We start from the raw sequence: 52,809 nt of genomic DNA, 5'->3' as shown, positions 1-52,809 counted from the left end.
TTGCAATTAGGAATCATTCAACTACCCATCTTAACAGAGAAGAGGGCATGTAGCCTGTAGGAATACAAGTTACTGAACATGTTGAAAAATCGTGATCTATTCCTCAACATATGTGAAACCCCAAGGAAAATTTGAAAAAAGAAAAATTTAAAAGAATCATCCTTTTCAGCACAAGCATTCAAAGATCTATTAATTGGTTCTGATGGGAGTTCTCTTTTCCTAGTCTTCCTGTGATTGTTCCATTAAAGATCCTTTTTAGCACAAGCCGTTGAGAGATCTTCTAGCAGTATCTTCTGCTATTTGCCACTTCCTTACCTCCTCTCCCCTCCAACCAAACAAGATGCAGAAATACACTAACAGGCAGTAACAATAAATAAATTTGATTCTGAAAGCACAGACTAGATACACGCATCTTTATGATCCAAGTAACGTCTTGCAACAAAGCAAATATGTAAGATCAACTGACCAATGCAAGTGCATGTAAGAATACGTTCCCCAAATGAAATTACTAAACTTCGCAAGAGTCATTTTCTTCCATGCCAGTGTCTTATAAGCAACAGATGATCGTAAAAATGCAATTGCACGGTAAAGCCACCTTAGGCAACGTTTGGTACATTGGAAAATGTTTTCTAGAAAGGAAATGGGAAATGCACCTAGAAAGGAAAAGGGATAGATGTATTTCTCATTTCCTTTCTAGAAAACACTTTTCTACATAACATCGCATTAAGGGATGCAATCTATTTTCCCACAAGCACACTGCGGTCATTTCATTTCATCAAAAACAAGTTTATAAGCCATTACATTCCATCCATTTTACTGCAACTTGCAAACAATGGTAAAGGAGGTTCTCCCTTCCCTCATTAATACACCCATCAATGGAATGGCACATACTTGCTATTCTATTCCTTCATAAACCCAAGAGAATTATGCATCCAGAAACTGGAACGTCCTTTGATTCTATATAACAAGTATCTCAATCATTTAACTAAGATGTCTTTCTCAGATATATGTTCCGACGCAGACATAATGGAAATGACCTGCACAACCAATCATTCTTAGAATAATATTACAGATATGGACAGGATTGTGGAGGCCAATTCTTCATGTAAAAGATAGGTCTGCAATCTGAAACATCATATCTAGAGAAAAATCTATATTTTTTGTACCTTTGAAACAGAGACAAATTTGTTAAATTAAAATGTGTCAAGCAACTATGCTACGTTTATTATTTTTAATGGGAGTAAAATACAGATGGGTTTTTGGTACAATATGAAATGATATCTAACAGTAAGTTTGCATTCCTATCAAACACTAACACAATCAACAGTAATCCAAAGAAACTAAATGACATTAACAGATGGCCCACATTGGCAACTCACTACATGCAACCTTTTGACAAATTCACCTCATAGTGAATAATTCTATGAAAGATAAAAGACCACCACTCCATTTTAGGTCCAGTACCAAAAGAATAATATCCATTACAACTGACACTTCAGGAATGAACTCAAATAGAAAAGGAGAGAAAGATTTGAAAACACTATTCTGAGAAGTAAATCAGTTGGCTCATTGAATGTGCTTAGGGATTTCACCTTTTCTTAAAAGGGAAAGAGAGTATTCTGCAGCATCAATGAGGTCAACAATGTTGTGCACTGACCGTTCCTCAGAACCCAGCAAAAAAATGGCACGTACCTCTGCCTTCTTAGCCATTCTTGCAGCTAAATTAAGTGGTAACTTTGGAGAGTTAAGGCTTCTCAGTATTTGGCGATACAATGAGAGAACCTTTCCTCTATTTCGGGCCAAATCCTCTGCTGTAGCCCATATCAAGCCCTTTGCCATCTTGCAGGACTGCAACCATAAATGAAAAGGAAACCAAAAGGGCGATGGGTCAGCAGCAGCAGCAGCAGCAGTGGTGGTAGTAGTTAGTAGTAGTAGTAGTAGTAGTAGTACTAGTACTAGCACTAACAATAACAATAATTCCAAATGCAGGGCCAGGAAGCGCAGAAACACAGACACTTCAACAAAAGAAAAATGCTTCACCATTTTTTCCTTCAAGAAGTGCTTCTCCGGGTGGGGGAATAACAAGGAAAGAAACTTTGTTGTGTTAGAAAAATTGCATCTACTCATTTCAATTGGAATGTTTCCTATGAAAAATGCAATCGTGAGGGCAGTTCAATAGGAAAAAAATAAAAGAGAGTGATGCTACCAAATATCAAAAGACGCCTACGGGCTGTAAAATTAGATAGCGGCAAATCAAGGTTGATCTCACAGAAAACTTAGTTAATCAGTAATTAGGCAATAAAAATTCTTTTTTCGTTTAAGTTGAGAAATCAAGATTGAATTTGAATTAAGTAAAATAAACTTGAAATTAAACAAGTGAGAGTTACCAATTAAGAATTGCAAAAGACAAAAAGAACAACCTAGAGCCACTAATCCATTGTTGATCCTTAGATTTTATCCCCACTAGATTAATTATACTTAATTAGTTAATCTAGAGTATTAGTAGTTAAAAGTGCTTGTTGGTCCACTTATAACTCTACCTCAAGTAATTATGTAATCTCTCACACAATTATATAAGGCGTAATTTAATCCAATTTCACTCAAATTTGATTATGCGGAGCCTCTAGGAAGATGTCTATCCTAGGTACAAATTAGATCAAATCCAATTCCATATTACTTAATCCCACGGTCTATCTAAGATTCCCTTCGTCAAGGTCAATCCTAAACTCCCAAAACAACTCAATGGTGGCCAAGCACTGAGCAGGTTAAAATTAAATACAAGATTGAGTAAACTAGAGTAAAGATTAAGCATAACCAAACAATGGGAATAATCTCTAAATTACAAACAACTTCGTAGTATCTAGGTTGCAAAATGAAATTAGCTACACATGACTAGTCAATTCAAATTCAGCAACAGTAATTCCGAAACAGGATGACATAATGGAATGGAAGAAGAATGTTAACAGTGGAATGAAAAATCTGAATACTGGAATGATGAAAGCGGAATGATTGTAAACCGGATAAGAACCCAGTCTCCAGCAACTGTAGCTCCGTTCCAGCTCGACAATGCTTCCTTCCTACTAGAACCAGTCGGTCCAGAGAAGAAGAAGAAACGTCAATGAACCAGAGTCGGTCTCCAGCTAAGCTCCAGCAGAAGAACGGCGCACTCCCCTCTCCACAATCCGATCGGCGGCCTCAAGAGGAAGACGACGGCGTCTTCCCTCAGGTCCAGCGAATCATAAAATTACCCAGAACAGTGCGGCCCAGTCCCTCCCGCAGCCAGCTTCTCAGCCGATGATGAACAGTCCCTAGGTCTCCAAAGTGGTCTCCCCAGAACGCTGCCGTCCTTTGCTGTGGACTTCCCGAAAACTTCATTCTCCCAAACAGTGCGTTGTTCAGCAGCTTCAAACTCTCCTCCACGGTGTCGTTTCTGGCAATAATGAAAGAGGGGAGAAGTAAAGATAAAATAAATAAAAACTAAAAAGAAAATAAAATAAAATTAAACTGAAATAATATAAGATAAATTTTTAATTACCGATAACTACTTTTATTTATTTAAAACCAATTCATTTACAATGAAATCCCCAAATCATGCTCAAAATTAAATCTTCCAATTAACTCTTAGAAATCTACTAAAATGTATTGATAACGCTCCAAAAATCACTTAAATACAATAATATCTTTATGGATGTTTATATATCTCTCATTATCTCCTATAATCTCTAATATATCTTATTATCTCTATATCCCACAATTATCTCCTATTATTATATAATCTGAAATAAAAGCCATGTATCATGTATTTAGGAACTCTTGAATAGAATGAGAAATACTCTCTCTTCTTCTATATTATTTTTCTCTATTTCTTCTTTATTTATAACACTTAAAATATTCTTTAAATATATTAAAAAATAAAGAGTTATCTGAGAGCGTAGCCAATGCAGCATTATTGAATTCTAATTCATCATGTTAGGATGAATTATTTAAAGAGAAGGGAGCATCAGCTGCGCCATTGTCGTTAACCAAGTCATTCTGATTTAGAAAGAAAAAATCTGTTAACTTTGGTAACTTCTAGCTATACCGGAAAGCATCACATCAAAGTAAAAAATAACCAACAAAATTTAGCATTTAAAATTCACCAACGTTGCATAAGTTACCAACCTTTTACTACCATTATTTGGAATTATTAGGGAAGTAGACAAATTCCAATGCTGAAGCATAACACGAACTAAATTATTAAACATCCAAACTGAATTCCCACTAAGAGAGTACCTCAATATTGCTTCTACTAAAAAAATATGCTTATGCATAGTATGAAAAAAAAATGCTAGTATTAAGAAGGCTTTGATGAAACATGACTGGATTCACATTAATCGGATCCTTGAAAAAATTGTTATATTAAAAATAGGGGGGGGGGGGGGGGACCAGAGACCCAAGACACTTGGCGAAGTAGTAAGGGTGAGATGAAGCATAAATAGCAACCTAAATTCAAATCTGTTGTAAATTAGTTACGTGGGACTGCACAATAATTTTTTTTTTTAAGAAAAGGGAGATATGAGAATATCACAATCTCAATATCTAGCTGCTAAATGAGAAGAATATGTGAATTTAACGAGGCATTAATTCGACCCTTGCCTTTAACAAGCATCAGTTTATAATAGTTTATTATTATAGCCTAAAAATATATATTTAAGGGATTAAACCTAAATGGGGTTTCTCCCTTCATATGGCAGGGTCGACAAATTTACAAGTAATGATTCGAATTTTCAGCTAATAACAAATACAAAACTGATATATATGACAAAGCATTCTATGATCTGCATGTCGTGACCTAAGCCCCCTTGAATGAAAGTGAATGTTCAGGAAAGTTCAGCTTCTGGCGTGATTGTTCTTCGCCTCTGAGTCAAGTTTGTGGTTGAATATTCACTATCACCATCAGAAGATCCAACACTTGAGACCGATGAAGCCGGGTTGATTGAGCCTGTTGCTGGATCGGGTCTCGGCGTTTGATTTCTGAATGCCTGGGAAGTAGCACTAGGGTTTTGTGTTTCTGTTCCTCCAGATGCTGCATGTCCCTGAGCTTCTTCAGCAAGACGCTTCAGAAGGTTCATGACTGTGGGAAGAAACTTGGATGATATAGACAGTAGTCCAGGCAGCTGCAACAAAATAAACAAGTTACGCAGATTTCAGCATCTTCCACCAGGCCCAAACAAATCCATTTTGAGCTCCTAGTTAAACAGTATGGACCCTAATCATCTGAGAAGAACAGGATGTAACCCGTATAAAACAGTTCAAGTAAAGCAAAAAGCCCGATGGTAATTTGTAAGTCATTCACTTTCTAGTTGGCAGGAGAAAAAAGTGCATCCAACTGGTGATGAAGGTATTTAAAACAGAGGTCACTTGTACTCACAGCACCATGTCGAAACTCTCCTGCAATGTCCATCTGCACCCATAAGGCCTTTCCAAGTAGATAAGCCACAAAATTACCATCAGGTAGAAAGGATTTCTGTTTCAGATAGAAAAGTCAGTGAATATAACCATAAGTTTACAAGTAGTTAACCACAAAAAACATTTTGGAAAGTGATATTTACTTTAGAAGCAGCATAAATTCATTAAAACCAAGCACAATCATAGCCAGTATAGCCCATGGTGGTGGTAGCCAATTGTTACTCTCTGCTTGTAAGCCTCCTGAACTCACACAAGAAATTTAAACAAAAATGAATAACAGTTTCGTTACTGTGCCTGGATTACTACCTAGGTAAATAGAGAAAAGAATGATGACCAGTATTTTGTAATAAACTGCAAGGGGAAAAACAAGAGGACAAAGAATACCAAGAATTAGTATCTACGAGCAAACAAGATGGATATAAGTCTAGGAAGCCAGAAAAACTATTGAAACACACGCACAAACTGAGTTTATCTATGGAAATGGACCCATTGAAGTACAAAAAATCCCGGCAAAAACAGCAACTAGGTGCAGAAGAATGGAAACCCAGAAATAGAGATAAAATGATCAACATGTCTGACTAGTATTCATCCCTATTCCCCTTACAACTTTGAGATCACTTCTGATAAGAAGGCCTTTGAGAAATCTCCACAAGCCCAAACAAGTCATAGAAGTGACCGAGGTATGTGAGCTAAATCCATACACTAACCCTATAACGTTTAGCTTTGTGGTTCAGTGCATTCAGAATAATAATTAAAAAAAAAAAATCTTAGCGCTTTGCATGGGCCTCTCAAGCCATATTGGCAGCAATTAGTAGAAATCAGAAAAATGGAACCCCATTCCCAGATTTGAAATGCATAATCATCAATTTTGCATCTGAAAATTCAGGCCCAATTTCATAGATGCTTCTTGTGCCTCGCCAAACATATGTGCAGGGATATGCATGCATAAAATTCACTACACAGAATGAAGCCGCCAACCCCAAAAAATTTGCATTGTATGTAGTCGTTACCGTCAAAGATCATAAATTCAAAACAAAGGTAAACTGAAATTTCATAAATTCTTGGAAAACCATTTTTTCTGGAATTACAGATGGAATTCCATTGTTTTAAAAAAAAAAAAAAATTGTGCACAGAAAAGCACAATCTAATGAACTACCTGTGCCGAAATAGCTTGGGTGACTGTATACTCAGTTTCTGCCTGGAACTGTCTCCACAAAGACTTGCACTGCACTGGAGTAATGAGTGTATCGCTTGGGGAAACCTATATTTGTAATAAATTCACATTTAATAATTTTGAGTTCATAATATCAAGGAAAACCACCTATATGCATTATATACTACCTCCTCCCATGAGCTAGCTGCTAGTGGGTCTGCAGAAGCTTCTCGACTTTTATTTCGTGAGGGATGTAACAGCAACAGTTCCATCCAGGAGAGATGATTGAAGCACATTTTCTATCTGATCTGGCTTTTCATCCAACCGTATGGCAGCTATATCTGATAGAAGTTTGAGGGACTGATACATGACCCAAGAAGATATTTGTTCAGTTTGAAACCAATAACTTCAAAAAGTTCCCAAGTGCACCCAAACCAGTGAAATTAGCATTCAATAACGCTACATTACCGCAGAACGGGCATCTTTTGTGATAGCTCTAATATCTTCCTTCCCAGTCCAAACCCTTGGGAGGGAGTCATTGTCATGACTAAAAACTGTAGAGAACCTGAAGATAGTAGCAAAAAAACAGTAAGCCTAAAACTAAAACTGTTAGGATTACTTTTAGAAAATTAGGAAAATACATGAAAAGGGAAAACATGCTTTTGTGGGTCAGAACTTTGATTTCCCATTTTGGAGATAGAAGTAGACAAATAGAGTTTGCTATAGGGTGACTATCGTCAAAAGCTACGAGAGGGTTGTTGTAAGAGCCGGAAAGTCACTTTTGGGGTTCTATAAATCATCCCTTGTGGGTTCAGCAGGAGTGTCGAGAATTTGGAATTCAACTTGGCCCTTGGGGAAGGAGAGAACAAACCTCTCGAAAGTTGGCAAGCATAGTTGGTTGTAGTGTGTCCTAACTGTGTGTGGGGCTTTGTGTCTTTGTTTATTGTTTCTGTTTCTGTGGTGTAGTCTGAATTAGTAACCGTTGGCCTCCCTTCAATGTGTAACAGAGTAGTATTTGTTCTATGAATGTAATGAGTTTTTAGCTTTTGAGTGTATCTAGTAAAAATTTAGAGTTTCTGGGTTGGGTCCTATCAAAAACCAACAAACGAAAAAAGAAGGGAAAAAATTATCCAAACCGTCCTACTTAAATCCTATGAGAAACATGATTTATGACAGAAGAAAATTACAGAAAGGAAAAGCCTCACTCTTAAACAAAGTTGATGGAAACAGAGCAGAGTGGATAATAACACATATTAACATTACAATGCCCTCAATTCTTTCCGCATGTCTAACAAAGAAAGCCTCTGAAAAATACATGAGCAGTACATAATAAAATCTAAATGCCAGAGCAACTATGTCCCATAATTAGAAGACAACTTCTGCTTGAAAAAAACCAACTCTCCACTCCAATCAAAGAAATTGGAGGGCTATAACACAACATGGAGATATGGAATCATGACTCAATTTAATCCTTACTAATGTCAAAACAATAATCATTCAATAATACAGCTTAATCACCAAAGATTTAATAAAGCAGATTCCAAATGAACTAGCCAGAGGCGCTTTATAGTTACCTATCTTTCATGCGGATCAAAATCTTTCCAGCTTCTCTCTTGCTTCTTCTCTTTCTTCTCTACCACTTTTCTTGCATAGTCCCTCAAGTTCTGTTCCATTCTGTCAACTGATTCTTGATCCAATTCAAAACCACTAATAGCAGCTAAAAATTCTGATATAGCAGCTTCAGTCTCACGTTTCAGAAGTTTTCTAATTGAAAGCCAGGTGTCCTTTCCACCTGCTTCCAAGAGGGACTCCACGGGCTCAGCCAAGGCTTTAGCTAGTTGTTCCTGGAAGAGATACATATCTTTTAGCAGTTGATGTGTTGATATTACAAGCACCACTTAAACATCACCAGGCACAAACATTTAATTTCCATTTCAGTAACAGCAGTAGTCATTACCTCAGAGTTAGTCATGATCCCTGATATTTCTTCACTTTGCACAGACACAGCATGCGCATCCACGTCACGACGAAGCTTTTCTCGCACTTTTGAAGCATCCCAGTTAGCCTGCTGTACAGCAGCATCTGAAAAGCGTAACACGTTAATTTCCCAAAAAAAAAAAAAAAAAGCATACAAATATCTTAGTGATTGATGTTCTATATATATGAAGATAGATATTGAAAATCGGAGTATCGAACCAATTTGTCTGTCTAGAAAAAACCATGAACAATTTAATATGCATCAAACCTTTTCTTATCACCATGTAATATATAGATCTCACATATAGAACAAATATTTTTCCATCAATATAATATATGAAACTGAATCCTCAGAAGAACTTATTCTCTTGGTTTTCCTCTTTCTTTGACCATAAAAACCTGCATTTAAATTCATTGGATCTGACGGCTGAAAGAAATACGATGCATGCTTGATAGATTGTGACTATTTGGTCTCCATACAGGGTAACTGGGGGCTTGCGAACATGTATGCTCATACAAATCAGGTTTAATCTCACAACAGTAGTCATTCCATGCAAAATTAACTAGCAAAGGTAAGAATTACAGGCAGAAATATAAGTAGAGAAGCAATCATGCACAGACGCTGTTATGTAATGTAATAAAAGAGGGTTGGGTAGGGGTTAGTCAATGAAATTATTGAGTCCTTGAGTATATAAATAAAGGGCCTGGGTAGTTTGTAATAAAGTGTGTGATGAGTTGAATGGAGTCCGTGCTTCTCTAACACCCCCCCAACCAAAAAAAAAAACCCTCCCTCTCGTTCCCTATCTTTCGTCCCTTCTCTCTATCTCTCTCTCTCTTTCCCAATGACAAATACACATCAGACACCCAAACGGTCAGCTCATCAGAAACGCGTCCATAGAAAAATACGGGGAAATGTATCTACTAAGAAGAAAAATCCTGTCCAGGATTACCAGCAGACCCTTGGTCAAACTCAAGCATGCTAGATTGAATCCCAGTACGAACAGATGCAGCAAAGCCTTCTCCACTTTTTAGTGACTGCTCCAATTTAGTCTTGAAATTTTCAACAGCTTTAGCACGTAGATGCCCCAGCATTGTTGTATAAGCAGGGAACACATGCTGAGAAGTTTTACACAAAAAAGGGAACATGTTAACCACAAAGATATATAAAATAAAATAATGAAAGGACTTATTTTCACAATTGATGCACAGAGACGCGTGTGCAGTCAAGGAATTCCCTTCAAAGCCATTTCAGGATGATTGGGAGTTTAACAATACATCAAAACACAATTACCAATTGATACAAGTCTTAGAAAGCCCCTCATCAGTTTATTAAGTGATGAGGTCTATAGAATATTTAATTAAGATAAAATTAGCCTTTGGAAGGTAACTAAGCTTAATGAGGTCTGGCCCGAAAACAAGTCTCCACAAGGCCAAGGCTTTTACTTGAAGAAGAAACAGATTAAAGAATCAGAGATAGAGCCTTAAATACGCATGCACAGAAGGAGGGAGATTGAAAGCCAGGCTCAAACATTTTAATTATACATAAACTTTTGAACCCTAAAGATTTGAACCAATGATCATACAAAACTCCTCCAAACAAAAGTAGACCCAATAAACAAAACATATGAGCTGCAACTGAGGCTCACTGTGTCGAAACGTGAAAGGATGAAGGTACCCACAAAACTTAAAAGTTCAATAAGCTGAACTATTGGAATGTTGATCAAAATAACAGCCACGTGCCCTACACCTTCATTGAATCAAAATAACATTTGCCAGTTTACTTGACTTAGGATAACCAAAGACGTCTCAGTTGATGCCTAAAGCCCTTCACTATTGCATAAGAATTCAGCCGCAAAATAAAAAAAAAAGTAAATAGAGTAAGAAAGCCATATTATGATTTTGTAAGAACATGCAGTCTTACATCCAACGCCTTTGACTCCAATTGCTTACGTTTTGCATTTCTCACACCTTCATCAAAGTAGATTGCCTCCATATCGTATCTGGTGAGAATATAGCATTACTACATGCAATTATATAAACGAAGAAAAATTCTAAACCTTAGAACAAAGTATAACTATGACACTGCCCACAAATAGTGTTACAATGAAAGTCACATGCAAATCAACTTCGAAGGACAAAAAGAACAAAGAACCATCAGTCAATCTCCTGGGTTAGATACTTCTCGAGAGATGTAGATTCAAATCTGAGTTTTGCCAACCAGCTGCAAAGGCCCTGGTCAATCCTCACCATATAGTGGAGCTACGTAAACTTCCTCTTTGGTCCAAATTACTTCTCAGTTCTATTTATTTATTTTTAACTCAAATTGCATAACATATCATATAAATGCCGGACCAAAAGCATATTATGGATGAAAATACTACAATTTACAAGCAACTGGAGCTTACCGAGAAAGGTAGGCATCTATAATTGAGCTCAGCTTCTTTCCAAAACCTTGCACTGGACCTAGTTGAACAGCTTCTTCCAATGCCAACCAACCCTAGGTAAAATCCCATTTGTCAATAACTTAATTTCAAATCTAATTTATTCACCTAAGAATAGTGAGGTATAGAAAAAGCACCTCATCAGAGAGCAAGTGGCTAAGCATCTCATTTGCAATCTCTTCGCAACGAACAGTGGCAACCATTACCTGTTAAATTAATTAGCAAACTTCAACGAATACCAAACTTTTTTATCCATCCAAACAATAAGATTTTAAGGAACCTTGTGAGCAGGAAGATCAAGATCCTTGTTCTCTCGGATGATTTTCCATATCTGCTGTGCACTAAAAGAAAATCCAGAAGCAGGCACAACATTGCACCGATCACCAGCAAGACCTCCAGGAGATATAGAATGGTAGAACCGCTGCCTTAATTGAGCAACCTGTGCGAAGAGTAAGGATAAATCTACACAGTAGCCAAGATGAAGAAAAGAACAATAGAAAAATTCAAATACAGAGCATCTAAAATTTTGTTATTATAGACATGGCAGGGTCTGACAATGACACAGAAGATGCATTATAAAGATAAGCCAGGCCTAAATGTATAATTAAAATTGATGCAATAGTTCCATAAAACGGTACCTCCTCTTTGAATTTCTCCTCCTTGTCTTCATAGCTTGATAAAGCAGTAACCTCCACCTTTATTATATGTTAAAAAAATAATAATTATATCCAATAATAAGCTAAAGCTTCATTTGAGAAATAAAACGAGCCACAACAGAGACACATGGAATAGGGACATGGATCCCATCTTACATTAAAAAATTCACTGAGAGGAGTATCTTTATGTGCTTCAGGCTTCCGTACTGCATCCCATATCTGAGGATTTTGTATTGCTTATATTTGCTTCTGAGGAAGATGAAACGAAAAAGAAAAAGAAAAACCCACAAATGAGAAGGAAATAACATGTAACCTTTTGGATTCTTCTCTTAAAATAGGCTCCAGATTTTCCAATGGGGTCTGCATAATAACCAGTGAGTCAGTAAAATGGTAGGCATAAAATAACATAACGACTACACTTTCAAGAAAGGATTGTGTTGCAGACCCTTGTTTTGTCACGTATAACAAACAGCAATGTTGTCTTGCGGGGACTGAATAAACGCATCATGACCTACATATAATAAAAGGACCAAAATGTGAAACTCAATTAATGAATATCAACCACAGAGAGTGATATGGCTGTAAACAACCTGAAAGACAGTTTTCAGAAGAGGTTTGTTGGCTGCTTGTTCTCGACCAATATCATGACACCACCTGTGGATAAAATGAAGTCCTCATGAAACATCCAAAATGAATTTAAGCATGCATGACTTGGGTAAGATCCAATAATCATTGAACTAGAACTCTTTTAGCATGTGGTTAAATCTGACAATTGATTTGAACAAACGGAAAAAGGAGATTCTAAAGGATATGAAAAGACTACTGCGCATGTCCTTGTGTATCTGTAATCATTAAACTTCCAAACAACCTTTACTTCCACATTGTTCGTCCAGAAAAGCACTACTTTAATATTCCAACTTATACTCCCTAACATTTAATGTCACTAATCTTAAAGTTTCAAGTAGATGGGTTATATAAACAACATTGTTTATATAGGAACAGACATGACATAAAACAAGAAGTTAGGAAGGACATTGGCGATTATACCACTCTGTCACAATAAAAACAGGATGTATCAAGAGTTCATAGCGCATATAAACAAACAATCTCTTACAACACAATAGTGCAGAAGCTATTTAATATCTCAAGAACTATGCACAAACAAGTCGGGTGTGAATAGTTTTGCAAGAAAACTTCACAAGTATCTAACAACAGCCATGCCCAGCTTTCAATATCACCTTTGGATTCAGCCCCGTTCAATTAAATATAAAGCATCACATCCAGGCTGAGAAACTTACATGTTTATCAGAACAACATCTGCTATTGCCAAAGCAAAAAGAGCACTCTGTTTCTCAAAGGCAGTATCATCCTGAGAGTTATATTTAAAACAAACAAGAATGTAAGTTATACCCCACACACACAACAGAGCCAACCGAGCAGAAAAAATGTGTACCACAACTGCCAATGCATTCATGCAAAAACATGAACGTGTTTGCAATAAAGCAACTAGGGCCTGGCCTTGAAGGGAACTAATAGCATAGATTCAGAAGTTCAACAGATATTATAAAGAATTTAAGACTAATCATGTGACAGATTGCCCCTGCCTACAAGCCCTTGTGTGAGCGGCATAAAATATTGGTTTAGAAATAAATCAGTAGGAGCAGGGGCAAAAAAAAAAAAGAAGAAGAAGAGGAAAAGGAAGAAATTTATTACCTCACCCCTCTCCCTTCCATCAGTACCCTCTAAATCCATGGCAATTGTGCATGGATCAATACCGACACACTTGGCTATCCAAATGCCCTTTGTTGTTTGAGACCTGCAAACGCCCAATATATTGTTATTACTGTCTTACGCTTTTAAACTTCAATACAATATGAAAACTAATAAGATGCATGAATGATGAGTTCTTTCATTTTCTGTTTTCTCTTTATACTCTCCTAATTTCCCCCCTTCCCTCCAAAAAGCATTGCTTAAGAGTCTTAAAAAAAAAACCAACCTTCCCCTGTATGCATCCATCTCCCTGAAATTTGTGCGAAAAAGATGATTCAGTAAGGTACTTTTCCTGAACAGAAGAGCAATAGAAGTAAGAGATTAGATCTAACATTTAATATGAAAAGTGAACTTAATAAACTGCGTGCTGTAGACTGTTACTATGTCCCTTTCTTTGCCCTCCAATACCAGTTTCAATATCCATCTTACATTCCATTGATTGTAATTAATTATGCATAGTATTAAAAAATTTCGTGACCAATATTACTTTAACCTGCCAGTGACATCAATAAAATTCAACACCATCCCAAATTCTTGAAACAGTTTTGGTTTATGTGATGATGGTTTGTCAGTTAAATCGCCAACTTCAACCAGCATTACCTGACTCCAAGGACGAAACAGTTCCTTCCACAAACTCCACCCCAATTTAAAGGAAAAAAAATAACGGGGGCCCGAAGGAGCATCAAAAACAAAAATATTAAACCAAAAAGCTCTTTAGAGCTTATGTCTGTTCTACAGCAGGCCCATTTCCATAAGGTAAGACAGACTGTAAAAACCAGCCAACGGCCAGAGTAAGGGATTCTTCCTAGATTTGAGAGGATGGCTTATTCGGATCCACATAGTACAATTCGGGCAAACAATAGATTAGGTTCTCAAGAGATTGAATATTGCAGTACAGTAACTAAGCTAGAACAATGACAGCTATCGTTCACAAGTTTCCAGATATGCATAGAAGAAGGACAAGGAAAACACATAAGCAGGAGAGGAAGTTTAAAGCCGTTAATTCAAGCTCGCCAAGATTCAAGAATCCAACTCAAAACTCCTTAGAGGATTAACTCTATTGAGCTAAATCTAAATGACCAGTATTCAATTTCGAAGTTCAGAAACCCGTATCCACGCACTTAGCCACTTACCACTACTCTGGGGACCCATAACAGCGACTACCGCATAGGAAAGGCCACAGTCGGCGACCTTCGCTTTCTTCATGAAAGCGTCCAACCCAGCAACATTGAACACGCCGTCGCCGTCAATGAGTTGGGTAGCGCAACAATCTTCCTCCCCCATGGTTCACTGCTCACAGCAAGTGAAAACCGACTTCGCCGAATTAAAAACAGCGAGAAACCAAGTGAATTAGGAAGAATCAGAGCAAAATGAAAAGCTTGATCAAACTCAGTTCAGCGACAGGCGTCACCTTCTATTATGATGTGAGATGAAGATTTCTTCGCCTTGGGAGATTCTATACACAGTGTAGGTGAAGGAACTGGGCGCACGAGGAGAGCAGAGAGAGAGAGAGAGAGAGAGAGAGACGAGTCGTGATGTGTCTTCCCCCTGAGTAGGTTGGAACTCGGGACTCGAACCGATGACTAGTTCGGAACTTGAGAACTTTGTTTAAACCATTATTTTAATTGAAATTTTGATTGATGTTTTTCAGGCAATTAATAGAAATTTTAATTAAATTGTGTGTTTCTCTTATTTTAATATTAAAATAGGATATTAGAAACAGGGGGAAAAACTTAAGTTGATTTGCTTAAATTTATTACTATCTTCGGTTCTTAATATAAGACCTTATTTGACTTTTATTTTGATCCTAAATATAAGATCTCAATCTATTTTGTCTCTCATATTTATGTAACTTTTCCTAAGGTAGTCTTTCTAATAATGATAGTTCTAGCCAATATACTTGATTAGCAAGGATATTTTAGAAAAGACAACATCCATTTAATTATAAATAGCTAATTTAATTTCTTCTTTAATCTACTCAAATTAGTCAACTAGCTCTTATATTTAGAACCGGAGGTAGTATATCTAATTTTCAATCAAAAGGGTGTAATGGGGTTTCCAAACACTCCTAGTGACATGAGACTTTGCTATTGTTTTAATTTTCAGGCAAATGATATAATTTGCATTATTAATGCTAATATAATAAAATTCTAAAATTTTATCTATGCGAACTCTTGCTACTAAAAAAATCAAGCACTAAAATTTAATAAAAAAAATTTATAACTTAATAAATATAAATAAATGGACTTGAATTTTTTTTAAAACAATCGTAAAGATGTGAGGAGATATGATCATTTTAGTTATTTTATAAAAAAAAAATCAAAATTTGCTTTTTTAAGAGCCAAAACTATTGCACTCTTAAATAATAGTTGCTACGTGTGATTGGAGAATGAATATAAAATTTTTATTTTTAGGTCACTTGCACTAAATTCATTTTAACAGAACAATTTTCAGGGCCCTTTTTGGTGATTTCTCTTTTAACAAAACAATTTTGTTGAGCAGATTTTTTCTGGCCTGTTAAGATAAATGTAATAAGTATTTTGAATCATTTCATCCCGACACAATAACCGCAGTTTAAAGTAAAACCTGATGACCTGAAAATTTTGGTGGCAAGCAATTGTGCACATCATCAAGCATCATGAGTAATTAAAATAAAATTGCAATAGTGATGACCACTACGCATCATGGTCACTCGTTAGTTTACCCTTACCCTTGGTTTTTCTTTTATAAATTACGCACAGCTGATACAAAAGTAGTTTTCACGGTTAAGAATAAAAAAGAGCAAAATCTTGTCAATGATGCCTAGTCCCAAAAGTCACGAAACAAACCTCAAATGCTTCATTGTTTATATTGCATGAAGATGTTTTGGCGTTAAATTAGCCTTTGAACTTGCATAAATCATTTCATTCTAGAAAGCACAAGCCCCCGGGGAACATCAGATTCGCGTTCTTTTTCTTTTCTGTTTTTTTGGGCCTGACAGGTTCGCATTATTGTACAAGTATCTTAAATACAGGCTTTAAAATTTGGCAGGAAGCCGCATTAAAAAAAAAAAAACCAGAAAAATGCCAAAGCATCTCTAGCGAATAATCAACTACAGTGTTTCTGAAACCCATGCTTGTAAAACAAGCTCTTGACATGTCCAATTCATTTGAACAAATGGGTTAATCCCGCGCATCACAAGCTCTTCCAAGAACTTCTGGGTATCATCAGAAAGAAATAACACGTTCAATAAGACTGCGTATAAGCCTTGTCCAGCATTCAGCTCCAGGCTGGTCGGAGGGCTAAGCAATAGCACAAATATGTCAAGTTTCTAAAGGTTTCAAGGTTTTCAAGCTATATAGAAACAATGATCTCACACTGCAAAGTAAACTCCCTACTATGTTAGGGCAATTTCTCACATTCTTCCCACTATTTCTAACCACAAACTGAAAAACCTGACATTTTCTTACGATTACCCCATCAACAATCTAATGCCATTGAGATGACCTAGCAAATAGTGGGGTAAGGCTCCCGTATATTGATAGATAATAGATATATAGAAGTTATCACATCACAACTGAATCAATCAGGTTTAAATTCTAAAATCTAAACCACTAAGAAAGGTCATTATGCAATTGCAAAGAGTGCGCAAAAATGACATAAAGATATCATTAGGAACTCGACGTAAAATAAGCAATTGAGGACAAAAAGACAAATCAAATAAAGGTCATTTACTCATGATCATCTATAAATAAGGATAACAAGCATTGACATCGAAAAACCCAGTACCATTAGATAACAAAATGATAGAAATAATACAAATATAAAGACATGATCAAAACCATGAACACCCAAAACTGCCTCGTCAAGAGATGAAGCCAACCCACAAAGGCACTGGAATTAGATGATGTGCCTGATCACTAATCTCCCTTCTTCCTGAAAGAACATCCTTCTGTTAACCGAGCTCGGCCACCCGTTGGCTGGCACAATACGGTCTGGCAATTTCCACAGACAACAACTGTTTGCGAGTGGCTAAATACGGTGGTTCTGCAGGCATAAAATGTTCTAGCTTTAAGACCAAATGTTCAAATCAAGCCTTTCTATTTTTTTCACACTCGCAAAAAGCAGAATAACAAACAATTCAACAGCAGGAAAATTCCACTTGAAAGATATTGATGTTTGAGTAACTTACATATTGAAGCAACCTTGACATTTGACGTCCTACATAGATTCATAATCAAAATCAGAAATAGAAAATAAGAGCAGCAATGATAACTACAGGCACCATTGAACTTAACGAGAGCACGTAAACTGCACACAAGATATATTTGGACTAAAAGTAATTCGATAAACAACATCGTGCCTGACTAAAGTGACTCCTTTTCCAAATAATAGGTCCTTAATTGACGAAGGAAATAATTACCATGAAGAATGAATTCGGAGACTGAACGAGACGTTTAAGCTTGTGCTTCCTCTTTTCGATCTCGGCCGGAGGATTCAGTAAATCGATATCGTTCTGGAGAACCTGAAAACGCCAATGACCACGTTATAACCGCCAAACAGGCATTCGAACGAGCACAGAAGATAAGAAGTCCATCCAATTGTAGAAAAGGAGCAAGAAGTAGATAAAGCACAAGCAACGAGGCCTACCATTGTTGATCTCTCGGCAAAGATCGCAAGCCCCAGAAACTCGAAGAGAATGCAAGGGTGCGACTGCGATAGTGGCGGTAGCTAATATGGAAGCAGCCGGCTTTCCCAGTTGCGGAATATATAAAGGAGAATGAAAATGGACGATGGCCGTTGGATAGTCTTAATAACTTAGATCTCAGCCTTACATCTGTTCGTCGTGAGTAGACCCAGCGTCTAGGGCAAACTGGCTAGAAGTTGGATGGACTTTTTTGCCCCTTACGGAGAAATCATCAAATAAGTTTCAATATCTCATCTCAGTGATTTTTTTTGCGGAGGCAAATAATCTCATCTCATAGTTTATCATCTGCATATTTACTATTTACTATTTACTATTCGTGACTATTACTTGTCCTCATTTAAATTATTTTATTTTATTTTTAAATACATATCATGTTTTAAATTTCAAAATATAATTATTATTTGTTTTCAATAGTATGGGTACAGTGTTAATTAAATTGAAATGCAAAACAATACTGTATAGCATTAAATCTATATGTATAATACACTCGTGGAATTAGTACATAAGATCAGCCGCAGATACTCGATCGGGCTTCCTAATGGGCCATCACAGTTGCAAGCTAGGCCACGCTCCAGCTGAAATAAAAGTAGCCCGTAATGGAAGTCTAAGGACGAAGACAAGAAGCAAGATTCTCTACACTACAAGCAGCTTTCTGGGCGGACCCAAGAGGAGGCGGTGCCGGCGGCATTATTGCAGAAAGCCTGGGCTTCTTGTTCGTTGTAGGTCAGGTTGACATTCTCCAGCCTGAGCGAGTTGCAAGGTTGCTTCGAGCTGCAATCAAATTTCACAGCAACTTCTGAAGCCGATGTACCCCAAATCATTTTGTACTTCACATCCCTAATCTCGATCCCCGAAGCCTGCGCACACAGCCAAATTTACATCTTCATAAATTGCAGGTTTAATCCTGCTCATGATCTCGAACATATTCCTCTAATTTTTTTTTTTTTTAAAGTGTCGAGAAACTAACCTGACGAGGGCAATTGAAGTTATCAGGGCAGTAATGTTGGTCGATTATGATGGGGTTTTGCACATCCTGCATGACTATGTTTTGGAAGACGATTCTCTGTACAAATCCATTGCTGGGCCTGCCCCATGACTTTATTCTCACCCCATTGGTAGTACCCGTCAGGTTAACCGCTTTAACCGTCACCCTCTGCACCCCAGGTTCGTTCAGCTCCCTCGCTAAACTTCCAATGCTGCAGAAATCATTAAGAGTCGCCTCATAATAACTAATTAGTTTCGTTAATCAATCAATAATCTCACTTCAAATATACCTAATTCCATGACCCGGTCCACAAGCTACGTGTTCAATCCTCAGGTCTGAGGTGCCTGGTCCGATGGAAACACAATCGTCGCCGGTGCGAATTTCGGAGTGGACGATGTTGACGTCCGATGACAACTGAACGTGAATGCCGTCGGTGTTGGGGCTGTTTCCCGGCGCCAACACCTTCACGTCTTTCACTCTAACTTTGCGGCACCCGTTGAAGACTATGTGGAACATTTGGCTGTTGAGGGAGGTCAAGCTCTTGATGTGAATGTTCTTGGAGTTGCTGAATCCTAATGTCTGCACACCCACGCCAAAACAAATAAACAACATCATTATATTTTCATCCTTCGTTATTTTATATATAACGTAACCTACCTTCATTTAATTGTTCTTTATGCAAGTAACTAACATGCACAGAATGTGGCTGTGTTATAATTTGTGAGCTTGAACCGTCAGCAACATGCCGTTAACAAGTCATTTAATATCTAATAAGAACAGTAAAACATAAATTTAATTATTAGAATACGAGTACTTATTTTAAAAAACAAGATTGTCGTTGCCGTTTTAGGTTTATTTTGTCATGAGGCAAAGAGGGGGAAAAAAAAAAGTGAGATTCTGTGAAGTTGAAAATATTGCAGACGGATACCAATGTGGAGAGGAGGAGGACAAATTATGATTGTCATTATTTGTCAGATGGCAGAGTTTCATGTCCCCTGTTTGGATGCCGAGAAAATCCATCAATGAGAGATTAATGTAGTAAATAATCCCTCGTTTGCTATTTGCTTCTTCAGCATCCCAAACGATTCCCTTCTCAGGGATCCCCGACCTGAAAAGACGGAATCGCTCCACTACGAACTCTCATTGGCCAGGGCATAAGTGTCAGGGTAGAAGACTAACCGTGGCTCCCGGAGGACAAATTCCGCCGGAGTTCTTGCAATCCCACAGGCGGGCACCTCGGCCGTCGAGCACTCCACCGTTGATGGAAACACCATCAACATGCTCAAACAGCAGCCAATACTCTTCTTCGATGCTCCGCAAGTCGTCGGAAGGAGCGAGGAGCGTGCCATCGATGGTTATAGAGATGTCGTTGTTGTGGCATTGCCCTCGGAAGCGAGCGTGTCCCACCCGGAACACTCCCCGCGGGACAAAGATAGTGGCAGGATAACGAGAACGGCATGCCTGAGACCATGCAGCGAGGAAGGCGTTGGTGGAGTCGAATTCGCCGGAGGGATGGGCTCCAAAACTGACGACATTGAAGGTGGTGAGAGGTTTGGTGCAATAGGCGAAGGTGAAGAAGAAGAAGGAGAGAAGCACTGGTAATGGATGACGAAGAAGATAAGACGCAGTTTGTGGCATTTTGAGGCGTGAAGAAGAAAAAGAAGGAGAAGAGAAGGCCAAGGTGGCGGCAGTGGTGGTGGAGGAGAGTAGTGGAATGGAAGTTAAAGAGCAGAGTTAGAGAGGGAAACTACAGTATTTATAGCTGGAAGGGAGGGGTGAAGTGGAGAGAGTGGAGAGGTTATAGCTATTGGTGTAAGAATGATGCCCCACCACGTTTGATTAATTAATTATTGATTTTAATTAATTAAATGAAATGAAAGCAGAAGGCGAAGGAAAAGCCACACGCAACTTTGGAGTTATACTTCACGGAAGTGCCCTTTGCATGTTTGTCCTTTTGATAACACTCTCATAGTTAATATAAGACCTAATTATTGAGTTAGTTTTAGTCTTAAATATAATATCTATTTCTCATATTTATCAGTCTTCTCTAAATTACCCTTATGGATACTTCATCAATCATAATCAAGTAAAAGAAGAAGAAGGGATATTAAAAAAGGATGATTATGATATTTTAGAAAAAACGTATCATATTTCTTTTAATTAACTAACTTACCTAACTTTCTTAATTTAATCAAATTAATTAAATGAGTCTTATATTAATGATCGGAGGAGTACTATAATTACTACATCTCTCGTGCTTACATCTTTCTAGCATCTATCTAGCCAGACAATAATATCTCTTACTTATCTTGCACTACAGTATCGTGTGAGATCATCGCTCAGTAGTGGTAATTAGTATTTGTAGATATATGTGCTTTCAATTAATTGTTGCTAATGATTGAGCATTAATTAAGCAAATACTGATTTAATTACTTATGTGCATCTTGGGCGTTCCTCTTCAGTTACAGGCATGCGTATGCATTCTCTTTTACGAGTTTCAGACAATTGATGAACTCCCAGGCAATAAAGCCATGTATAACGAGTTCTATAGGTAAATAATAATACTCCCTCTGGTACCATATATAAGTTTTAAATAACCGAATCACTTTTAGTTAAAAATAATAAATAGATGAAAAATATTTTTAAAAAAATTTATCTTCATTTATTAAGAGAATAAATGAAAGAAGCAATAAATAAGAAAATAATAAAAGAGAATATATGGAGATAATATTAATAAGAAAGAAAAAATACTAAATATAGTCAACTAAAAAAAAAAAATAATAAATACTTAAAGACAAACTAAAAAATGACACTTATATTTTGAATCAGAACTCTCTCAAAAAGTGAAACTTATATATAGCTTTGGCTAGGCAGTGATAAATAATAGCATCACGAGTTTAGACAGCTCTGTTTCAGAGCTTTCAGTGACAACCTTGTCTTTTCGTAATTATATTAGACTTTTACTATAATTAAGATATTACTTCCGGTCAATAATATAAAAGTTATATTGACTTTTATTTGATCATAAATATAAACTTTAATTTATTTTACCTCTAGTATTTATTTATTTTTTTTAAAGTTGTCTTGTTGCACGTATTAAAGGTTCTATCAAATGGTAGTTTTAGTTATATATATGATTAACAAGAATATTTTTAAAAAAAAACACCTATTTATTATAAATAACTAATTTAAAGGGTTTTCTTAATCACTTAAATCAGTGAAGTAGCTTTTATAGTAAAGATAAGAGCCTGTGAGTCTTATTGAAATTACTTGTGTGATGTGAAGCCCACACTCTTTGGTATATATGCAGTATTAAAGGATTTATTGTAGGAGACAAAATATATTGTTTCCTGAAAATAATCAAGGCATTTCTCTGTGATTGCGTGATTTGCATCGATATCTACTGCTCTTGAACGTTCATGCGTGCGTGTGGGTATGTTGTCCTTAATTTAACATTAAGAGTGCAGAATTAAAAGAACGGAACGCGCGCCGCACGACTCAAAACCGTTACATATGTTGGATTCTTTATTACGGTGATGTATTTAAAATTAGAATTATGCCCCAATAAGATCTCATCTGTCTTACTGTCTTCTATAAGGATTGATGCTTCATTTTTATGCTTGTTAATGTAGTTTTCAACTTTTGATCCCTGCCTCATGTCAAGATGTCTTGTCATCACAAATATAGAACGATACCTATGCCTAGAAAAATGTCAAAAATTTTATGGTCCAATAAATTCAAAAGCCCATGTCCATGGGGAAAAAATATTACTGAGTTAGAGGAGGAGAAAAAATATACATGGTTACCCCTCCACTCTTACATATAAGAGTTTGTAAAAGTGCTGTGTATATAAGTGGGTGTGTAAAAGTGAAGTCCTATATCGTTCGAGAGAGAGAGAAAGCTCAAGGTATAAATGCTATAATATATTATTGGGCTAGTGAATAGGTCTAAAGGAGAAGGAGGATTTCACGCGCATGACAACGGTCCAATGGAGGGAAACATAGTTGAAAACTGGTGATTCCCCCCTACGAGCGAATTAGAACAGAACTAGACACTTTTTACAAAACACTTTTGCAAAAATAAATTATAAAATGGTGTTAAGAGAGCTTATCAGAAAATCCTTATTTTGATTTTCAAATCATGATTAATCCTCCATTAATCCTTAAAACTGTTTGTCATGGATTAATGTCTAGTAACGTCTAGAATTTATTTCTTAAACGTACCTAATGTTCATAACCGAAGGTATAATTACGTACAGATTATTGCAATAACGTATGAAACCGACAGATCAATTAATGTGTTTATGGTGGTGCCCAACGATTAGGTGCCCTGAGGCCTATATAAAGCGGTCCAGGACAATGTGTTCTGCACCTCGCTCTTGAGCTTTCGAGCATCTGTTCCTCCTCCGCGTTTCTCTTCTTCCCTCTCTGTGTTTTGTGTTGCTGGATTATATTTTTTTTTTTCTGCTGTTTTGTTACCTTGTTTTCTACAGGAAGAGTTCGTTTAATCCTAAAGAGTGCGCGCATTCACTTTACCTACGATGACGGAATAACTCTTAAGGATAGTGTCTACCGGCATGACTCGGACCAAACTGATATATACTTCCAGTTTACTCAACAAAAGGACATGCTCTGGTCCTATCTCCTAAATTTATAATTTTTGTTTATAAACTACTACATATTAAGGGAGCTTTTTACGCGAAAGGAGTAATTTTTAATACAAATTATTGATGGGGTATTTTAAAAAAAATTAACACATCTCCTCCGGTCCTTAATATAAGACCCATTTAACCATTTAACTAATTTGATTAGATTAAGGAAGTTAGGTAAATTAGTTAATTATAAGAAAAGTGACACATTTTTCCTAAAACACCATAATCATCTTTCTTAATACCCCTTCTCCCTCTTCTACTTGATTATGGTTGAGGGAGTATCCATATGGGTAATTTAGAGAAAATTAAAAATATGAAAAATGGGTCTTATATTTGGGACCAAAATCAACTCAAGAATTGGGTCCTATATTAAGGACCGGAGGAGTATACCCATTTAACTAATTTGATTAGATTAAGGAAGTTAGGTAAATTAGTTAATTATAAGAAAAGTGACACATTTTCCTAAAACACCATAATCATCTTTCTTAATACCCCTTCTCCCTCTTCTACTTGATTATGGTTGAGGGAGTATCCATATGGGTAATTTAGAGAAATTAAAAAATATGAAAAATGGGTCTTATATTTGGACCAAAATCAACTCAAGAATTGGGTCCTATATTAAGGACCGGAGGAGTATTGTTTATTTATCAATAACTAACTTAACTATTTTTCTTAATCTCATACAAATTAATGACCTAACTTTTATATTTTAGGAAGATTAAGTAGGAGACAACAAAGCCATTATAACTCAAATGCAACAGGAAGATTTAATTTTGGTATAAGAGTGAAATTTAAAACTGTGATAGAACTGTCATGGACAAGTCCCGGACCATTTTAGACGTGGAATCAAATCTCATCAACCCCACTTTCTTTCCCATTAAAAAGAAATTACCCCACCGGCTGGGGCGGGTGGCTGGGTATCAAATCGTGGCAATTTGGAGAGTAAATACAATGTAATGGGCAAGTAGCTTGGGTAGCATTTTCGTCACGGTCTGGTCCAGCCACGTGAACACTGACCATGTGCTTGAAAATTCATGCGCTGCCCGTTTTGCAAGGCAACTCTTTGACCCTCAGAACATTGCTCATATTCATTCTACTGAGCACTGCTCACGTAATGCAGACCTAACATCAATGTTGACTTATTTTATTCGGAGGCTTTGAATAGCAACCACTCGGCATTTTCAAAGTGCTTCCCGGGAGGCTTCATCTTTGACAGCCTCTGTCCGCTTTATCACAGCATTTGAAATTAACATGATGCTCACAGGTCACAATTACTTTTTTTTTTTGCTAGGCATTGTATACTTTATATCGAAAGTAATTTTGTTTGAGGTATTGTTGAGTACTAATTGGATATTTTTCATAACGAAATAAATATTAACTCGTACATTGTGAATAACTAATCCTTTTTTTAAACCCAATCCTATTGATCATAATTACTCTATTTACTATTTAGCTACTAGAGTTCCATGACCATCCTTGAAACAGAGGATTTGAAAAAGAAGCCCAAACCCCCAAAATTACCTGCCCTTTTCTTATACATTTACACTCTCTTTGGATAAAAAATGTGAGCAACCTAACAATTTGGTCCAGTGCATGACTTAGAATTTAGAAATGAGTTGCCTATTATCCTGCTTGTGCCTGCATTATTAGCAGAGGAAAACCACCTGCATTTACAAATTAATTCACACACCAAACATTGTGGTTGCTAAAAATTTTATATTTATATGATGACATTGAATGAAATATCAATGAATATTGATGATGTTGACGAGGGATCTAAAGAATGACCGTAATATCGATGATATAATTTATTATATATTTAGGAAAAATATATAATTTTTGGTCTCCGAATTCTTTCCGATTACAATTCAATTCTCAAATTTTGACTTAAAACAATTCAATTTCTAAAATTTTAAACTTAAAACCAGAAAATCAATTTCGTAAAAAACAAATCGTATTTTGCAAAAGCCGGGTTTCACATAGTTGATTTTCCATGCCAAAATCAATTTTATGCTTTGACATTCAATCTTTTCTCATGTAATCAATATTATCAGTTTACTCAATAGTGTTAAAACTAGTTAACATAAGTCTATATTATTATACAATTATAGAGACTAAAGCTTTGGACAACATTAAAAATTAAAAAAAAACAATGAAAAATTATTTAAAAAATCAGAATTCACTAAAATAGGAGGACATGAAATGGGTCTGACTAAATTAAAGTTTAGGACTAAATCAATAATTAACAATAACGTAGCAATTAAAAACATCTTTTATATTTATTGATTTTTTTTTGCTAAATACATGCATTCTTTTATTGTAAACAATTTTATTTAAGGCATCAAACTCTTATTGATATATTTTATTGATATTAAAAGCAACATTTTGACTACAAAAATTAAAAATCCAAAATCAGGAACACGTTGGATGCCTATGAGTATGACTCTGCAACTACTACAAGTCTATCCGGTCGGTTGAGGCCCACCGCACCAGCCTACGCCTCAGACGCGGGTAGTGGGCCACGTTCTCTAAATTTAACCCCCCACGTCAGGTTCTTACTATAAATAGCCCCATACCGGCATCCCCATAATTGTTCTACGTAATTATAATTTCGTATTCTAATTACCAAATTTACAAAATTATAAATACCCCAAATAATTCTTTTATAATACGAATGGGTAGTAATAATAATAAGTAAATAATAATCCGTGACATTATCCCCCGTGGATTTTGCTTCTGTAGCTGCACTCACGTTTTATTCACCGTCTTTGGGTTCTTTCGTTTCAGACCATCGATAAAATTAAAAATTGTGGTTAGATTAGATAATAATTTAGTAATATCATTAATAATGGAGGCCCATACGAAAATGATGGCTTATGCAATGTGAAAGCGATGTGGGGCCATTTGCCGCTAATTTTGTCAAAAGATGCCCAAAACTTTGATTTCTGTCTCTCGCGTCTCTCCAATGCTGCTGACGCCACTCGCAACGCAAGCAAAACCCGGCTGGGGTCGCTGATGCCATCTCCCTCGTCACCAAAACGACTTCATCTCTTCACGACACAACCCTCTTTACGCCTCTCTTTCTCTCTCCGCCTGTGGTTTCTGTTCCTCTGAAAACGAAATACGAAGCTTCCGACATGATGTTTCATTGCTCTGCCCTTTCACACAGCCTGGTGATCTTATCGTGACTCTTATGCTCTGATCCCCAGCTGCCCTCTTTTCTTTCCTCTAGGAAACTTCCCCAGAATCTGCGCTTGGTCGTCTCTGATTCCAATCTTGTACTTTGATCCATCTCGGTTTTTCCTTTCTTAGAAATTTCTGGGTCGTTACAGCTTATGGTGGGTTTTGGGTTTTGAATGGATCTGATTGAACCACTCAGGAGTCTGGCTGGTGTGTCTTCAGACCGTGCTTGACATGAGAAGGCGCAGGAATGAGAATTGAGAGGTTCAAGGTGGAAGTTTTTGTATGTTTGGTCGGTGGGGTGGATGTTCCTTACCCTTTTCGGCATTAGAAGTTGGGATTTGTTGGTTGATAAGTGTTCCAATAAGTCGGCGCTCTGTATTTTTCTCCAATAGGATCTTGCAGCTGAATTATTCTTCAGATTAGCGTTTTTCCTCGATAAACTGTTTTGTATCACCTTCCAATTTTTGGTTGCTTTTGTTTCTTGGCTCGTGGTGGTAAAGTCAACAGGACCTCAACCGTCAGTACATCACATCCTACTTGCTAGCGATCCCGTTTGTTGGTGATTAAAAACCTTGTGGGAATCTAACAGGAAACTATAAGAGCACCGTGAAGTTAGATGTTATGTGAGCCATGATTTCCCCGCAGATATTCTAGATTTACTTTAGTTTTCGAGTCGATTGATGGCACATTCAGCAGAACCTTCATCATCTTTAAGCTTTACCTCGTCTTCCCACTTATCAAATGGCTCTGTCAGCCACAACATGTGCTCTTCCCACGGTGCTGAACCTTTACCAAACCTTGAAGCGCTCAGTTTGAGTAAGCTTAGCTCAAGTTTGGAGCAGCTTTTGGCTGATTCTGATGTTGATTATAGTGATGCTGACATCGTTGTTGAAGGAGAAACGGTTGGTGTTCATCGATGTATTCTAGCCTCTAGAAGCAAGTTTTTCCGCACATTATTCAAGAGAGATAAAGGATCTTCACAGAAAGAAGGAAAATTTAAGTATTGCATGAATGATTTGCTGCCACATGGCAAGGTGGGACTTGAAGCCTTTCACATATTCTTGTTCTATATATATACAGGAAAACTCAAGCCCTCTCCAATGGAAGTGTCAACTTGCGTTGATAATTTTTGTGCCCATGATGCCTGTAGACCAGCAATAAATTTTGCTGTGGAGTTGATGTACGCCTCTTCCATCTTTGAAATACCAGAATTGGCATCACTTTTTCAGGTATATATTCTATGTAATGTGATGACACACGGAGAATACCGCTATGCTCCTAGCACCTAACTATTTGGAAACCTTTAGTTTAAATTGTGAATAGTTTGATGAGGGAGAAGTTTCTTTTTGTGATGCTCTGATATGTGTTTTTCTATTGGGACACACATAAATCTTCTGAGTAGACATATATCTGTAACAGCATAATATGTTAGTAAACTAAAGCCTTGCTCGCTGCCAAAAAATGTGGAGTAGATTATCTTTATGCTATTACATAGGTTGCTGGGAGTCAAGTGCAGGAAGCCTCTTCCATCTTTGAAATACCAGAATTGGCATCACTTTTTCAGGTATATATTCTATGTAATGTGATGACACACGGAGAATACCGCTATGCTCCTAGCACCTAACTATTTGGAAACCTTTAGTTTAAATTGTGAATTTTGATGAGGGAGAAGTTTCTTTGTGATGCTCTGATATGTGTTTTTCTATTGGGACACACATAAATCTTCTGAGTAGACATATATCTGTAACAGCATAATATGTTAGTAAACTAAAGCCTTGCTCGCTGCCAAAAAAATGTGGAGTAGATTATCTTTAGCGTGTAAAAGTCAAAATTCATTTTCACATGAGTTTGGCAAAATAATGAATTCCGGAAGATTATCTATGCTATTACATAGGTTGCTGGGAGTCAAGTGCAGGAATAACAACCTAGAATTGTCAATTAGGTGACCCTTTCACTTAATTGATGGACTTGGCTATGATAAGTAACATGTCCTCAAATTTTTTTTGTATGCCTCATGGCAATTATTGGATGTTGCAGAACTCATAGTCCTTGCACCTTACAGCGTGTATCCCACCTGAAAACCAGACATATGCAATGGGTCAACCTCAGAATATGATACTCTTAAATTCTGTAAACTTATTAGAACTTATGTGAATAGCATCCATCAAGCTAAGCAAGTAGCTGTGCTCAAATGTGGATGTTTTCCTTTTCCATATTAGGGTTAGATCTGATCTTGATATTTTGATGTAGTAATGTTGAATATTGTATTACATATATCCAGTATCCAGAGCTTTGCTTCTTTCAAGCTGATGTCTTTGACTTGTACTTTGCACACATAAGATGCTTTGCTTTTCTGAGATCCTACATTTGATCAGTGCCTTTTAAAACGTGGAATACTATGGACTTTGGTTGAGGGCCAATACTTGCAGGATATTAATAGCAAACTAGTTCTTTCAATTCCATCTTTGATGAGGATGGATGATCTGAAATTAATCTGTTTCCTTAAATTCTTGCAGCGACGCCTCACTAATTTCATAGGGAAGGCTTTTGTGGAGGATGTCATCCCAATACTTACTGTTGCTTTTCATTGTCAATTGAGTCAACTTGTCGCCCAATGTGTTGATAAGATAGCACGATCAAACCTTGATCAAATCTCCATTGAGAAAGAGCTTCCCTTAGAACTTGCAGATAAAGTTAAACTGCTCCGCCGCAATTACCTTCATGATGTTGAAAACAACACCTCTGTAGTTGATGACCCAATACGTCAGAAGAGAATTACTAGAATACATAAGGCTCTAGACTCAGATGATGTTGAGCTTGTTAAACTGCTTTTAACTGAATCAGAGATAACATTGGATGAAGCCAATGCTCTTCACTATGCTGCAGCCTACTGTGACCCTAAGGTTGTTTCTGAGGTTCTAGCTTTGGGGGAGGCTGATGTCAATCTTCGGAATTCTCGAGGCTACACTGTGCTTCACATTGCTGCCATGCGTAAGGAGCCTTCAATTATAGTATCCCTTCTAACAAAGGGGGCTTGTGCATCAGAGGCGACCTTTGATGGTCAAAGTGCTGTTAGCATCTGTAGGAGGTTAACAAGACCAAAGGACTATCATACAAAAACAGAACAGGGGAAAGAAACGAACAAAGATCGCATATGCATTGATGTTCTTGAAAGAGAAGTCCTGAGAAATCCAATGGCTGGGGATGCTATAATTTCTTCCCACACAATGGCTGATGATCTGCACATGAAGCTACTATATCTTGAGAACAGAGGTGCAATTTCATTGGCATTCCTAGTCGTTTATTCTTTGTCTGTCTTCTGTACATTTTCCTCTAAGGTCCAGGGTTTAACCTCCCAGCAACGATTGTTTTCTCTAGCGTCACTGGGTGTGATTGCACTGGATTATCATGAAAGTGAGAGCAGTAAATCCTATCAATTAAAATCTAGAAGTCTGACTAACTGATATACCAACTTTATTACTTCACCTAACCTGACAGTAAGCTTTTCTGTCGCACTATGTCTAACTTCAATGATTCCTCAAAATTGGCTGGACTAATGCTTATTCTAAGGATATGATTTTTCTTAGTGAATAATAGTCAATATTTTCTATTCTGGGTGCTTGGGCTTTATTTTAAAATTCCGTGTAGAGCAAGTGGTTTTGTCTCATTCTTTTTGTTAATATTATATGGATATAATTCTATTCAATGCTTAATTGAGGGATTCTATCTGGTCTGACTAAACCATCAGACCAAACTTTAAACTACTAAAATCATCGTGACTGATTTTGATTTAGAGGACCCGGATGAAGGATATCATTTGATACCTTAACAACGGTAGGGCTCCATGCAAGTGCAGCTTCCTACAGGTTTATTTTTCGTATTGATATTGATTAATGGGAGTGTGGAGATTTTTCTCCCCTAACAGAATCCCTGAGATAAGATTAACGCGCTGGAAAACTTTTGGCATTTTGTACTTTTTTCTTTTTTTGGCTTGATGGTGTTTCAGAATTTTAAATAAGAAACGCCTGATCATTAATTGGGGAATGAAATATTTGCTGCATTCTGCCCTGAGGATATCGATTGCCTTCAAAGAGCTATTAGATGAATTAAAATTCTTAATCATTGAGTTGAGAGATCCAAATTGAGGAAGAAAGCGACTATTTGGACGAAGCATCGAACTGAGAGCCAGTATAAGGACTTTCCCTTTTTGAGGCCTCTGCCACTTGAGGCCTTCTATTATGTTCTTTTATTTGCATTGTTTCTGAGACTTCAATAATGGCTTATTCTTCTATAATGTTTTCTAAGAATTTTACTTGTTCATGCATTGTATCCTTAGACTCTCAAATAATAATTATTGCTACAAATTGCAGTGGCATTTGCGAAACTATTCTTCCCTTCAGAAGCCAGATTGGCTATGGACATTGCGCATGCTCAGACAGCATCCGAGTTTGCAGGTCTTTCTACATCAAAAGGGTCAAATGGGAATTTGAGGGAGGTCGATCTAAATGAGACTCCCCTGGCGCAGAATAAAAGACTTCGTGCTAGGATGGATACCCTTATGAAAACAGGTAATTAAAAGTCTGAGCATTCTTAACTTTTCTACCTCCTTTTATCTGAGCTCAGCAGGAATCTGTCTTCATTTGTTATCTTTGTTTCCACATACTATTATGTGTTAAGTTCATAATATCGGCATGCTATCATTTATTGGCATCTTGATTTTGTTTTTGCAATTTCTATCTGTTTTGAAGTAAACGTATTAATGATACTGAAGAAACAGGGCAAATGCTTTGGAAGGCTCAAGGAGATATGTTAATGCCATATTATATTTATAGTAGGAAAAGGAATATACAGCAAATGAAATAAGCATTGTTATGTTAAAGAATATACTAGCCTTCTGTCTACACCTACTTCTCACGTTTTTAAACAAGAGAAACAAGTTTCTTTCAGATTGTCTTTGGTTTTATTACTTCAAAATTTTTTCTGTTGTTCTATCGTTAACTCACGCTTAAGCACTCACACATGGCTCGTGTTCTCTGGACACATGCAATCCTCTTCACAATTAACCATACTCTTGTTACATACTGGCAAAATCTATTTAAAACAGAAATCAGGCAGCTAGACTGTGTAATACTGAATGTGGCAGATGAAGGTTGATTAAGTTCTGTGATTTAGTGAATGTCTCCAGGTTTTCCAATTTCAAAGCAGTGTGTAATTTTCAAATCACTTAAAACAAGATATGCATACCCATGCTGCTGAAACTGGTTTATTACATGTTGCTTCCCAGGAATTCTATTATGGTTAGACATTTTATCTCGCCTTTGGCTTGGTTTGCAGTCACATATTTTATGCAACGCTTCTATTCAACTACGAATTAATCATCATGCGGTATTTTACATTCATATTTGAATGAAAATTGCCACTTAATTATAATGATGAATAACTTAGTTGTGAAATGTCTGTTTCACATCTGTCGTGAACATTTTTGGTCTTTTAAATTCATTGCTCAGAATGAGATGTTTTGTTTTTTGGAACAAAAAGATTTAGATGGTTTTAATCACAAAATTTCACCCTAATGCTTACAATAGCCTCAAGTTGCAAGTCAAACAGAGTTACTTTCAATTGTAAAATTGTTCATCAGTGGCCCGAAAAAATTGTGAAATTGCTTATCATTTTAACATTTATTTGATTATTTCTGTTAAAACTAATATAAAATACTCCACATGATGGTTAAATGCTGACTCAACAAAACGTACTGAGAGCTTTAGACCTGGACTTGGTAAATTATATTTCCTGGTTTTTGTTCAAAAGCATTGTGTGATAGTGCTGATGGTGTTTAATCATAAATCCATGAGGTTCAAGTGTTGAAAATGACCTATCCAAAGAAGGGCCAACAGTGGCATTAATTGTTTTGACGCAAGCTGGTTTTCCTTTTGTATTTATATGGCTAGTAAGCCTGTGTTCTAATTAAAAGCTCCTTTAATTTTGTTCTTGCACTTGCCGTGGTGGCAGTTGAGATGGGCCGGCGCTATTTTCCTCATTGCTCGGAAGTGCTTGACAAGTTCATGGAGGATGACCTGCCTGATTTGTTTTACCTGGAGAAGGGCACCCCAGATGAGCAGAAAATCAAGAGAGCACGTTTCATGGAGCTCAAAGACGACGTTCAGAAGGCTTTCAGCAAGGACAAAGCTGCTGGGCTTCCCTCATCATCATCCTCATCATCTTTGAGAGGCTCTGTAAATTACAAGGCTAGGAAAGTTTGAAAAGATGCTTTAGCTTCTTTTTCTCTGTTTTATGGTTTTGCGTTCATGATGTAAAAGACCCGATCAAAGGTGATATGACTCCCTAGTGTAAAAATAGAGAAGGAAGAGATGTTCATATTTCACTTGTGTAGCTTATCGTGCACAAGGATTTTGAAGCACGATATGCAGAATTGACCTAAGCCTTGTGAATCATAATCGCTGTCCACAGCTCTGGCAGGGCATTGTGTAACTGAACGTGCGCAGTATTTTTTTTTTTTCAAGTAACAAGGAAACAGCACAACATACTGTTTAAGAGTAATTCAGTTCTTGCAGTTGCGGAGCCACCTCTCAATTGAAGTACGTGCTTAGGGCGCATTTAGTTTACTGATTAACTATGTGCTTGCTTAATTTTATACTCTTCTGATCTTTAATATAGAATCAGATTTGAAAGTTGATACTGTTCTTATGTCTGATATTTATTTCACATGTTTATTAATTTTTTTCAGATTAAATTTATTGATATTTTTTTAATCATAATCAAATAGAAGAGGAAAAGAAAATAAAAAAAAATGATAAGAGTTTTACAAAAAAAATGTATTATATTCACTAATCTCAATTAAATAACATCCCTGATGTATTTAAATTAATTAAGTACTATTACGAACCATCAAATCATGATTTTGGCAAAACCCGAACATTCTTTATGCAGCAGCCAAAACATCCACTTGTCACTCACACAAGTACTGAGCCATCAGCGTTCGTCCAAGCGAGTCCTGATTCGGTAGTTTCCAACAAAGTTCCACAGGTCAAACTTCTTCTGATTCAATCTGATTTCGTTATTCTGTACCGTTCTCAATATGCACAAGGTTTGCAGATTGTCGGTTCCCGCACGAGAAAGATCGTAAACAGAAGTATATATTATTTTAAATCTTGTATAGATAAGAGAAAGCTAACAAACTGTGATCTTGTTATTAGTAATATTTTTATTTTTAATAAAAAAATTTGTTTAATTTTTATTTTGGTTTTAAATATAAAACTCATATCTATTTTATTTTTTATATTTATTTTTTTAATATAATCTCTGTAATAATAATAATTCTAACTAATATGCTGAATTAAAAAGACTATTTAAAAAGACAAAATTTATTTATTATAAATAACAAATTTAAATAATTTTATTAATCTATTTAAATTAATTAACTAATTCATATAAAATCAGAAGGTAGTATTAAATTGCACTTCTAGTTGAAAGCAGACAAAATTTGTTATTGTTTTCAAAGAATCGGCAAAAAAGACAAGAATGATGGGGTTGGTCCCTGGGTTGGTAAGCTACCCTCACGCGCGCGTCGCCGTGGTCCTCCGAAAGTCTCCGCCAGTTTACCATAGAGCCGTTCGAATCTTCGCCCTCAGTTTCTCCGTCACTTCCCCACGCTTTCCTTCCCCATACTATATTCTCTCTCGACTTACCCGGAAGCTTCTGGAATCTCTCTCCTTTACTAACAACTCAACCCCTCTTATCTTACATTAGCGACGAAGTAAAGCTAATCCTAGTAATTTGATCACCCCCACTCGCATTATACTGTCCCCTCGCGTTGCTCATCAGCCTGACAATCATCCTAGTTCTCTTTTCTTGTCCCTTTGCATTGTTCACTCTCATTTGACATTTCCTCTTAGTTTCTTTCGGATTCTTACTTTCTCCCGATTACTCCAATGGAAAGAGGTGGATACGGTTATGGTGGCGCCGGTGGCTACAGGGGAGCTCCGAGAGGCCGGCATGGTGGCAGATCAGGAGGAGGACCACCGCAAGGCCGTGGTGGAAGAGGCTTCCATCACCAACCACAGTCTCAGACTGATCGTTCCTGGGGCGAGGACACTAGGAGAGGCGGTTATGGTAGGGGAGGATCTGATAGAGGTGGATTCAGAGGACGAAGAGGTAGAGGTACTGGCAGAGATGGTGCTGGACCTCCAGTTTGGGTAGCCACTGAATCGGTTCAATCTCGCAGTTCTGCTCCTGATCCAGGTATTTCAAACCGATCATGTTCTATTTTATGATGCGCTTCTCTAGATGTTGTTAACTGCATCCATCGATTATTGATATGGCATGTGTTTAGTCGTATGTCCCTGTTTTCAGTTATGAAATAATATGATTATTCATCTGAAATTCTTCCTTCACAGTCTTTTTTTTTTTTTTTGGTTTAAAACATTCAGTTTTATTATGCGATAATGTTGTATTCGGTATTTATTAACACTATGTCTATTATATCATATTACTCTTAAATCCACACTGCTGATTTCCGTTATAACTCGTGCGGCTGGTAAGTGGTAATACGAGTAGTAGTATATCCAGGCTTAATGAATTTTATTTATTTACTTATTTCCTATTATTTTTTATTGCGCAGTTTCAGAATTGGAACGGCTGCAAATTTCACAGCCGGTTCCAAGCTCGTCTCATTCCCAGGAGAGGAAGGATAAGATTTCACCCGTTCATAGGCCTGACCAGGGTGGTACATTAGCAATTCGAACTAGCAAGCTTCGTGTCAATCACTTTCCCGTCAGGTTCAGGCCTGATACTATACTGATGCATTACAATGTTGATGTGAAGCCCATTTCGCCGGCCAGACCAGGTCGACCTCAAAGAATATCGAAGTCTGACCTCTCTATGATTAGGGAGACATTGTTTTCTGGTGACACTAGGCTGCCGTTGGAGCAGACAGTGTATGATGGAGAAAAGAATATTCTTAGTGCGGTTCCTTTGCCAGAAGAAACCTTCACGGTTACTATCTCAGCAGGAGAGGATGAAAAAAGCTATTCTTATAAGGTCACCTTGACACTTGTTAATAAGCTTGAGTATCGCAAGTTGAACCAATACCTCAATAAGGAACTTATGTCAGTTCCCAGAGACATTTTGCAGGGGATGGATATAGTGTTCAAGGAAAACCCAACCAAGCGTACAATCCCTGTGGGACGTAGTTTCTATCCTTCAAATCCTCCTATGTTACATAAGGATCTCCGCCATGGCATAATTGCGCTGGGAGGATTTCAACACAGTTTGAAGCCTACATCTCAGGGTTTGTCCATATGTCTGGACTACTCTGTCTTATCTTTTCGGGAGCGAATGTCGGTCTTGGATTTTCTATATGAGCGTATTAATGGTTTTAGATTGGAGGAATTTGGACGTTTCAGGAATCGTGTTCAGATGGAATTGACTGGGTTGAAGGTAAATGTGATACACCGGCGGACCAGACAGAAATATACCATTTTAGGGCTAACAAACCGTAACACAAGGCATATTACCTTTACTCTTAAGGATCCAGAGGGCCGGAATGAGCCGCAGCAAGTCACAATTCTGGACTATTTCTGGGATAAATACAATAAGGATGTTGAATACAAAGATATTCCTTGTTTGGATTTTGGGAAAGGAGTTAATGTGCCGATGGAGTTTTGCATCTTGGTTGAGGGTCAGAGATACCCCAAAGAGAATTTGGACAGAAATGCTTCTAGGGAGTTGAAAGATATGTCATTGGCCTCTCCAAAGGATAGACGGAGTGTCATACAATCGATGGTAGAGTCAAGTGACGGACCTTGCGGGTAAGTTGAATTGTATTTAAATGATTTGTTTTTCCCTTATGAATATGTTTTGGAAAGGTTTATTGCCTTTTTCATGATTCTTACTGTTTTGTGAAAATTATAATTATAACTATTAGCCAAGTTATGTGAAAATTGTTTTGAAGGTATGGTGCATCAGTTTTTTAACTACTCGTTCCCATCTTGCCTCCTTGGTACTTGAAAAGCTTTTTTCTTTTTTTAAGATGGAAACCCATTTTATTTTAATTTTTCATTTTAAAACGCATTTTAATTTAATGAAATATGATTAAATAACTAAATACGCCGAGCTGGTTGTTTAAAGTTTGCTTCAGCTTGGCACGTCAGTTCACATTCATGGTTTTTTTCTCATGTTGATTCATGGTAACCTTGCTCGGGTAAAGCATAATTGACCCCCTATAGATAATGTTGTTTTCTGGAATATTGTTTTCTTATTTTATTGCTAACATCTCATATAAATGATTTTAATCCACAGTGGTGGTATTATTCAAAATTTTGGAATGGAAGTCAATACAACCATGACTACCGTCTTAGGACGCATTATTGAGCCCCCAAAATTGAGAGTAGGCGGTCGAAGTGGCCAGATTATGACTGTGACGTTGGATCCGGAGAGATGTCAGTGGAATTTGGTTGGCAAATCTGTGATACAGGGCAAGCCAGTTGAGCGTTGGGGCATTATTGATTTTACAAGATCAGAGTCAGATTCCCGGTTCAAATTAAGGTGCAACGATTTCGTTCCTAAGCTTAAAGGCAAATTCAGAAGTCTGGGCATTAGCATGAATGATCCTCTTTGGGTTGAAGGATGTTCAATGAATCAACTTGCAAATCATGGTTCACTATCTGCATTACTTAAGAGAGTGAACGATCGGGGTCAAGTGCAGTTTATTTTGTGTGCGATGTCTCAGAAACATTATGGGTACAAGACTCTCAAGTGGATTTCAGAGACCATGATTGGTGTGGTGACACAATGTTGTTTGGCTGGTACTGTGAATGCGGGGAAAGATCAAAATCTTACAAATCTTGCTCTCAAGATCAATGCCAAACTCGGAGGCAGTAATGTTGAGCTTGAGAATAGCCTCCCTTGCTTTCCAAGTAACAATGGGCATGTTATGTTTATAGGGGCGGATGTCAATCATCCTGCCGCTCGAGACGTTAATAGTCTATCGATTGCTGCGGTGGTTGGAACTATCAATTGGCCTGCCGCAAATCGTTATGTGGCCCGTGTTAGTCCTCAATCACATCGAAAAGAACAAATATGCAATTTTGGAACAATTTGCCTCGAACTTGTCAATTGTTACAGAAGGTTGAACAAAGTGAGACCGGAAAAAATTGTTATTTTCCGCGATGGGGTGAGTGAGGGTCAGTTTGACATGGTTCTTAACGAAGAGCTACGGGATTTGAAGAGTGTTTTCCAAAAGGAAAAGTATATTCCAACTATAACTTTGATTGTAGCGGCAAAGCGACATCAGACTCGATTGTTTCAGGAGGATCCTTTCGCTGGAAATGTGTCTCCTGGAACAGTGGTGGACACAAAAGTTGTGCATCCTTTTGAGTTTGACTTCTACCTTTGCAGTCACTATGGAAGCTTGGGGACCAGCAAGCCCACTCACTATCATGTCTTGTGGGATGAGCATCGGTTTACATCTGATGACTTGCAGAAGCTCATATATGATATGTGTTTTACATTTGTAAGGTGCACCAAACCTGTATCTTTGGTCCCTCCTGTGTACTATGCTGACCTTGTTGCTTATCGAGGACGGCTATACTATGAAGCAAAGACTGAGTTGGAGAACTCGAAGCCAGGATCGCTTCCTTCTACGTCTGCAAGTGAATGCAACTTTTCCAAGCTGCATGAGCATCTCGAAGACATGATGTTCTTTGTCTAAGGGGGAAGACATGATGTTCTTTTTCCAAGGGGCCTCTAATCAATTATTTCACTACTCATGGTTGGGTCTCATGGTACTTGCTGGTTGCAGCGCTGATTTGAGTTTGTGCGTGAATCTAATGGGTTCTGCTCTTTCTTTTTAGTTGTGCTTTCTTTGTTTCGTTTTCCATGAAATATATGTACACAAAAACCAGAGTTTAATGTATTTGCATGCTATTCATAATTTTATGTTTTTGTGACTAATATGGTTTTTAACGCTTTGAATCACGAGCGATTTTGATGTCTTCTGTACAAATGTGTCACAGTAAATATTTTTTTAAAAACAACTTTCAGATTTTTTAATTATAAATGTGTGCTTAAAAAGTTCAATAATTGCTTTCATTTTAGAGTTTTATTATTTATAATTTTTATATTTTCATAAATAATGTCTTTTTATAACTTTTATGGTTTGAGTAACAAGTCGCATTATTTATATCTATCTTGACTAGCTATCCACTTTATTTTCATAATATATCATATAGAGTGTTTCACGCGGGTAACAAAATGTCTTTTAAAAAAAAAAAGTAACAAAATTTCAGCATCTAAGACACGTATTTGCGCTAAATAAGTTTTGTTATTCAAAAAGATTTTTTTTTCCCACAGTAATACTGTAATCGGTGGCCATGTTACCACACGCAGCGTAACAATATTCTCAAAATTTTGTAGGCACAATGAGAACAATCGTGATCTAATTTGTCAGATTGAAAAAGTTTATACATACAATAGACTTTTCCATTTTCATTCTATGCCAAAAAGTTGAAGTCAAGAGATTATATGACAATGACCAAAAAAGAGATTATAATACAAATATTCTAAGCTTTTTTCTTGTGAATTCTTCAAAATAGGCTTAAAATTTAACATTTTTTTAATGGAGGATCTGAACGCACACTCATACTATTTGAACGACGACGTTTAGATTATTAGAGAAATTGCCCGCTCCTCACGAAGACTTTCATTCTGGAGAGGGCCCATGTCAGCTCCTCCAAGTCAGGCCCATTCTGGATGTTGATGTTTGGGCCCAAGCCTGTAGCATGTCTCTTTCTCTGTTTTTTGTTGTGACAAAGATCAAGCCCATAGCGAATATGATAGTCGAATATAAGTTCATTAAAAACAATTAATTTTTAAATATCAATAGGAGTTGGGTCTAGCAGAAATAGCTAGTCTCTCACAACGTGGCCAACCAAGATTTGAATCTTAGCTGGGAGAGGTGCCTACATTTAGTACTTGACAGTGCTTTAAATAGGATTACTTTCAATATGAGGATATCTATGCTTTGACCCAAAAAAAATTAATTTTTAAATTAAAGCGTGAAGTTTGACTTAAATGAGTCTAGATTACGCACTTATTGAAAAGTTTGACAATAATGGGAGTGCTTTGTTCCCCTGAGAAGGCAATATACTACCTCCGGTCCTATTTATAAGAGCTAGTTAACTAATTTGAGAAGATTAAGAAAAGAAGTTAAGTTGGTTACTTGTAATAAGTAAGTATTGTCTTTCCTAAAATATCCTTACTAATCAAGTGTATTGGCTAAAACTTTTGTTGTTAGAAGGACTATCTTGGGAAAAAGTGTATAAATATGAGAGACAAAGTGGATTGGGATTTTATATTTAGGACCAAAATAAAAGTCAAATAAAGTCTTATATTAAGAACCGGAAGTAGTATTATTTTTCTTTTGCCATAGGCAGTACTTAGAGCTGGCTATCCTTAACAATCCATTACATCAGCAAAAAGGAACCCCCACTCTAGAAAAAACTTTAGTCAATGGCATCTGCGCAGACTTCTTTTTTATATTTCCATGATTTTAATCAACATTAATGGAAGTCCAGTGCATCTCTTCTCAGTCGCACGTTATCTATCGGATCGGAAACTTTTCATTATTTTTTGTCTGTCACTGGCAATCTATTGGATTCATCTTTATGGGATCTGTTGGATTCATCTTCATGGGATCCAAGCACACTCGTCCTTTGTTCCTTGTTAGTTAATCAAGTGGGCAAGACTCTGAAGCTTCATCTTTACACCCAGGCACTTTGCAGGGGCTTAATAGCAGATATAAGGAGTTTGCTTTCTTTTTTTCAGAACGTTTCTTTTGGTATCATATCTAGTTCTTTCTTTTTTTAGATGTGTTGGAATCTGGCTGTACTTCCTCGACTATTATATTTCTTTAATATTATTTTAATATCATTTTGTCTTTTGTTAAAAAAAGAAAAAAAATATTTCTGTATTTTTTTTTCACTTGGTCATGATAGTTGGCAGAAAAACCTGGTCATAATTAATAATTTATATGTCGTGAAAAATTCAAAAGGAGTTGAGATTTCAGTATTCCATCCATTTTATAATTTCCTCTTGTAACAAAACAGCCTTTTGTTTTTCAAAAAGAAAAAAAAAGACGTTGGCAAATATTCCCTTTTGTCCTGTTTTAAATGAAAATGTTAGGTGTCATGAGCTACCATCGTTTATAAAACTAAAATTAAAAAGAAATTACAGCCTAGGGAGGTCAGAAAATGATTGAAACTGAATACTACCTCCGGTTCTAATTATAAGATCTTGTTTGTAGATCTCATTTATAAACTACAAATAAAATCTTATAATTAGGACAGGAAGTAGTACTATTTATGGTTTATATAATTGTGCTAGGAAGAAAACAAAACACTTGATGCTGTGTTACGTTGAGATGCAAATAATTAATAATCATGCTGCCCACTAGGCACTGCATTACTTTTTCCACATTATTCCTGATATAATGTTTGATTTTTGTCATGAAAATAAGGAAAATATAAGAGATTGGGACAAAGGAGATGAAAAGGACAAGACAAATTGGGAGGAAACGAGGAATTTTTATTTACCTCAAGGTTTTTTTTTTTTGGCGATAATATTTACTTCAAATTTATGATCACTTGATACATGTTACTACCTTTGGTCCTTAATATAAAAATTAATTTAGGGTTGAATTTGACCTTAGGTATGAGATCTTAATTTATTTTTTTCCTCAAATTTATAATATTTTCTCTAAAATATCGTTATTAATTGTAAGGGAATATATTGAGGGAAAGTATAATACACACGATTAAAGAGAATATTTTAGAAAAGTCACCGCACATTTATTATAATGAACTAACTTAATTAATTTTTTTAGTCTTATCAAATTTATTATATAGCTTTTATATTAACCACCGACCGGGGTATTAGTATGACACTTTGTAAATATTTCACCAATAAAATGTACGCATGCAAAGTCTGAGCAATAGCATAACTTCCTATTTTTTGACCTCAAATGCATCTTGCACAGCATAACTCATATAGTAATATAATAACAGCTTTACTTGGTTACTTCTCATTGTGTATACGCAAATCTCATATATGTATATAATTAAAATTTATTCAACTCTCAAACAGAAAATTAATTAGCATAGTTTGTCGGATAGACTGGGTTGATATCAAATACTAAGCGGCCACTATCTAAAGTGCATGTACTCCTCTGGTTGAGTAGTTTTCAATATCAATATCAAAGTAGTCACTTTGAAGTGCAGCTAAAAGGGTGATTGAGTTTTCAACTCTGTTACTTTTTAGGTTTTGCTCTATTACTTCTTTTTGTCTTTCTTTTTGTGGATGTCTTGTTGGCTCTGTGATCTTCTCTTTTTGTAGGTTAAATCCGTTTGTGTTGAGTGCTGGTTTAATTGTGTCATGATCACTAGTTCTCTAATTTTTGTTTTTAAATTGCAAATGTTCTTTCTCCCTTCTTTCATAGAGAGGGGGATCTTTGTTGCTGCTTTTGTGTGTGCAACTTTGATGGGTGGGCTCAGGAGAGCATGCCTTTGAACAACCACCCTCTCTTGCTCTTTCCTTTGATCATGGTGGAAATAAAAGCTGGCTCCCTCTCTTTCAAGTTTCAACTTGCAAGTTTTAGGGGATGTTTTGATGAAAACTAAAAACCATAGTGATGTTAGAAGTGATTTTACAGCATGTAAAGTAGACATGTAAAGGAGTTTAATTATCTTAATTTATAAAAAAATACTTTTAAAAAGTACTTATGGGAATATCCAAATTGTTCTTGCATTTTTATTTAAGTTTGGCCAGACACACGTACGTACCTTCATCATTCTTTTTTTTTTCCTATAACTGAGATGTAGTGCACGTAGAGAGGGGGGGGTGTTATGTTCTATAAATAGCGCCCCGCCGCTCATCAAGCTTCATTCACATCCGTCTTCATCCCCTCTCATCAATCTCTCCCAGAAGAAAGCAGCGATATGGCCTCCTTCACTCATAACCCTAGCCATATAAAACCTCCAAAGGTTCAAATCCCTGATGCCCAGGGCACCTTCTCCCTCGCATCAACGTCGTCACCCCAGGCCCCTAACCACATAAGATCTCCAAAGGTTCAAATCCCTGATGCCCAGGGTATCTTCTCCCTCGCATCAACCTCGTCACCTCAGGCCCCTAACCACAAAAGATCTCCACAGGTTCAAATCCCTGATGCCCAGGCCACCTTCTCCCTCGCATCAAAGTCGTCGCCTCAACCCGCTGGCCCCTCTTCTTCTTAAGTCTCATTGTATTATCCTCAGGTTTTGTCTCTTAAAAGAACGCACGCTGTGGATATGGAACACAGTACATTATTTATGACTTCAATATATATTGAGAGAAGCTAAGGGCGCCTTCTCTTAAGTCTTAAGAATATGACTCAGAAAACTACTTATTCTTTGAAAGAACTTCCAAGAAAGAAGACGTTGCCGAAAGCGCTTTGTAATTAGAATGGTGGATCCAATGTATGTGAGGATATATATGTGCGGCGCATGGACGCTTCATTCACATATGCTTTCCATTAATCCCAAAGTATAATAATTGTGAGTGATAAATTTTCTTCTATTTTTATATAGAATAAAGAGAACTAATTCCCAAAAAGGATGCTCAAATGGTAGCTTGCTTAATTAGCAACACACCCCCATTGTTTTGGTTACTAGCTTGATCGGATCAATTATTATTCTGCCCCAGATCGTTCGTGATTATTTTTCTTTTCTTTGGTGTTGCTGTTCGTGAAATTTGCAAAATGACAGATTAACAGTCAATACACCAATTCAACTTTAATTCATTAATTATCAATTCGATTGAGAACGCATCTAACATAAAAGCTAACTTAACTTTGACCACTTTCGTTAATATTTTGCAAGTAATTGTAACATGATGGGCAACATTTAATAAAAAGATAAAGAAACGCGTGTACTTGTCGTAAATATCAAATAATTGAGATTGATTGTAAATAAGAGTTGAGAAAGTTTCAAGTCGGCGAGGCACTTGAAATTTTACCATTACTTAATTCTTATTGAAAAAGGAAAAAGAAGGAAAAGGTACGAGAACAATGATTTGTAAATGTAGAAAGAGATAATATATATATATATATATATCTCCATGCATGCATGAGTACGTGTGTGTGTGTGTATATCTCCATGCACGCACGCACTCATCACTATATAAAAAGGTGCTCACTGGCTAGTCTATCTCAGTGCAGAACCTCTCCACTTGGATAAAGGCGAAAAAAAACTCAAGCAACCATTTGGAAAAAAGAAACCAAAAAAAGGAAGAGGCTTCTCATTGCAATGACGTCATTTCCTCCATTACCCAAAACTCAAGCTTCTTCTGACATTGACAGCATTGTTTTGGAAACTGGATGTTGCGTCTTGTGCTTGAGATACGCAAATAATTGACCTTACTTTGTCTTTTAAGTATGCAATATGATATCTTATCTATGTTTTCTGTTACGAGGCATGTAGTGGCGGTATTAATCTTGTTGATATCTTCACTTTTCAATGTGTGTGCTGACGCGCACAGATTTTTGCGTCCAATAGGTTTGATTTAATTTGCTGTGCTTGCTTAATATGATGCTTGCTTTTCATGTTTGTTTCCACAGAGATGCCACAATAATAGACAGATATTAATGTTTTTTTCCCCTTGGGTGTACGCTTACTAGTGAAGTTGATTGTGTTTTGCTGATCACATTAACGCACGCACGTGTCAAGAACGTCGTCTGGTAGTCTTGAATGAGGATCTTTAATCTATAATGAGCTTTAGCCCCCCCCCCCTCTGAGTAATTAGCACAGGGTCCTCTGAAAGAGATGGGCTTTTTAGTTTGGAAAGGTTCTCTATATGTGTTTTGACATCTCTGTTTAGCCTCCAGAAAAGACCTCAAATTATATTGAAGGCTCAGTCTTGTTGGAATTTGATGCATAACTAGGTGTACATATAGTTGAGTCTGGTTCGTTCATGAAGCCAGGTCTTGAGTTTTTATTATGCCAGAAGCCAACAGATCTTTTCATCAAACTCACTCAAATTTGAAGACCGTAAAAATAAAAGAGAGAAAGAATACCGTGTTTAAATGTGTAACTATTGAAGTAGATCATTTAAAGAGTCAAATATATTTTCCGTGGAAAAAAAGAGAAAGAAAAGATAACCTTTATCAGTCAAGTTGATTGAGTTGATTACAGCTACCCGTTCACATACACACGTCAAGGGAGTCCTAGTCTTTAGGTTATTGAGATTACGTACGTCTCTATGGACTGTAATAAGCATTTTTCTCTGATCATTACTTTTCTCTAAGTAATTACCACTGGGTCCCGTGAAAGAGAGAAAGGTTCTATGTATTTTGACATCTTTGTTTAGCTTCCGGAAAGGACCTCAAATTATTGAAGGGTCAGTCTTTGGAATTAATTTGATGCATAAACAGGTGTATATAGTTGAGTCTGATTCATTCGTCTGGAGCCAACACTTAACTTTTTTTTTTTTATTATCCCAGAAGCTAAAATATCTTTATCAAACTCACTCACATTTGAAGACTTTTAAAAAAAAAAAAAAAAAAAAAGATACCGCGTTTAGATGTATAAGTATTGAAGTAGATAATTCACAAAAAGTTATATATATATATATATATATATTTATAACGTTAGGGGGGGTAAACGTAACACGTTTTATATGCAAAATTCTAATGTTTACATCATTGAATACGGTATCTACAATTATGTCAAAATATGTTCACATGTATGCATGAAATCCTGATTAAGGTTGAGAGGTCACAGTACACAAAATAAGTTTCTCAAAATAATTTTTCTTGTATTTAAATGGATAACTGGCACATAAAGACTTTATTTGTTATCACGATTAAAGTCACTTATAAACACGTTTCAAGTGAGCTGAGATAAAAATTTTCCCACATACTTACCTTATATTTTGTAAATCATGATTAAAAAATTATTTATAAGCTATTTCAAATGAGTCCAAAATAAATCATACATGAAACAGATTGCTAAGTAGATAAATAAATGTAGATACAAAAAGGCAACTCAAAATTAGCCAAAATCATTTCTTAGACGTGAAACAAAATGGCCCAAATGACGTGAACCCAACAAAGCCCAATAGTGATTTTTCAGGAATGAAAAATGGCTTCCGCCCAAAAAGCAGAGAATGATAAGCCCAGAACAGTGGCAAAAATGCCCAGAAACAGGAATCCGAAGGTCCAAACTGGAAGGTAGAGCCCAAAACGCCATTGTGCATGGCATATTATTTTATTATCATTTCTGTTAACGAAAATGACCTGAAAAAAACAAACAAAAGAAAAGGCCGATTCTGGAAAGAAAATTAAAGCCACAAAACAACAAAACTCTGAGAACATGCAGCATTGAAAATAAAGGATATGGACTGAGATTGTAATTGAAAAAATCATTAAAATAGTATTTAACATGAGTAATTATTTACTACATAAGATTAGGCAAACCCATGGAGGTGAGATTGAATAATACTACTTCCCCCTATAGTATTCCTCCAATGGTATTCTCCAATTCCATATATATGAGTTTGTTTAATCCCATATAACAAGTAATTTCTCATGTTAAATACTTTTTTAGTAGGTTTTTTTAATTTCAATAGCAAACCTAAAAAACACTGGAAGTTCATCCCTGTGCACAAAACATTAATCATACACAACAACAACAATCCAGCTTTTAGATATGTTGTTGATCAGAATGTCTCGTTTAATAATCTCATTGAACGTTTTTCTCGGTCTTCCTTTACCTTTTTTTATGAGACTTCATACTAGGGGTGAGCATTCGGTTATTTGGTGCAATTATCGATGATAATCGAATTAACTGAAACCGAATAGAACAAATATTAAACACCCAATCGAAACCGATTAACCGAACTAATCGAAACCGAATTAACTAAAATATTTTGATTCGATTAACCAATTAACCAAAATATATAAATATGAAAGTGATTTTAAATTAATAATAATAGTAAAACACAATTAGAACCGTTAATTAATAAATATTTCATCATTCAATGTGATTTATTATAATAATATCTATTATAACCATATTTGTTGAATATAAATATACTTAAAGAGTTCACATAAACCCACATATATATATTTATAATAATATTTATTAAATATAAATATATAATATATTTATTTTGGTTTTTCGGTTATAACGGATATTTTTTTAACTAACCGAACCGAACACCGAAACCGAATTATTATAAAAACAAAAACCAAATATGTAATAGAAAACAGAAATAATCATCGAAGAACCAAAATTGAATTCGATTCAGTTCGATTTTTGGTTATGGTTCAGTTTTGCTTACCCCTACTTTATACTGTGTGATCAACCCTCCTCACCGGGGCCTCCAATGGCCTTCTCTACACATGATCAAACTACCTCAATCAATGTTCAACCAATTTCTCTTGGATAGACGCCACACCAACTCTTACTCTGATCATTTCATTTTTGAATATTATACTTTCTTATATGACCACGTATCCATCTTAACATCCTTATTTTTGCTAGTTCAATTTTATGCTCTTGTTTTTCTTTTATCGCCTAACATTTACTACCGTACAAAACATTAATCATATGTAACAAAGAAATATTTTATTCAAAAAACATAAGACAACTTCATGTGTGTATATGCGTATATAGTGATGTTGGGAAAACCCCTATATCCAATAAAGTTGATTTAATTTAATATACGAGAGGTATATATATCTATATAAAAGTAGAATATTTTTATAATGATATTTTAGGGTTTCAGTTTATTATCGTAATACGATGTGCATTCGTCAGATAGAATCCACTTTATTTCTTTCTCTCTCCCTCTCTCTCTTTTTTGGGAAGCTTAAATTTCACCTATGAATGCAATGAATCCGTCTTGGGCGGCATAATTGATAATTCAATGCCACGAAAATTTGACAGAAATTTGGCATACTCTACATTGGAGCAACAATGTCTACATATTAATTCCCCAGAAACTGTTTGGAAATTCATAGAAACATTATCAATATTAATTTTGGGTTGAAGTTCATACTTCATAGTAAGCTCAACTGAGTAGTCCTAAAGAATCTAAATTATTGCAGCAATCATGTAACACTTCCCAGTGCCCTTAATTATTATTCTCTCCATAAATACGGTGACTTACTAGCTTCGGGCAACAATCTAGATATCACCTAAATTATTTAAATTCTGAAACTTCAAATTATTTTCACCCAAATCTTAACCGTTTTCATTTCAGTTTAGTTAATTTAGTTTAGACCTATGATGTTTACGTCAAAATTCCTTTCTCTAATTAATTAATGACTCTTAAAAATCACTGAAAATTGCGTTGATAATTATCTCTTAAATTCATCTCAACTTTAGATTCATAGTATTGTATGATTGAATAGTATATATTATTACATTACTTTCCGTCTATAAGATCTTGTTTTTAAACTATAAATAAAATTTTATAATTAAAAATGGAGATAAAATATTTTACTGCATCATTTCTGCACACAAATGCACCAAGGAATCCAGAACTATGGAAAAAGTGATTAGATGCTGACTAATTAGGAAAATATAAATATAATCTACTCTCAAATCCACGTTGCTTAATGCTTTTGCACACATATAAATTAAATTATATTTAATTAATATTTAACCATATCTTCTTCCCGTCTTCCTTTTTTAATTCAAACCTAGACAAAAAAAAAAAGATTTTTTTTTTCATTTCCACCAGAATATAATTGCCCTATATATGCAAATATATTTGTATTATATATGTATATCTATAAAGCCCTTGCAGTCCAATTACTCTGGCACTTGTCCGCAATCTGCATGAAAAAGAAATTCAGAATCAGCAGAATATTGAAAGATGAATAATTAAAAATATTACGCATAATATGTACAAGCAAATAGACCAATTAAATTAAAGAGTTGAAGGATTTAGACTAAGATTAAATATTATATAATAAAAATGAACAAAAAATACAGTGAAAATTAACGTTGTGCCGGTTCTTAATTAGTTACTATGTCATTGGATGCTTAAAGAAGCTCATCAGAAGTGATATGGGAAAAAAAACATTGAAGCCATGTTTTCCTAATGAAAAAGGGTACACACACACACATATTGGCATTTTGGTGCCATTACGGATATATTGATATTAGAACCGACCTGAGTCTGTGTAGGTTGTTGCCCAAAAACACTCGGTTATTGATGTTTTGAGAATCCATATAGTAGAGGGGCTTTCTAACAAAGGATATATATCCGATGATCTTGATAAAGAAATAATCTTGTTCAGGTATATGATAGGCTTGCTTTGAACCTTCTTATTGGTGAAGAGGTTTTTACAGAGAGAGGCTACTAAGATACTCGATGTATGGTTTCCTTTGGAACCTAACGAGTATGAATAGTAGACTAATGGTTTAACCAGGCTTGATGTTTTTTACTCATTCACTCTTTCTTTTTTTTTGGACTGTCCCCCTCCTGAATCGGAACAGCAGCAAACTTCACAACCGGTTCCAGGCTCCAGTCATTCGCAGGAGAAAAATAAAATTTCCCCTGCTCATAGGCCTGACAATGGCGGTGCATCATCAACTCAGGGATAGCGTTTAAAAACACTTATAAAAGCATGTTTCATATAACTCGAGACAAAACTCCTCTCGTATACTTACCTCACATCCTGTAAATCATAATTAAAAAGTTACATAGGCCCTCAAACTGTCAAGTTTCGCGTCAGTCACTTTTCACTTAAGTTTAGGGCTGATAGTATACTGATCTATTATAATACTGACGTAAAGCCGGCCAATTCAGCTGTTAGCGGTGGTCGAATACCAAAGTCTCACCTCCTTATGACTAGGGAGATAATGTTCTCCCGTGACAATGATAGGTTGCCGTTGGAGAAGACCGCCTATGATGGAGGAAAAAAGTATTTTTAGTGCCGTTCCTCTGCCTGAAGAAACTTTTGCAGTTAGTATCCCAGCGGCAGAGGATGAAGTTTCATCATATAAGGTCACCTTAAGGCTGGTTAAAAGGCTTGAGTTTCGTCAGTTGGGTTAATACTTGGATAAGGAGTTTATGAGAGACATTTGGCAAGGATTGCACACGGTGTTCAAAGAAAATTCAGCCAAGTGTACAAGACACAGCCTCTATCCTTCACTTCCTTGCTTCATACATGTTGATCACCTTTCTGGAAATCCCAAAATTGCGATAGAAGAATTTCAATTCAGTTTTAAGCCTACCTGTCTGGGTCTGTCCTTATGTCTGGAATGCCCTGTATCTTCTCCAAGCCAAATATCGGTTTTTGATTTTCTGTCCGTGCGTATTAACGATTTTAGATTGGGAGCATTTGAATCTTTCAGGGATAACGTTGCGAAGGAACTGATTGGGTTAAGGGTGAATGTGACTTACCGTGAAACTAGCAAGACATTAGAGATTCTGGGGTTATCAGACGCTCATACGAGGGATATCAGCTTTACTCGTTATTACCGTGGGGCCCGGAAGGAGCCAAAGGAAGTCACAATTGCTAGTTATGAATTGTGGGGGAGGAGGGGCACTGACCAGTAGGTTAATTAGGCTGTGTTATTCCTTTTTGTTTGCCTTTTATCTATTAACACTTCTTCACACATGCTTGGTTTATACATCTGTACACACTTGCACTTTCTGCACTGTGAGTGAATATGATTTGCTCTGATTTTATTGCATTGAGGTCAGTGCAACGTGTGAGTGTGGGGGAGGATCTAGTAAAGATATTTTAAGAAAAACAATACGTATTTATTATAAATAACTAACTTCATTAATTTTTTTAATCTACTCAAATTAGTCAACTAACTCTTAGAGAAACCCATCCCTGTCCCATCTTGGTAAACAGGAACTGGACAGGATTTTGTCTCCGTGTCTCATCCCATTTCAATTTTTTTTCACAAACCATTGTAATTTTTGAGCCTGAATTTTTTTTTATGTTGTAATTCTTTTTATTGGCCTTTTGAAGATACAAACACTAAAAACAATATTGTAAAAAAAACCACAAAAGAAATGCTACATAATGGTTTTCATGAATTAGATGGAGTTTTTGATAACATTGCAATTTAAGATCTAAAAATCACTGTAAAAAATTATTATTGTTAATAAATGAATTGAATAATCAAATAATAATTATTAATAGCTAAATTTTTTTTTAAAAAAAATCTCATCTCAAAATTTTTTTTTCCTCATCCTGAATTGATCAAGACTGCAATGGGATAGTCGGTACAAGACAAATTAAACACCCCCAGCCATAACTACTTGAGATTCTAAGGACCTAAAGAACCTTCATCAGACTCGTCTTAAGTTTTAGTTTCAGATTATTCTTTTGTTCAGTGAGCGTCTCATCTCATGGCTAACCAGCTCAGCAAGGTCCTGCCTGTTAATTGACCCCCCAAAAAACACAAAAAGGTCCTGCCTGTTAACCGCTCTATAGGCATTTATGATAGCCTTAAAAAGCGATTCCCGCGGCTCCATTTCTCCGTATTTAAATTGGTTGTATACCGCTTCACATCTTCGACCATACTAGCTTTTCCATAACAGCTTACCAGATTAATACGTATTATTCAGATTGAAAATACCTATACAATAGACTTCTTCATTCTGTGTCAAAATTTTAAATCAAGACATTATAATGCAAAATTCTAAGCTTTTTCTTATGAATTCTTCAAAATAGTTTTAAGATTAAACATTTTTAAATATTAATATTTTTAACGTATAATCTACATGGCAACTAAAAGAAAAGCAAATATGAAATGCAATATAAAACTTGGAATATCATTGCCGATTGTGAAGTAAGTAACAGTGAGGAACTCAAGAAGCTAAATTAACTGCACACAAGTACAGCTCACGGTCTACAAAGACAGCCTTTGATATATTGAATAGCAAAAATTTTACAACATAAAGGAAAAGTATACTTCAAGAGTTTCTGTATCCTCCCAAAAATAGAAGCTTTGAAGAAAGCAAAATGCAAAAAACAGCACAGCAAATAGACTCATAAGATATCAGACTCCATTACATGGATAGTTAGAAGCTTTAAACGTCGAACCTCTCCCATATATACAGTTCTGATGCCTAAAGAAACCCACCTCTGTACAGTATGCATAAATGAACTTGTTATACAGCTACTTGAAATTTTAAAGGCTTAAAGAAGATTCATCAGATTCTTCTTCAGTTTCAGTTTCAGTTTCAGAACATTCTTCTTTGTTCAACGTAAGACTCATCTCTTGGCTAACCAACTCAGAAAGGTCCTGCCGGTTGGCCATTCTATAGGCATCTATGATAGCCTTCAAAAGCGATTCACTCGACTCAATTTCTCCATATTTTACTTGGCTGTATATTCGCTTCACACCTTCAACCATGCCAGCTTTTCCATAACAAACTACCAGATTAATATGTGTTACAATGTCCGGTTCCACTTCCTTGTCCAGAATTTTCATGTATACATTTAATGCCTTGTCAACATCTCCAGCTGAACCATAACAATAGATGGCCACATTATATGCAAAAGAATCAAGAACAGCACCAGATTCTATGAATACTTGAGCAGATTCTTGTGCCAAAGCATGCATACCCACCATGGAGTATAAAGCAGCAATGGCTGCTTGTTGAGCATAAGGTTTTCCATCCCTATAGGATGACTCTAACTGTGTTACCGCTTCAATCGGAAACCCTCCCTTCTTCAAAACAGTGAATAACACTTTAAAAGTTCCTTCATTTGGTGAAAAATTCTGAGATATCATCTGATGCATTAGCTCACCACATTCACGAAGTTTCCCAT

At 36.2% G+C, this 52,809-nt stretch overlaps 6 protein-coding genes and 1 pseudogene across 7 annotated transcripts in view; 2 read left to right on the top strand and 5 right to left on the bottom strand.

Annotated features, from left to right (window-relative positions):
- Positions 1-1,422: 1,422 nt before the first annotated feature.
- Positions 1,423-2,149, bottom strand: LOC114718220 (uncharacterized). 2 transcript variants are annotated; one of them, XM_028903481.1, is made up of 3 exons: positions 2,041-2,149; positions 1,693-1,848; positions 1,537-1,619 (listed from the first exon to the last, which is right to left on the bottom strand). In XM_028903481.1, exons 1-3 carry the CDS (start codon positions 2,125-2,127, stop codon positions 1,599-1,601), a joined length of 264 nt encoding a protein of 87 aa, XP_028759314.1. In that variant the 5' UTR covers positions 2,128-2,149; the 3' UTR covers positions 1,537-1,598. The 2 variants fall into 2 exon arrangements, with proteins under 2 accessions (XP_028759313.1, XP_028759314.1); XM_028903480.1 differs by having other exon boundaries at positions 1,423-1,848.
- Positions 2,150-4,553: 2,404 nt separating this feature from the next.
- On the bottom strand, positions 4,554-15,005 carry LOC114718210 (protein ROOT HAIR DEFECTIVE 3 homolog 2-like; annotated as a pseudogene).
- A 2,062-nt stretch (positions 15,006-17,067) lies between these two features.
- Positions 17,068-18,170, bottom strand: LOC114718209 (40S ribosomal protein S27-2-like). The gene is made up of 4 exons (XM_028903467.1): positions 18,075-18,170; positions 17,848-17,949; positions 17,617-17,645; positions 17,068-17,471 (listed from the first exon to the last, which is right to left on the bottom strand). Exons 1-4 carry the CDS (start codon positions 18,075-18,077, stop codon positions 17,345-17,347), a joined length of 261 nt encoding a protein of 86 aa, XP_028759300.1. The 5' UTR covers positions 18,078-18,170; the 3' UTR covers positions 17,068-17,344.
- A 362-nt stretch (positions 18,171-18,532) lies between these two features.
- On the bottom strand, positions 18,533-20,755 carry LOC114718189 (polygalacturonase-like). The gene is made up of 4 exons (XM_028903442.1): positions 20,297-20,755; positions 19,407-19,696; positions 19,100-19,328; positions 18,533-18,989 (listed from the first exon to the last, which is right to left on the bottom strand). The coding sequence occupies exons 1-4, from the start codon at positions 20,753-20,755 to the stop codon at positions 18,771-18,773; spliced, it is 1,197 nt and encodes a 398-aa protein (XP_028759275.1). The 3' UTR covers positions 18,533-18,770.
- A 6,134-nt stretch (positions 20,756-26,889) lies between these two features.
- On the top strand, positions 26,890-33,534 carry LOC114718206 (regulatory protein NPR3). The gene is made up of 4 exons (XM_028903461.1): positions 26,890-28,180; positions 29,468-30,224; positions 31,322-31,519; positions 32,961-33,534. Exons 1-4 carry the CDS (start codon positions 27,632-27,634, stop codon positions 33,209-33,211), a joined length of 1,755 nt encoding a protein of 584 aa, XP_028759294.1. The 5' UTR covers positions 26,890-27,631; the 3' UTR covers positions 33,212-33,534.
- A 1,028-nt stretch (positions 33,535-34,562) lies between these two features.
- LOC114718205 (protein argonaute 2-like) lies at positions 34,563-38,933 on the top strand. The gene is made up of 3 exons (XM_028903460.1): positions 34,563-35,210; positions 35,590-36,778; positions 37,269-38,933. Exons 1-3 carry the CDS (start codon positions 34,901-34,903, stop codon positions 38,677-38,679), a joined length of 2,910 nt encoding a protein of 969 aa, XP_028759293.1. The 5' UTR covers positions 34,563-34,900; the 3' UTR covers positions 38,680-38,933.
- Positions 38,934-51,851: 12,918 nt separating this feature from the next.
- The window catches only part of LOC114718223 (pentatricopeptide repeat-containing protein At1g73710), a 3,354-nt gene continuing 2,396 nt past the window's right edge, over positions 51,852-52,809 (bottom strand). Inside the window, exon 1 of the mRNA XM_028903487.1 lies at positions 51,852-52,809. This exon is cut by the window's right edge and continues 2,396 nt beyond it. Coding sequence (XP_028759320.1) covers positions 52,166-52,809 — 644 coding nt within the window. The 3' untranslated portion in view covers positions 51,852-52,165.

This window comes from Neltuma alba, unplaced genomic scaffold, assembly GCF_004799145.2.
Source record: "Neltuma alba isolate B1F8T4 unplaced genomic scaffold, ASM479914v2 tig00011820_pilon, whole genome shotgun sequence".
In the NCBI taxonomy this organism is placed as follows: Eukaryota; Viridiplantae; Streptophyta; class Magnoliopsida; order Fabales; family Fabaceae; genus Neltuma; species Neltuma alba.
This window is presented reverse-complemented; position numbering and strand designations above follow the sequence as displayed.

Coding starts and splice junctions, on each gene's coding strand:
- LOC114718220 (XM_028903480.1), bottom strand. CDS start 2,127: ATGAGTAGATGCAATTTTTCTAACACAACAAAGTTTCTTTCCTTGTTA. Junction 1,849..2,040: donor ACTTCTTGAAGGAAAAAATG/GTGAAGCATTTT, acceptor TTATGGTTGCAG/TCCTGCAAGATGGCAAAGGG.
- LOC114718209 (XM_028903467.1), bottom strand. Junction 17,646..17,847: donor CTCCGAATTCATTCTTCATG/GTAATTATTTCC, acceptor GAATCTATGTAG/GACGTCAAATGTCAAGGTTG. Junction 17,472..17,616: donor TGTCAAGGTTGCTTCAATAT/GTAAGTTACTCA, acceptor TTATGCCTGCAG/AACCACCGTATTTAGCCACT.
- LOC114718189 (XM_028903442.1), bottom strand. CDS start 20,755: ATGCCACAAACTGCGTCTTATCTTCTTCGTCATCCATTACCAGTGCTT. Junction 19,329..19,406: donor GGACCGGGTCATGGAATTAG/GTATATTTGAAG, acceptor TGATTTCTGCAG/CATTGGAAGTTTAGCGAGGG. Junction 18,990..19,099: donor ACTTCAATTGCCCTCGTCAG/GTTAGTTTCTCG, acceptor CTGTGTGCGCAG/GCTTCGGGGATCGAGATTAG.
- LOC114718205 (XM_028903460.1), top strand. CDS start 34,901: ATGGAAAGAGGTGGATACGGTTATGGTGGCGCCGGTGGCTACAGGGGA. Junction 35,211..35,589: donor CAGTTCTGCTCCTGATCCAG/GTATTTCAAACC, acceptor TTTATTGCGCAG/TTTCAGAATTGGAACGGCTG. Junction 36,779..37,268: donor TCAAGTGACGGACCTTGCGG/GTAAGTTGAATT, acceptor TTTAATCCACAG/TGGTGGTATTATTCAAAATT.
- LOC114718206 (XM_028903461.1), top strand. CDS start 27,632: ATGGCACATTCAGCAGAACCTTCATCATCTTTAAGCTTTACCTCGTCT. Junction 28,181..29,467: donor AATTGGCATCACTTTTTCAG/GTATATATTCTA, acceptor AAATTCTTGCAG/CGACGCCTCACTAATTTCAT. Junction 31,520..32,960: donor GGATACCCTTATGAAAACAG/GTAATTAAAAGT, acceptor CCGTGGTGGCAG/TTGAGATGGGCCGGCGCTAT.